At 35.9% G+C, this 72,089-nt stretch overlaps 3 protein-coding genes across 3 annotated transcripts; 1 reads left to right on the top strand and 2 right to left on the bottom strand.

The window, feature by feature from the left end:
- The first annotated feature begins 31,133 nt into the window (after nt 1-31,133).
- Nucleotides 31,134-31,908, top strand: LOC131633424 (uncharacterized). The gene is made up of 2 exons (XM_058904138.1): nt 31,134-31,704; nt 31,787-31,908. Exon 1 carries the CDS (start codon nt 31,220-31,222, stop codon nt 31,691-31,693), a length of 474 nt encoding a protein of 157 aa, XP_058760121.1. The 5' UTR covers nt 31,134-31,219; the 3' UTR covers nt 31,694-31,704; nt 31,787-31,908.
- Nucleotides 31,909-33,565: 1,657 nt separating this feature from the next.
- LOC131633427 (annexin D8-like) lies at nt 33,566-35,213 on the bottom strand. The gene is made up of 6 exons (XM_058904140.1): nt 35,141-35,213; nt 34,715-34,860; nt 34,361-34,579; nt 34,066-34,278; nt 33,866-33,955; nt 33,566-33,766 (listed from the first exon to the last, which is right to left on the bottom strand). Exons 1-6 carry the CDS (start codon nt 35,211-35,213, stop codon nt 33,566-33,568), a joined length of 942 nt encoding a protein of 313 aa, XP_058760123.1.
- Nucleotides 35,214-37,436: 2,223 nt separating this feature from the next.
- Nucleotides 37,437-39,704, bottom strand: LOC131633423 (uncharacterized). Its single transcript, XM_058904137.1, has 6 exons — nt 39,440-39,704; nt 39,184-39,336; nt 38,537-38,630; nt 38,331-38,413; nt 38,010-38,163; nt 37,437-37,900 (listed from the first exon to the last, which is right to left on the bottom strand). Exons 1-6 carry the CDS (start codon nt 39,626-39,628, stop codon nt 37,665-37,667), a joined length of 909 nt encoding a protein of 302 aa, XP_058760120.1. The 5' UTR covers nt 39,629-39,704; the 3' UTR covers nt 37,437-37,664.
- Between the last annotated feature and the right edge of the window lie 32,385 nt (nt 39,705-72,089).

Here is a 72,089-nt window from a genome sequence, read left to right as displayed (position 1 = left end):
GACGAAGGATTCATGATGAAGTTGCAGATAGTGAAAACTGCTAGGGTTTATGATATGAATGCAAAGGGAGAGAGAGCAAAAAAGAAACTGAATGCAAGAGAGAGAAATATAAGAGGGAAAAGAAACGTTTGAAGAGTATTAAAAGAAAAGGAAATAAAAGGAAATGATGGATAGCATTTAATGTTACGTGACGTGAGGAGAGATAATAATGACAAAAGAAGTGATTAGCACAGTTACCTAAGTAGGCGTCCCCTCAACTGCACGCACGCTTGTCCAGAAATAGTGAACACGTGTTTACCATCTGGATAGCCAGTTACAGCTGTTTTACTTTTAAAGAGATTCTGAGTCAACTTAGACAATGAAACGTTAGTAATAACAGAATCACTACTTCTAATTGATTACAATCAGAACTTCTTATAAAAGACTAATCCAATCTCATTTCAGAAGATACTCATACATAAGATCTTCTCATCTTCTCATTCTGGGCATAAATCCATACCGATATTCTTCAGAATGAACTTAAACCTATCTTCAGCAAGGGGTTTTGTAAAGATATCAGCCCATTGATGGTCTGTATCCACAAAGTTTAAAGATATAACACCCTTCTGAACATAGTCCCTTATGAAATGATGTTTAATCTCAATATGTTTAGCTTTTGAATGTAAAATAGGATTCTTAGATAAACATATAGCAGAAGTATTATCACAGAAAATAGGAATGTTACTCTCATATATCTGATAATCTTCTAGCTGACTTCTCATCCAGAGCATTTGTGTGCTACAACCAGCAGCAGCAACATATTCTGCTTCTGTTGTTGAGAGGGCAATTGTAGCTTGCTTCTTGCTGTACCATGAGATCAGATGACTTCCAAGAAATTGACAACTTCCAGAAGTGCTCTTTCTTTCTATTCTATCTCCAGCATAGGCAGCATCACAGAATCCTACTAATTTGTAATCTTTGGATCTTCTGTAAACTAAACCAACATTAGTAGTACCTTTCAGATATCTCAGAATTCTCTTAACCGCAGTTAAATGAGATTCTCTCGGGTCTGATTGGAATCTAGCACACAAACAAACACTGAAGAGAATGTCAGGTCTAGAAGCAGTTAGGTATAGAAGAGATCTAATCATACCTCTGTACAACTTCTGATCTACCTTCTTACTTACCTCATCCTTACCTAGGACACATGTTGGATGCATAGGAGTTTTGGCTTCTTTACTTTCAGAAAGATTAAACTTCTTCAGAAGTTCTTTCACATACTTCGTTTGATGAACATAGGTTCCATCAGAAGTTTGGTTGATTTGAATCCCAAGGAAATACTTGAGTTCTCCCATCATGCTCATTTCAAATTCAGCCTGCATAGACTCAGCAAACTCCTTTCCAAGTGTAGCATTAGATGTTCCAAAGATGATATCATCAACATATATTTGACATATTAAAATATCCTTTTTAAAGGTTTTACAAAAGAGAGTAGTGTCCACTTTTCCTCTAGTGAAACCATTTTCCAGAAGGAAAGAACTTAAACGTTCATACCAAGCTCTAGGAGCTTGCTTCAATCCGTATAATGATTTCTTTAATTTAAAAACATGATTTGGAGACTTGGAGTCTTCAAAACCAGGAGGTTGATGGACATAAACTTCTTCATCTATATAACCATTTAAGAAGGCACTCTTGACATCCATCTGATAAAGAGTGATGTTATGTTGAGTGGCAAAAGAAATTAATAGACGAATAGATTCTAACCTGGCCACTGGTGCAAAGGTTTCTGTGTAGTCAATCCCTTCTTGCTGACTATAACCTTGAGCAACCAGTCTGGCTTTATTTCTTACCACTTCTCCCTTCTCGCTTAGCTTGTTTCTGAATACTCACTTAGTGCCGATGATGTTAAATCCTTTTGGTCTAGGAACCAAGTCCCATACATCATTCCTTGTAAACTGATTTAGTTCTTCTTGCATGGAAATTATCCACTCTGGATCTTCTAGAGCTTGATCAACAGAAGTTGGCTCGATCAAAGAAACAAGACCTAATTGACATTCTGCATTGTTCTTAAGGAATGCCCTTGTTCTGATGGGATCATCTTTCTTTCCAAGGATCACATCTTCTGAATGAGCTGAAACAAGTCTAGGTGATCTTCTGACTGTTGGCTCTTCAGAAATCCTGAGATTCTCTAAAGATGCAGCAACTTGATCTTCTGATCCATTGCTTCTGAGACTGCCAGCTTCTGCAGCTTTGCTTCTTGGTTCTACTGCTTCTGATATATCAATATCAAAATCTGCAAAATTCTCAAACTGCTTTGGTTTTTCAAGACCAAGCTTATCATCAAACCTGATATTGATTGATTCTTCTACAATCAATGTTTCAGTATTGTATACTCTGTAGCCTTTAGAGCATTCAGAATATCCAAGAAGGAAACACTTTTGTGCTTTAGAATCAAACTTACCAAGATGATCTTTAGTATTCAGAATAAAACATACACATCCAAAAGGATGGAAATAAGAAATGTTGGGCTTTCTGTTCTTCCACAATTCATAAGGAGTCTTATTTAGAATAGGTCTGATAGAGATTCTATTCTGAATATAACACGCAGTGTTTATTGCTTCTGCCCAGAAGTGTTTAGCCATATTGGTTTCATTGATCATGGTTCTGGCCATTTCTTGTAGAGTCCTATTCTTTCGCTCTACAACTCCATTTTGCTGTGGAGTTCTAGGACAAGAGAAATCATGGGCAATACCATTTTCTTTGAAGAACTCCTCAAAGAATTTGTTCTCAAATTCACCACCATGATCACTTCTAACCTTTATGATTTTGCACTCTTTTCCAGATTGGATCTGAGTGCAGAATTCAAAGAACACTGAATGAGACTCATCCTTGTGTTTTAAGAACTTTACCCATGTCCAGCGGCTATAATCATCTACGATGACTAATCCATATTTCTTCCCTCTGACAGATGCTGTTTTGACTGGGCCAAACAGATCAATGTGCAAGAGTTCTAACGGCCTTGAGGTAGACACAACATTCTTAGACATGAATGCAGGTTTGGAGAACTTGCCCTTCTGACATGCTTCACAAAGAGCATCTGATTTGTATTTCAGATTTGGGAGTCCTCTGACCAGATTTAGTTTGTTAATCTGAGAAATCTTTCTCAAACTAGCATGTCCTAATCTTCTGTGCCAGACCCATTGCTCCTCAGAAACAGACATAAGACAAGTCACCTTCTGCTTCTCAAGATCAGAAAGATCAATCTTATAAATGTTGTTCTTCCTCTTGCCTGTAAATAGGATTGGGCCATCCTTCTGACTTACAGCCTTGCAAGACTTTTGATTGAAGATTATATCATAACCATTGTCACTTAATTGACTTATGGACAATAAGTTATGCGTCAATCCTTCTACAAGAAGTACATTAGTTATGGAAGGAGAGTTACCAAGACTTATGGTTCCAGAGCCAATGATTTTGCCCTTCTTATCTCCTCCAAACTTGACTTCTCCACCTGGTTTAAGCACCAGGTCTTGGAATGTAGACCTTCTTCCCGTCATGTGTCGCGAGCACCCAGAGTCCAGGTACCATGACATTTTTCTTTTTGTCCTCTTTGCCGCCAAGGATATCTGCAACAGAAATTATCTTCTCCTTAGGTACCCACAATTTCTTGGGTCCTTTCTTGTTAGTTCTCCTCAAGTTCTGATTGAACTTGGGTTTAGCAAAATATTTAACAGGAGGAACAACATGATATTCTTTAGGTTTGTCAGCATGATATTTCTTAGGATGTGTCACATGCTTCTTGGTGTGAACAGTGTTAAAACTCTGTGCATGTGAAGTGAGTCTAATATCATGTGCATGGCCATATTTGAACTGATCATACAATGGCTTGTATGTGATCTTCAGATCATCAATAGGTTCAAATTTATGTGAGGAATCACCCTCATAGCCAAAGCCAAACCTTCTGTTTCCAGAAACACCATATATCATAGAAGCAAGATGACTTCTGCCAATACTTCTAGATAAGAACTTTCTGAAGCTCGAGTCATATTCTTTCAGAATATGATTCATGCTAGGAATGGATTTTTCTGTTTCAGAAGGAGAACCACTATTTTTGGATAGATTTAAAACTTTTTCCTTCAGTTCAGAATTTTCCACTTCCAGCTTCTTAGTTTCAAATTCAAACTGCTTCTTCAGCTTTTTGTATTTGATGCTAAGATGAGCCTTGAGCTCCAGAAGTTCTGTTAACTGGAAACTAACTCTTCTCTAGATAGTTCAGAAAATACCTCTTCAGAATCTGATTCTGATGTAGATTCTGATCCATCATCTTCTGTAGCCATCAGCGCGAAGTTGGCCTGCTCTCCTTCAGAGTCTGATTTTGATTCTGATTCAGAATCATCCCATGTTGCCATAAGACCTTTCTTCTTATGAAACTTCTTCTTGGGATTCTCCTTCTGAAGTTTTGGACACTCGTTCTTGTAATGTCCAGGCTCATTGCACTCATAGCAGACAGCCTTCTTCTTGCCAGATCTTCTGTCACCAGAAGATTCTCCTCGTTCAAATCTCTTTGAACTTATGAAGCCTCTGAACTTCCTTTGCTTGCTCTTCCAGAGTTGGTTTACCCTTCTGGAGATCATGGACAGTTCATCTTCTTCTTCAGATTCTGATTCTTCAGAATCTTCTTCTCTAGCCTGAAAAGCGTTAGTACATTTTTTAACATTTGATTTTAACGCAATAGACTTACCTTTCTTCTGAGGCTCGTTTGCATCCAGCTCTATTTCATGGCTTCTCAAGGCACTGATAAGCTCTTCCAAAGAAACTTCATTCAGATTCTTTGCAATATTGAATGCTGTTACCATTGGACCCCATCTTCTGGGTAAGCTTCTAATAATCTTCTCTACATGATCAGCCTTGGTGTAGCCTTTATCCAGAACTCTTAGTCCAGCAGTTAGCGTTTGAAATCTTGAGAACATCTTCTCAATATTTTCATCATCCTCCATCTTGAAGGCTTCATATTTCTGGATTAGAGCAAGAGCTTTAGTCTCCTTGACTTGAGCATTTCCCTCATGGGTCATTTTCAATGACTCATATATATCATAGGCAGTTTCCCTGTTAGATATCTTCTCATACTCAGCATGAGAGATAGCATTCAGCAAAACAGTCCTACATTTATAATGATTCTTGAAAAGCTTCTTCTGATCATCATCCATTTCTTGCCTTGTAAGCCTTACGCCACTAGCTTTCACTGGATGTTTGTAACCATCCATCAGAAGATCCCATAGTTCACCATCTAGACCAAGAAAGTAACTTTCCAGTTTATCTTTCCAGTATTCAAAGTTTTCACCATCAAATACTGGTGGTCTAGTATAACCATTGTTTTGCTCAGCAGAGCCAGATGTAGATGCAGGTGGATTTGTTGGAATTTCACCAGCCATCTTTTACTGAAGCGTTTTTCTCTTCCTGAATCTTTTCTAAACACGGTTAAGTGCTTGCACCTTAGAAGCGGCGCTCTGATGCCAATTGAAGGATAGAAAAACACTTAGAAAGGGGGGGGGTTTGAATAAGTGTAGTTTAAAAAACTTGAATGATAAAAACAATTTGCACAGTTATTTTTATCCTGGTTCGTTGTTAACTAAACTACTCCAGTCCACCCCCACGGAGTGATTTACCTCACTTGAGGATTTAATCCACTAATCGCAACAGATTACAATGGTTTTCCACTTAGTCCGCGACTAAGTCTTCTAGAGTATCCTGATCACAGCCTGATCACTCCAGGAACAAATGCTTAGACACAAGCTAAGACTTTCTTAGAGTATCCTGACCACCACGTGATCACTCTAATTACAACTGCTTAGACACAAGCTAAGACTTCCTAGAGTATCCTGATCAACACTTGATCACTCTAGTTACTTACAAATTAATGTAATCAATTCTAAGAGTATTACAATGCTTCTGAAAAGCTATAATCACAACAGTGATATTTCTCTTAATGTTTAAGCTTAATCTCACTAATATATTACAACAGCAATGTAGTGAGTTTTGATGAAGATGAAGTTTGAGAGCTTTGATTTGAACAGCGTTTTAGCAAGTTAATATTCACAGAAATCGTCAACCTTGCTTCTCATTAGAACTTCATATTTATAGGCACTTGAGAAGATGACCGTTGGGAGCATTTAATGCTTTGTGTATTCCGTACAGCATTGCATTTAATGTTTCACGCTTTTGTCAACTACCTCGAGCCTTGTTCACGCTGTGTCTACTGACGTTGCCTTTAATAGCTTCCAACGTTCCTTTTGTCAGTCAGCATAGCCTGCCACTTGTACTTTCTTCTGATCTGATGTTTGTGTATACAACGTTTGAATATCATCAGAGTCAAACAGCTTGGTGCATAGCATCTTCTTGTCTTCTGACCTTGAAATGCTTCTGAGCGTGATACCATGAGAACTTCAGTGCTTCTGCTTCTGAACTCAAGTTCTTCTGATTCTTCCATAGACCCATGTTCTGATTCTGCCTTGACCATCTTCTGATGTCTTGCTAGACCATGTTCTGATGTTGCATGCTGAACCTTCTGAGTCAAAGCTTCTGAGCGCTGATTTGTGCATACTCTTTATATATTTCCTGAAAGGGAAATTGAAATGTATTAGAGTACCACATTATCTCACACAAAATTCATATCCTTGTTATCATCAAAACTAAGAATATTGATCAGAACAAATCTTGTTCTAACAATGTTGGCATACCATAAGGTTGCTCTCGACCATTCGTGGGCATTGTGAAACTTGACACGTAGGTCCTGAAATCACTAGCCACGGTCGGTCTAAGATTTACTGGGTGACTATGTGTTGTTGATGGGTAAAATATTGTCCCACTTTGTGCAGTCGACAGTATGGCCGTCGTGCTGGCTGTGGAGGGAATTACTTCAGTCTAAATCGCAGCGACTGTGCCTTTCCCTGTAGTATTAGAAGGTTGTTCTCCATTGTTGTTGTTTCTTGGATTCACCATTCTAGTGTATTTTATTTTGGTTCTACTAGGATAATCTTTGGAAATTCTACCACTCCTCAATCTCATGCACACTAAGATTCAGAGGTGTCATGCATGGAGAACTTATATGCAGATTTAAAAAGAAGAAAAACTAAAACTTATAGCACAAAGGGTCCCACTGGGCGTGCCAATTTTTTTACTAGGAAATTTGATAAATAAAGACAAATTTTAATTTACTTAAGGGATTAAACTCGAAAAGTTCTTGGAAATATTGTGCAAAAGTTTGTAAGTTTAAACATTTATGACATGTAAGTCGAAAACTATAAAAAGTAGTAAAAAGAGTACATTAAATGCAATAAATAAAATTGAATGTAGTAACGAATGAAAGATAAAGAAAATAATTCATAAAATGGAACGCAATCACATACATTGTAGATAGGGGTGGGAATAGGCTGGGCCGAGCTAGGCTTTGTCAAGCCTGAGTCTGACCTGCTAAAAAATTTAAAGCCTAAGCCTGACCGGTAGCCTATCGTAAGCTTATTTTTTTGGCTTGAGTCTGGCCTTTTTGAAGGCCTGATTGGCCTATTAGCCTACTTAAAAGTCCATTTCATTTGAACATTTGTAAATAAGTTATTCAACTCAACTTTATATAGACTAACAAATTAAAAGATCGATGAGATTAAATGTTTGTTTGGATTAACTTATTTGAGTTTACCTAATAGCATAAATTTTATGATACTATTTGTTTGAAAGAACTTATGGAAGTAACTTATGACATTGTTCATAACATTTTTTTCATCTTATTTTCATAATTACTTTAAGATAACTAATATTTATTTTTATAATTTAATTTAAAGTACAAAATACAATATAATAATAATAATAATAATAATAATAATAAAATTATTCATATTTATTTAAATAGGTCGGCCTCATAAGCTTAAAATGCTTTTTATATGGCCAGTGGCCTAGCCTTTTTAGCTAAATAGACTTATAAAAAAGCCTAGGCCTTTTCTATTTATATTAAAAGTCTGACCTGACCTAGGCCAATGTAGGCTGGGCCGTAGGCCCCTGTTAGTCGGTCTAGCCTATTCCCACCCCTAATTGTATATCACTCGTTTCTCTTAACACTTGATATTTTTAGTTTCTAAAGTTTGTGTAAAATAGCGCACACTAAAAACATAAACAAACATAGCTTATATACTAGTCTTAATATAAACGTCCACAACGACCGACTTACCAAACTTCACCACGTTTCCAAATCCATGCTAAGTGGTCTCTGCAAACTTTTACACGTATGTTCGAATAACTGCCTGATCTTATCCAATTCTAGCTTTGTTCAACTATACATACTTATGTGACACTTGGAAACCTCAAAATTTTGTCTAAGTCCAAACACATATATGTTTTGGTCTTTATGATACTAGGAGTTCAACCAAAATCATTTCGTCTTTCGACAGGACGAATCATGAAAAATGGTCAAGACTGACCATTTCGATTTGAAGATCGACTCACTTCTAATAATCATTTCTAATCTCCTAACCCTAAAGCTCTGTGTCGAAAATTAGAGATAACACAAGGTCTCTTAAAGATCTCGGATGCATAGTTCATTACTTCTCTCAACGCTCTCATTAGTTGACTCTTTAACCTCTCTGGGTGATTTTGAGATGTTTGTTTTATCAAAAGTAGAATTGATTCTGTTTCCAGAATTGATTCTACTTGATGTTAAAATTTGTAGCTTCTACCTCCAAAATTGATTCTGGGTGATTTTTTTACTGAAATTTTTTGTTCAACTTACTTTTACATAGATGTATTCAAACATAAATCAATTATGCTAAACTCAATTTTATTAAAATCAAGTTTACCAAACTCAATTCTACTAAAATCAATTATGTTCATCGCCAATCCAAACACATAATTAGTAGTACTATATAAGTACTAAAAAGTAATATTGAAAGAAGGCACCTACTCCTAGCTAGGGGTGGCAAAACGGGTCGGGGCCCGTCGGGCCGCCCGCGCACCCGCCAAAAAATGGCGGGTTGGGTTGGGATTTTAGACTCGCCGCTCGCCAAAGCCCGTCCCGCCAAAACCCGCCGCCCGCCATACCCGCCCCCGGCCCCGCCATAGCCCGCCCTCGCCAAAGCCCGCTCCTCCTCCAAAACTCACTCTTTTTTTAGTTAATTCTAGTAATTCCAATTCTTGATGGTTTATTTTATAAATTTATTTATAAATATATGTAATATTTTTTAAGTAAATTTGTTAAAAAATTACTTTTATAAAAAATTGTTTTAAAAAATAAGTGAAAAGTTTAATTAAAAGGTAAAAAAACCTACTAATCTATTAAAAAAATATAAATAAAAATAGGCGGGTAAGTCCGCCGCCCGCCAACCTGCCATCTTAGCGGGGCGGGCATGACTTTTATGCCCATTTTAGTTGGCGGGCATGCCCGTCCCGTTCGTTTTTTGGCAGGCATAAGGCAGAGCGGACGGTCCGTTTTGCCACCCCTACTCCTAGCACTAGTCTCATTTGTTTGGACCTATCATGTTAGCATCCGGTCTGTCCCTCGAATTGTGTTCTTTCTCTGGCACGTTATATTTGGCACTCATCATTTCCATGTCTCCACAAATTTGCTTTTTTTGAGAATCCAGCAATTACAACTTTTTGATTCATAAAAACAACAAGCATTTGAAAGCATGGTCTAGGAAAATTCCAATTTATATGTGGACAAAACAAGGTGAGTGCTAAACACTTGGTCTCAGCAACAATAGCTTATCTTATTATCAATAATAACCATAGAAATATATATCATAGATATTGTAGGTATCACTTGTGTATCTCCCAACTTGGATCCTCGATCGCACTATTGGTGCATTGATGCCCACAAGCCCACAATATTTATATCTTAAGAAGAAAAGGGTCCATGAAGAGTCACATTATATCTTATTGTGTCCCTTAAAGTTATAACAATGAAATGAGTTTACAATAGTTCAAATCCAATGCAAAATATTATTCATTGTCACGCATTTGAATGAAACTTAGAGTGACCATACACAAAAGTATGATTTAATATTGCAATTTGGCTAGTTAATCAAAGGGGAAATAGAAAGCCACTTAATAACTTTTTGTGGCTTATATTAAGTAGTCATTTCAACCCAAGTTATATGGAATATTGAATTATAGTATTGATCATTGCAATATATATGGTCCATGGTGGATCACTTTTTAGAGCGGTGCCGTCAAATAGTTTTATTTGTTTGTTAAAAAAATTAGTTAATATGATGAGTTGTTCAACAACATATATACATCCAACTATTTAAAAATTTCACTATAGGAGACTTCAATATAATTGTAATATCCATGCTCGCGCCTGATATATATCCACGATCCAATTCTCATATTATTATGTTTAACATAGTTTTGATACCATGTTCAGAATAATAATGAGAGAATTGAGTCTAGAATTATTGTTAGGCGCGAGTGTGAATATTGAAATTATAATGAAGTCTCACGTTGTTTAGATTCTAAAAGTTTAAATGTATTTACGTGATTGGAAACTCCATCTTATGAGCTATCTTTGTTTTATATTTTTGTTTACTAGATCCATTCAACATCATTTGTCATTATCTAAGATGTGTCAAAATAAATATTAATAGTTGAAATCTCGATAAAGAGAAGCATTTGGAGAATATGTGGAGGAACGTATTAAAGAGAAGCATTTGGAGAATATGTGGAGGAAAAAGTGATGGTAACTAATGTGGATGAAGGTCGTATCGGTTCAAATGGGCTAGTTTATATGAGTCGACCTGTCAGACCCGAATAATTATAGGGTTTGGATCTTAAAATTAAAGTTCATATTTTTCAAGATTTTTTTAGCCCAGCTCTAAAAAATTCACTACCCATTTAGCCCTCAAAATTATAGATTTTAATATATATATATATATATATATATATATATATATATATATATATATATATATATATATATATATATATATATATATATATATATATATATATATATATATATATATATATATATATATATATAATATTTATATTTATATATTTTACTCTAAAATAGCATAGCATCTCGTTATTCTTTGACCAAGTTCCATATTCAAGTTAAGCTTGGGTAGGGCGGATTTGATTCTCATCGAATATTAGATGCTAGGATCCAAGCAGTAAGGATGAAAATATTTAAAATTGGGCTAAAGACGCTAAGTACTTTGGGAATATATCAAAATTTTAATATAGAGACGAATTTGAAAAAATTCCTTAAGTTCCTTATCATTAAAAAATTATGTGTATTTGTGTGTTAATTGAGAAAATTATATGTTTCACATTGTTTATCTTACACGCTATAGTTACTTTCCAACATTATATAAGAAAAAGAAAGATTATAAGTCTAATATTTTTTTAGATTACATACGTTGGTTAGTTTAACTCTTTTTATTTTATAAAGGATACCCATGTTTTATTCTAAAACACAACAAAAATTTCTTGAGTTTCTCTTTTTACTCTGCATTCTCGAAATATTAAAGGGTCAACTTCTCTTTTCTTTCTACTTGTTGAATCTCCAAGTATTTCTTGAATTCTCTTTGGAGAATTATTTGAATTTCTCTTTATTTAAAAAATTATTTAGGTGGTCAAAAAAGATCATTTTTTAATTCTAATTAGAGAATTATTTGAATTTTTCATTGTCTGAGAAATTACTTAAAATTGTCAAACAACCATTATTTGAGGGTATAATTATTGACTGATTCTCTACTATATAGTGATAATTGTAACACTTTGGACTGTGTATTTTATTTTAGAGGCGTCGTGGTTGATCGTCTTTCTTATATAATTTAGATAATGCCACAAAATGTCTTGAAGAACACGGCCTAATTTACAATTTGACTCGATAATTTTTTGTGGCACAATTTTAAAATTGTAAAACAACGAGCATTTACTCGAGCTAGAGAATTTTTTTATGACAATCCACCACCTTATATTTAAATTCTATTTTTATATTAAATGTCAGTTTCAATATTGAATAATAAAAATTACAAATTTTGGCAATTTTAAGATGATATCTCAAACTTAAACATATTTAGTTGTGGACTTTAGTTAGTTTTGAATAGTTTTAAAACTCGGACCGGCCGGTCGAACCGGTCCGACCGGAAACCGGTGACATGAGCGGTTTGATCAAAGCATAAGACCGGACCTGCAAAGAAACCGGTGTAAACCGGTATAACCGGCCGGTTTTTATCAAACCAGTGAACCGGTCAGTAATCATGAATCAGACCATTAGCTTGTTACTAAGTCAATATTTAATTAAAAAATTTAAAGGTCAATCAAAGGATCGAACACACAACCTGCCTTTCATATGTAAAGGTTTTAACTGTTTGGTCAATAATATTTCTTTGTTAAGAATAAGATAATTTATATATATTTCATATCCGGAAATATATACTTTATTAAGAAATAAAATCATATATAATACTGTATAAATAAATAATAGTATACTATTTTGTTTTTCTTTTTTATATATATAGATATATAAAATAATATTTTAGTTAAATCTAATATATTAAAATATAATATTATTTTTAAATAAATTATAATATAGCATACATGTATATTTATAAATATAAGTATTAAATTTAAATATATTAAGATACTATATAGATCAATTGTATTTTGGATTAGTTATTATTAAGTTTAATATGTTTAAATTGTATATGCACATATTTTATTATTTTAATTTTTTAAAGAGACCGGTCAATAATCATGCGGGTTAATTAGTGACCCGCTGGTTCGACCACTAATCCAATAACCCAGTGCATTGACCGGGTCAATCACCGGTCCGGGTTTTAAAACACTGATAGAAAAATATTTATGCAATATTAAGAAATTCATATTTTATGTAACTAATATATAAGACTTACCCTAATCTTAATAAGGATTGATCCAACACATTCAGATTCAACACAATTTTTAATCATTCATTAACAAAAATAATAATTTAAAATTGTGTACAAAAGTAATTTAAAGATAAATAATTTAATTAAAATGGACTGACAGTGTAAACAGATTTTATATATTCAATTAATTATAGACGTTGGATGAAAGAAATAGTTTAACTTTTATTTTAATTACCTATAAAATGATACAAACGGATGATAGTGATGAATTGACAGTGTAAAATTTTTTACACTAATCTCAAAGATAAATTAGAATGAATTAAGTAAAGTTGCATTGATAAATTAAAATGATATTTGATTTAAAACAAATTTATTTTACGAAAATGGTTTTTTAGAGAGAAAATAATATTAAACAACAAATTATTACATGGGATATGAGTACGAGTAGGGATGGCAAAATAATTCCAGTCTGTTGGATATTTTGTTTTGCTGTACTTTTCTGTAGGGCAGGTCAAGATTTTAGACGCGTAACTTCTAATACGTCCGCCCACCCTGCCTCGTTTTTTTCAGGCTTTTGTAGGCACGGACATTTACATAAAATTATATATTTTTAGACCTAAAAGGTGCAAAGTCCGCGGGCATTCTCCGTCCCGCCCTCATTTTTTTTTTGCGGGGCAAGTCAAGATTTTATACCCACACCCTTAACTATGTTTGTCCCATCCACCCCACCCTATTTTTTTTACAAATTTTTGCAAAACAAAACTAAACAGAACAGATATACCCGTTTGCCACTCCTAATTACGAGCTAACAATTTTTTTTAGGATCGAGAGAGCACTCTATATGGGTTGGGCCTGATCTAAAATACTCAATTTACTCCAATTTATTACTCTCTCCGTTCCTTTTTAATTGTCTCTTTTTTACTTTTTGCGCATACCAATATAGTTAATAACTTTAATTTGTTTTTTAAGTAATGATTGTCTTTTTGCTTATAATACCCCTTAATTATTTATTAACTCGTTTAACTTTTTCTCTCTTTTTAATGAATAATTAGGGACAATTTTAACAAATAAATAATTAATGTTACCTTGAATTTTGAAAATGCCAATTAAAAATAAACATAAATTTTACTCAAAAACAACAATTAAAAAGGAACGGAGGAGTATTGAATAACTATTATATTTATTTGTTTCACAAAATTAATAAAAAATATTATTGATAATTCACTTATTATTATAACTAAAAAATATAATAACCTAAAAGTAATGCACTCTAATATTAATTAGAAAATATTATCAAAGAAACTAATAAATATTATACTAAAAAGTTAAAAAAAATTACTATTTTAGAGTAGTATTTTTTATTTTATTGCCATTCAAAACAAAAGTTATTTTGCAAAATATGACCGTTATGGTAGGATTGAGTGCATCCTTATTTTTGATTTATCTCACATTTTATTGCTTGTAGATAGTATACTTACTCTAACCCAAATTATAAGTTTTTTTTAAAAAAATAAATTATAAGTTATATTACAATATATACTCTCTACTATTTATTAGGGGTGTTCACGGTGCGGTTTGGGCGGTTTTTACGTAAAAAATCATCCGAACCGCAAGAGAAAAAAGTGTGCGGTTCGGTTTGGTTCGGTTGACTTTTAGAAATAAAATCAAACCAAACCAAACTAAACTAATGCGGTTTGGATTGGTTCGGTTGGTTCAGTTTTTTTATAAAAATTTATTGAGTCGTACAGACATATATAGATGACAACATAACTTTGTATTTAGTCATTTATGCATTATCAAATAACAACAAAATTAATCATATTTGGATAACAATTTTCCATTTAATATACAAAAATAAAATTAGATAAAAGTGGAATAAAAAACATAAAATTGTAGCATAAAACAATATAAAAAACATTATAATGAAATAGAAAAAAGAGGAAATGAAAAATTAAAGAAGATGAAAAAGAAAGAGCAGAAGAGATGAGAGATTGGATAAGAAGAGAAATATTAAAAACGTAATTCCAAGAGAGAACAAAAGAATAAAAATAATAAGATGAAAATGAGAGGACTTAAAAGATAAAAGACTAGAAAAAAAGAGGTGATATGTACTTGAAAAAGAAGATGAGAAGAAGACGCAATACCGTTAGGAGAGATTTAAGAAGACTTAAACTGAAACTTTAAGTGTGAGGAAAAGAAAATCATTTGTAATTGTAAGGCTAATGCATAATAGGTTTAAGTTTGAGTTGGATATAAGTTAATTGAAGTTTGGGAGTTGTAGCATAATGCGGTTTGGTTTGGTTTGGTTTGGTTTGTAAAATACAAACCGCAAACCGAACCGAACCATGCGGTTTGTTAAAAAATGGCCCAAACACATCCGAACCAAATGCGGTTTTTTGCGGTTTCGGTTTGGTTTAGTTCGGTTTTGCGGTTTTCTATTGGGCCGGTTTGGTTTTGAAGACCCCTACTATTTATTACTCTTTCTTCTTTCGATTCTTTTAATTTCTTTTTTCTCTATAATCATACATGATTTCTCTTTCTCATACAACATTAGTTATATTTTTTAATCTAATATCTAAAACGTTTTATAACTTAGGGTAGACGGTCACCAATGTTTAAAAAATGTGAGTCAAACTTGTTGAAATTCAATGATGTCTGATTAGTGGTGACAACTTTGTCTTATTCCAAATTCAAAATGTTAACAACGTTATCACGTATATGTTGGCTCTCTTCACAAGTATTATCAGTCACTTGTAAATTGAAATGTTTGAAAAAAAAAACAAGAAAAATTGCCAATCAAGACGGTCGTCAAAATAAATATTACTACTTCCGGTCTCATTTATAAGAAAAGATTCTCTTTTTAAATACATTGAATAAATAATGTATCTGAACAAGAGAAAATGGGTCATGCACTGACAGTGTAAAATATTTTTACACTGTCAACCAATCACCACCATGCATCCAATTAAAACATTCTTTTATTTTAAAAAAACTTTAATGACATGGCACATTCATGACTCCCTATTGGATGACAGTGTAAAACTATTTTACACTGTCAGTGCACTACCTTTTTACTCTCTGAACAATATGTTGTCCAGATACATTATTTATTCAATGTATCTAAAAAAGAATATTTTCTTATAAATGGGACCAGAGGGAGTAATTTTTTAAAAAAACATATAATTATTTATATAACAGTATTGGCTCTTAAGTTCAAACAATCAAAAGATTCGGGTCAAATTCACTTAAGAGGCACCAATCTTCTCCTAACATGTTGGAGGAGAAAGAAAGAAAAAAAAGAAAAGATTATGGAGATTCGGATGTTGAAATGTCGTGTCTATAATCGAGGAAAGTGAGTATTGGTTGACAAAATAAGATCAAGTTCAACAAAATATGCTTGGTGCTATTGAGGAGATCCGGATTTGTAGTCAAAAGCATGGCATTTGGATTGCTTATTAGATGATTGGGGCATTATAAGTAAATAGTACTAGTAATTAGTAAAGTTCAATTATAAGCAACTGAATAATTAAAATTAATTAACAACTACAAAAGGCAAAGTGAATATCATGTTAATTTTAATTTTAAGTTTTGATTGAGAGCATGGTGTTTGATTGAGCATGGTGTTAGGTGATTCAAGCATGGTTTAGATTATTGCTTATTAGATGATTCGAGCATGATGTTAATGGGCCAAAACCCACTTGAAGGAATTCAAACAATAAGTACAATAAAATATAAAAATTAAGACATCTTACTCTACCTTTTGGGGTTTTTTTAGGCACTATGTGCGCTTTCAAAAATATCCCTTTTTTTTCAGAGATGTATCTCTAGACGTTTTTTTTTTTACTTCATGTCAAAAAATTTCAGAGCTACATTAATGGAACATATGCATATGTATATTTACGGAAGCAACCCAGAAACATAATATTAGAAAATCAATATTCATAAAATAAAATCGGCATTACATTGATGATTTCAACAAAAAAATTAAATATTACATTTCAATAGTCCGATGGACGCTTGCACATCTCTAAGATTTGCTCGACCATTCTTCGTATGGTCGCTACCAACTCGAGTGAGATTTTTTCTTCGAAACCGAAATATGTTCGCCACATCGCAAAACATCCTCTCGGTTCTTGAGCTCAAAGTTGTTATAAACGATGTTTCCTTCGTTGTCAACTGAAGGTGAACGATACTCGAGCTTCACAACCTTTCGTTTGTCTCCGTAAGGTAGGCGAAAGTGGATTTCGTCAATGATATCGTCAATCGAGGTGTAATCATTGAGTTTGAACGTCTGCGCTGCTGTTTTATCCGCGGAGTAGGAGACACTTACGACATACCAACGGATGTTGATATCATATTGCGACATTTTTTTGTTTGTGTGAAAGACAACATAAGAAACCCTGAATTTATAGAAAACCTAGGTGAATATGGATCAACCATTCTCTGTCACACTTCTTTATGTATCCATATCCACGGAAATACCCCATATTTATTGGTTCTGGAACTGCAACTTAAGAACCTTTAGATACATATATGGAACTTTCGCTGTTACAATTTTAAACCAAAACAGAATAATAAAGAAAGTGAGTATATTGCAATGTTAAAAAGTAAGTATATTACAAGGTTTAAAAGTGAGTATATTACACTTCAAAAATTCAAAACGAATCAAAACAAGTGTCGCTGGCTAAACCTATTGGTGGTTCCCTCTTTGGACTTTTCAGAATTTGAATCCTTTTCCATGTTGTTCAATGTTTCGAATTTGTGCATCCTTTCAACAAAACGATCCGACCACGTCTCGCCATTTGCGGTTGAATGAGTCGTCCATTCCGGTGATGTAGGTAGTATGAGGCATCCCGATTTTAAGTAAACTTGTACAAAATGACTTGATTTTGCAAGCCATCCAATACACATAATGCGACCATTTGGAATTCTAGGTGGTGCGGTCCAAAGTGGAAAAAAGGTTCCCAAAAACCCGTATCACGTCAAGTTAATGTACACCCTATAATATGCACATGCAATAAGATGCCCCATTTCCGGGAACCTCATCCATTTTGACACAGGTGTCTGACCGCTCATGTAAGGAACAAGAGATTCATAAACCGCTTCAAATTTTTCTTTCTCCCCGTACAACCACGTGTACGATTCTTTACGCGTCTTCAACTATTGGATAAGCTAATGACGGACAAGCGCATGACTATCCTCTCCCTAATCAAGCAAAGCCGAAACGGAACGATAACCACAGTTACCGTCTCCCTCAACATTGATGATCTTCTCGATGTATTTGTGCATAAAACCGACATCTCGTCGATGAGTCCATGTGAGCATGCTATCACGATCAGTAAACTCTTGCTTGTTATTAAAGTCACCGCCGACATCTACCGACTTTATGACAACCCTTTGAACATTCGCAGAAACATCGTTTGTAGAAACTAATTCTTTTGAGATATTATCGGGGTGCACCATATCTATTTGTCAACGATGAGAAATTAAAAAAAAACAAAAACAAAATTGCTGAATAAAAACAGCACATACATGTTTCGGAGATGTATACTCGGAAGTGTTCATCTTCAACACGTTCTGGAGCTGTACCTACGGAAGCAACGTTACTTTTTTTTAAACAAAAGTTTAAGGATTAATGTGAGCAATGTAATGGACAAAGTTGGATCTTTACCTAAAATTCAATCTTCTCTTGCTCCCTTTGATTTGTTGCACCAAAAAGTTGGAGTTTTGGAGTGAAAAATGATATTGATGATGTAGGATTTTTTAGGTTGGTGAAGGTGAGTATGGAAGAAGAAAAACAACAATGGGGGAGTGATCGTGCTGGTTTAAAATATAGCAGAAACTTCTAGAGCTATGTCTACGGAAAATTCTGGCGCTAAGACGTTCTGTATATGTAGCTCCAGAAATTTCTGTGAACTGAATTATTTTGACGTTTTTCCCAGTTTAAAATACTTTCGTATATGTAGCTCCGGAAAAAACTAAATTTTGGCCAAAAAAATATACTTCTTGATATGTATCTCCGAAAGCAGAGGCAAAAATGGAATTATGCTAAATGCCTAAGAGTATTAAATTGCTAAAATTAAAATTATTTTGTAAAGATTAAATGTACTTCACATGATCTTTAAATTTACATCCGTTTTTAGCTCAAAATTGGTAAACTGGATCTTCTCTTAAAGTTGCTCAAATTAAGAATAGTTTTTACAAATATTAAAGTTCAAAGAACTTCTAGATGGCCTTTCGGTCACTATTTTAATTGATATTGGAAGTACCCATTAGTAATCTCCAACCCATAACTACAAATCACCTTCACATACCCACTAAACCAATCTCAAACTTTTATGTTATGTTGGAAAATGTGTCTCATTTACAATGTAATAGACTCTTTCCTAAAGTTCTCATCACACTGAAAAAATAACTTCGTTTAGAAAACTTTTGTGTTTATTAACAGTTTAATTAAATTTAACTAAATTACAGATCAACCATATGTCCAACCATATTTTTATATTTGCATATTCGAAACATCTTTAAGTGTTTTCAGAGATACATATTCGAACCACTTTTTTAAAATTCATTATAATACGTTCGGAAATGCATCTTTGAAAGACAATTTAGAATTTTCAAAGGTGTGGTTCACCCCTAAAAATATAATAAGAGATTCTCTTGTGAAAAAGATAATATAAGAAAGAGGCACCCTAAGTCCAAAACAACTTTCTCTTTTTCAAGAAGAACCTCTTTTCTTAAACAACTTTCTCTTTCAAGAAGAACCTCTTTTCCTATTCATTGATAATAGTTACCCACCTTAATAGAAGGAATTTTCTTTGTCTACTCTATTATTATTTTTCTAAGAAACTGTCTTAAGAGATTAAAGGGAGTACCGTAAAAATGGAGGTTCCTTTTTTAAGTCTAGCCTAATGGAGGATAGTGAAAATATGTCATTAGCTGGAGAGGAAAGTGAATTGAATAGTAAAGAAGAAGAACAAATGGAGGGACATAACCTTTAACTAGATTTTGGTAAGTGACAATGCTCAAAATGAATAAGAAAAAATTATTTATCACAAACCACACAATAAGAATGTTATCAAAAATATCAGTCCAAACATAAAAATCCTCGATGATAATTATATATCTTGAAGATTCTCGTGTTAGGTTTTTCTTTTTCCCAAAAGATGAGGCATGCTATATTTCTTTCAGAAAAAGAAATCTATCAAAAGAGTAATTGTTTCATAATGTTCTTCTTATCATTAATTAATTAATTAATTTAAAAATTGAACTTTAAAGAAGAGTTTATCATCCCTTTTAAAGTAATTGTCTTTTTAACATATAAATTTTAAAAGAATATCTTTTTTTATAATATTATATTAATTATTATTTTCAATTCTATCCATAAATTGATAATATTTGCACTATAAAATATTTAAATGCACCTTTATGACTATGACTATGACAAAATTAAAAAAAAAAAATCTTTATAACAATTTTTAATCTCCCTAAAAAATCTAGAATCACAGTAATTTTAGAAAAGAATCTTAAAATTATTTAAGGAATTTGCAAATCTTTAGATGCTGATGACTAAATAAACCAAATGGTTTCGCCATTCATAAATAAATGAAGTGGTGGGTGGGGGTTAGAGAGCAAATTAAAAAAGAGTTTATCGGTGTTTTCGAAGAGGTGGCAATAACATTTTCCTTAGAACACACTTTAAACACAGCCCATGAAGTGTTGTTAGTCCATATAGTCATCAAAGGTGAAATTATCCTGCCACCTTCTAACCACTTATACCTGACATTTCATATATTTTTATAATGATAAAATATTTATTTTATAATTTAATAAAAAAAACGAACGAAAAATTTGATAGAATAATTGAAAAAATTTAATATATTAAATTTTTTGATAAATTCGGTATTTTTGATAATTTTTCAAACTTTTTAAAAAATCGATATTTAATATTCAATAAGAAAGAAAATTAATACTTCTAAACTTTTTGAATATATTGTAGTATATTGGATTTTTTTTAAAGTATTGTAGATTAGCAAAAATTTCAAAAAATCTAGTAATGTCCAATTTTTTTCCTGCGAATATGATCTATCAATAGTTTTCAAAAATAAAAAAAAATTATCGGATTTTTCAAAAAATTTAATTTTTTTTTGAAATACTTATCAAAAATCAATGTCTTCTTATCAGAAATTTTCAATATTTCTTCAAAAATATCCAATAAAAACAAAACAAAAATTAAAAAAATATTTAATAAAGACATAAAGGTAAGGTAATAATAGCAAGTCTTATGTGAGGGTGTTAGATATAAATAAAGAATAACAGGATAATTTCTCATATCAGACAGTGATTTTCATATTTTAAATATTAACTAGCGTGATACCCGTGCGTCCGCACGGGTACCCTTGTGGTCGTGTTATTTTGTTATATATATATATATATATATATATATATATATATATATATATATATATATTATTCTAGAGGTAAATGTCATAAAACTAGATGTGTAAAATATAGAAATTTCTTTTTAATAGGTTGGGGCAAAGTTTGAGATATTTTCATCAATAAATTTTTTTTCCGCTAATATTAAATATTTCGATCAGTAACTTCATGATCCCGTAAATATTTAATATGTTTATCAGTAATTCATGTTCTCGTTAATATTGAATATTTTATTCGGTAACTTCATGTTGCCGTTAATATTCAATATTTTGATTAGTATCTTCATGCTGCCACTAATGTTCAGTAACTTTGTATTCCCGTTAATATTTCAAACTTGTTCCCGTTAATATTCATTATTTTGATCAATAACTTTGTGTTTCCGTTAATATTCAAAATTTGGATCAGTAACTTAATGTTTCCGATTATATTAAAAAATTTGATAAGTAACTTTGTCTTCCGTTAATATTCAATATTTCAATCAATAACTCAATGCTTCTGTTAATATTCAATATTTTAAATATTAACGGGATATCCATGCATTCGCACGGGGACCAGTGTGGTACGCTCATTTGTTTTAATATTCAATATTTCGATCAGTAAGTTCATGTTCCCATTAATGTTCAATATTTCAATCAGTAGCTTCATGTTCCCGTTAATATTCAATATTTTGATCAGTAATTCATGTTCTCGTTAATATTCAATATTTTATTCAGTAATTTCATGTTCCCGTTAATATTCAATATTTGGATTAGTAACTTCATGTTCTTGCTTATTTTGTTCAATATTATATTTTTTTATAAAAAAAAGAAATTGATGTAATTATTATTATGATACATTTCGTTCAACAAAGATACATAATAAAATTAAAAATGAAATTGATAAAGAATAGAATAATGAAGTGTTATTTTATTAATATGCAATAAAAATTGGGAAGATCAATAAAGAATACAAAATGTCGATTGTCCAATGCAATAAACTTAGTTACATTTACTTTCAATGTATTCCAAATTTGTTCCCGTTAATATTCAATATTTTTATCAGTAACGTCATGTTCCCGTTAATATTCATTATTTTGATCAGTAAACTAGTTCTACCAAGTTGTTTATTCCTTATGATGTTATTGCTAAGGATTTGAAGAAGGATGCTAGTGTGATACCCGTGCGATCGCACGGGTACCCGTTGTGGCCGTGTTATTTTGTTCAATATAGATATTATTGCAGAGGTAAATGTCCTAAAAACAGAATGTAAAATATGGAAATTTGTTTTCAATAGGTTGGGTCAAAGTTTGGGATATTACGATCAATAAACATCATTTTCCGTTAATATTCAATATTTTGATCAGTAACTTCATGTTTCCGTTAATATTCAACATGTTGAACAGTAATTCATGTTGTTGTTAATATTTGAGTATTGTATTCAGTAACTTCATGTTCCCATAAATATTTAATATTTTGAGCAGTAATTTTATGTTACCGCTAATATTAATTTATTTTGATCAATAATTTTATGTTAATGCTAATATTCATTATTTTGATCAGTAACTTTGTATTCCCGTTAATATTCCAAAGTTGTTCCCGTTAATATAATGAAAATTGGTGTGTGAAAAACAGAAATTAAATGTGATACTAGTGCGTTCGCATGGGTACCAGTATGGTACGCGCATTTGTTCTTAAAGTATAATAAAATAATTTTTTATAAAAGAGATAATAAGTCGGTGCCTAAAATTCTTTCAATATATAAAAGTATTTGAATAAATAATATATATTTTGATCAGTAACTTCATCTTTTTGTTAATATTGAATATTTTGATCAATAAGTTCATATTTCCGTTAATATTCAATATTTTGACACTATTTAATTCATACATTATTTATGTATTTATTCTAAATCACAATACTATACTTTATAATCTTACCAATTTTTATAATATAATACATTATCTTTCGTAATCTTAAATTTTTAATGCATTTCACCCATCTTATTTTATGCCTCATTCTATTAGTATTTACATAGAAATAAAAACAAAATTGCATAAACAAAAGAGTTTATTATTTTTTAAAGAAATATATAATTTATCTGTTAATATAGGTTAAACATTTATGTGTCAATGTCAAAATGTTATTCAGTATTTTTATAAGTAACTTTATGTTGTCCTTAATATTCAATGATTAATGATAATAAAATAATTAAAAATATTTCATATTATCATATAATTTTGATATTATTTAATTCATACATTATTTATGTATTTATTATAGATCACAATACTATACTTTATAATCATATCAAAAACTAAACAAAACAAAACAATACTATACTTTATACACGTCACTAAACAACACTAATAAAAAACATAAGATAAGTTCTACCAATCGTTAGTTGGTCCAGTGGTGATTGGCGCTAGACTTGGTAGGTCGAACCACGGTTCGATTGAATAGTATGGTAGAGAAATAACTATTTACTATAATTGTTTAAAATTAATTGAGTAATTTATTATTTTTGAAAATTGAAGATAATATTAATTCAATGGGGACAACTTCTCTACCCATCACAAAAAGATGGGTAATGTACATTCAACCAATCACGTAACACCATTTAACTTTTATATATTTAATTATTTATTAAATAGTAAATTTGTTTGTTATTTTCAAGACACTTTACACTAAAGGTAATCTTACCCAACTTTTTGAGTTGGGTAAATAAGAATTCACCTAATTCAATTTGTATATTTAGAAGATTAAAAATATATTTAATTCTATAATTTAATGTTATTAATTGATAAATGTTTCCTTAAAAAATTATTTAATATGATTGATTAGAATTAATTATGTAAAACAACAATTGATTAAAATTAATATGATTGACTTTTCATTTCCTCAAAATGAAATATTTATTAAAAAATATGAGGTATAACTTGATGACTTTTAAACTTGATTTTTATTGCCAAAAAATTAAGTGGGAGTAAAAAGTCGGTGTTATGTCTAAAAAAGGGTGGGGAGAATTAAATAAATAAGTATTTATGACTCTTAATATATCATATTTATATAGTTTAAATAATATAATATAAATACATATTAAGAAATATAAAATAAAAATTAGAGTAATATTTATGATAATTAATTTAAATAATTGTAACTAATTTTTTTATAACTAATATAGTAATTTTTTATTTTATAACTAATATGGTTATTCTAAAAAAAATTAGAGTATATATAAATAAGCATTATATAGAAGTTGAAATGTTAGCTGAACAACAAAACACGTGCCTATACGTTTTTTTTTGTATATAAATAATATCTGGATCACTATTTTTATAAAAACATTTGTTCCCCGTTTATAAAAATAACATTGTCTATATTTAGTTTTTTCTATAAAATCATCTTTTATATAATGTTTTATAATTTATTTTTAATTGAATGTAACATTTTTTTTTTGAATCAAGGGATATATTATTAATTCAAAAAACAGTATAATTACAAGGTGATCCAAGATCCAACCATCCAAAATAACCACCAATACAAGTTAACACATTAAGGTAGCTATTTGCTTTCTTAATTTGGGTGAATACCACCCTCTATATATCACTTTCTCTATGATTCTATTAGCAATATCTATACTATTGCTTCTATGTGTATTTCCTCTAAAAACTATATCATTCCTATAGTGCCAAACTTCATAAACTGTCTCGGCTAGAGCAATCTTTAGGACTCTAAACCGCCATCCTTTCTTACCAATCATACGAATGAGCCAGTCAATCTCCATGGACCAAGGTTGAGGATCGTGTTTAATGCCCAGCCAGTGGAGTACATGATTCCAGATCCCCTTCGCAACACTGCAGCCAAACATAAGGTGATCATGAGTCTCATCATCAGCATTACACAAACTGCACACACGATCAGTGATGAAGCCCAGTTTTCTCAGTCTATCCTTCGTGCTTAATCTTCCATGGCATGCCATCCAAGTGAGGGTGATAGCTCTAGGTCTCGCACAGTTATCCTGAATTAAGTAACGCCAAGGCACCCTGTCAGCCTCCATCATCTTGACATACACACTATGCATACAAAATTTCCTCTTTTGAATCATGAGATCCCATGTAGGCTACAAAATTGAATGTAACATTTAATATTTTTAAAATAGAAAAATGAAATATATCGTAGATATTAGAAAATATTAAAAAATAAAAAATTTATTATCATTTAAAAATAAAAAGAATAAAAAAGCAAACGAATCAAATGCATAGTATATTATTGTTTCGTCGATTTTGTTGTCTAATAACACTATTACATTAACAAAATGCTAAATATAGACAAATTAATAGACCAATATGGATAATTATATTAAAAATAAATTATTTTTTAGTATAAAAATAAATCTTATAACTATTAAATAATACACATAAAAATTAAAATTTTATAATTAGTTGTTCATCAAAATATAACACATCATAGCAAGTTATTTCCAATCTTATCTCCATCCACTCATAAAAATATGTTGTGTCTCCCCTTCATTGGTCCGTCCAAGATTTCATTGTATCTTTGCTCTATCGGATATCTTCACCATGACAATTTTAATATTTTTCTCGTATTTAGATAAGTAGTACATATTTATTAAATCATTATTTCAACGACATAAATTTCAATAGTAACATTTTTTTCTTCATATTTAGATCAATAATAAACATTACATTCTATTTTTCTCTTATTTTAATCATTATTATATTTTTTTATTATATTTTTCCTTAAGTTATTGTAATATATATTTACTTAATTTATTTTAAATATTATTGATAAATAAAATTTATAAATATTTATCCATTTTAGACTTTAATGTAGCAATAATAATTATTTTATAAATAGAATTCTCAACCCAACAATTGAAACAAAAAATTATATTTTATGTCTATCTTCTTTATAATTTAAATTACTTGAATAATAACATAAAAGCAATACCTCTTTCTCCGTTTATTTTTCTTATTTTCACTTTTCTTATTTTTGATTTGGATTTTTGTAGAGAATATTTTTTATTTTATTTATTTAAAGTCTAATATAATTTATTTAGGTTAAAATTTTTATAAGTAAATATTTTGAAATTAATTAAATATATAGTTTATTAATGATCAAATCGTGATTATGCTCTCTTTTTTATATGTAACATATATAGAAATAATAAAACAAATCAAAAAACAAATCAAAATTCATTAGATATAATGAATTAAATTTTATTTATTCTTTTACTCTTTTTTTTTCTTCTTTAAATTCTATTAAAAAAATATATCAACAAAAACTATGACCCAAAATCACCGCAATTGGAGAAGAACGGGACTACCGTTCAACAGTAAAGTTGAAAAGACGGATTTATAATTCCAGAAGAATCGTTCAACAGTAAAGTTGGAAAGATGAGACTTATAATTCGAGAATAACCGGAAGAACTGTTCAAAAGTAAAGTTGGAAAGACCAGATTTATAAAAGTGGATCATTTCTAAGGTAGAAAACCAACGGAACCGTTCAACAATAAGATCAAAACAACATAAAAAAAATGAAAATGAAAACTCATTAAAACCAAAACAGTAACAAACAAACCACGTCAATGAAACACATACAATCATCACATTTATCACTGTATAATTTATCTATTCTCTTTTCAAGCTATTACAAAAATTAATTGCACTCTGATTACAAAATTGTACTTACATTTGTATTAACTTCTACTTCTTATGTACTCGTACTCTACAATTGTACTTACAAAAATGGCAGAAATCAAATAAAACTAATGATTTGAAAACACTGATGACAGTTTTTCCCTTGCTCAGATGAGTTTTGATGAAAACCCTAGCAAAGTACATAAATGTAGAAAATCAAACCAATATGTCAGTTGGTTTGTTCGGATGTTGTTTGATCTCATTCAACCATCGTATCTAAACAACATAAGACCAAAATAATAGAATATAAGAAAAAAAACTCATCAAATCATCTCAAAATGCTCCCTCTCGTTCGAAACAACCTTCCATTTGTGGTGCACTCGAACAGAAACTTTCCAAAGTTCTTTGCTATCGTTGATGTCACAGATTTTTGCCAATGGTCTCGCCATATCGTACAGCCAGTTAGCACAAGCAGCAAAGTAAAAATGGTCTGATACTACGGAAAAGTGGAAGCCACAAATGCTATAAATAACACAATCATTATGTATAATGTAGCAGTTACAAACTCTTCATTACATAACTGATGCAGAAGGTGAATGGACAGAAGAACATAAAGTGCTCATTATATAACTGATGCAGAATAGAAGATGCATGGACAGAACCACACAAATGTTAATTACGTAACATCTCCATAGTGGAAGATGGATGAATAGAACTTCATATATGAACAGTCCACGTGGCGCATCAATAAGCAACATTGAAAAACAGAATCCTACTCTCAGAATAAGCCACTTGGCAGCATGACAGGAACTCTTCAAAAAGATAGAGTTTTCTTATATTATAGATTCTTCAAATGTCGTATTTGGTTTTAGTAGGACACAATGGCATGGTGATGAATAACTCGGTTTTTTATTCTAGTAAAGATTTAAAATTTTAAATAAAAAACAAATTAAAAAATACAAAAAAAATATTAATTAAGATGTCCTCAAACATGGCAAACTTCTATAGTTAATGATTTGATTTTATATACCCATAGATCAATGGCAAACAGGTATGCTCGTTCCGTTCAGACTCGCCTCGTAAAAGTCTGCAAAAAATAAAACGGAGCATGGCAGTTATATTTAAGGGTGTGGATCTAAAACTTTGTCTCGTCTTCCAAAAAAGTGAAGGTGGGACAGAACGGAGCCGCGGACATTGAATCTTTTAGATCTAAACATCATAAAAACAATTTTTCATCCCAATCTTGCTATATGGGGCGCACCTCTGAAAATTCAAAAAAAAAACTGGATGAATTTGAAGATACATCTTCGAATGCACCAAATACTAATTTTTGAAAAACATTTAGTTCGGAGATGCATCTTCGAATACACCCCTAAGGTAAATTTGCAGATGCACCTCCGAAGTCACCTTTTGTCCATACTAAATCAAACTGCCGCCCAATTTCTTAAGATATAAGTTCAGAGATGTATATTCGAACTATTGTTTAGTAAATTCGGATATGCATCTCCGAATTATTGCCTTTGTCTTTTTCGAGAACCAGTTTAATAATATTGTGGTGTTTTCAATCCAAACTAATTTTAATTTGAGTAGAATTATCGTCATTTGTTTCAACAATTAATTAAAATGAAAATTTTAGAACTAGGTAATGCATTAATAAAACCGAATATTATAAAAACGTATACCAAAAAGATTATAATAGTACAATAATTGTTATAAAAATCGAGTAAAAATAAACAAAATATAATCAAAAGTATACTCTACTGAGTATGCCTAATCCTAACACCACGACTCCTTCTCTGCTTACAGTAATCCAAGGCATTTTGCGCCTTGACAAGAATGGAACGTACTAGCTCAACTGCTTCATCTCCAACTCTCTCAAACAACCCAAAATCGATGCCCTCTCTTGTCATCCACATAATGTTCTGACAAATCAGCAAGACATCAATGACATGATCATCCCTGGTCTACTAATTCTCTATAATTTCCTTATGAGCAGGCCGAGGTAGACGTCTAGTATCATGTATGGGTGTGACACCGAATATAACCATGTCATGTAACCCTCAGCATAATGCCACTCAGATGTGGTATCTTGACTACGGTACTCCTCCGGTACCAGACGACTCTCAAAACCCGCCAGAATTTCATCCAGCTCTCTGCGGACAATAGTGATAGGAGCAACTTGGAGGGGGGCTCAAAATGATTTGGACATACTCAAACTTCCACATGCACTGCTCGGGAAAGTACTTGTACATGATATTAGTCTCACATGCCAGCAATGCGGAATATAAGGAAATATGGTCGAATGGAATTCTATCTCGGTGACTACTGTATGGCATCCAGACGATGTCAGCATGCTGACTCCGGTAAATGTACACACAAAACGGCAGGATAACATTATTCCCTCTGATAGGGAGAAACCGATAAGAAACTAGATAATCCTCGGTATACTCAAGGTCAACCCCAAATTCGTGCATGTGGTGATAGTGGGCAAGAATCCACCCCTGAGAATAAAAAAGAAAAAATATTAGTAACAAGTGTGAAAATAAAGTTGTTTATAACTTAATAGTGGGATTAGGAAATTAGCGTAAGCGGGTAAATGAGCCTGTCATTTGCTTTGTCGTCCATTTAGAACCTTTGATCAGGTTGGAGTATAGTAACCTAAGCATTTGCATCCCAATTCCACTCTTGAATGGACTCAAAGTCGATGAAGTATTTGAGGTAAGCCATATCCACGTAGGTTGCACTTTTGTCCACAAACATGCCAGAAACATGAAGTAGTACCTCAGGGCACACTCCCTGTGGTAGGTAACCCACATATCATCAGTGTCCAGGTTTTTAGCTAACTCCAAGTTATTGCGATACAACTCAGCCAATCAAGAGAACTTGGCATGTATAGCCCTGATGTTACTACAATGCCTCATGGCTGCCTCAGGGTCAGTTCCGAAATAAATCACCATCATCTCCACTGCCTCAGCCTTAGAGATCTTACCATGATCCAACAACCTTTCTCTGATGGGAAGGTGTAAGAGGAAAGTTATATCATCCAATGTAATAGTCATCTCACGAATGGGCAGGTGGAAATATGATGTTTCATTATGCTATTTATCAGCAAATGCAGCTTGTATGCTATGCTTGATGGTGGTGTACCCGAAAGCACAAATACTTGCAAGCCTGGAGTTATGGAGTGCATTTTTGAACCACTCATCCTTTGGCTAATAAAGATGGTGAATTTTTCTTACATGGTTCACCGACTTTAGACATTCATGTTCCTATTGCTAATAAAATAAAACAATATTAGACGAGTTGAATTTGATTACAAAATAAAAAAATATATCACCATTCAAAAATATACCTCTCCGTCCCATACATGCGGAGCCACATGCTCTCTAAAGTATATCAGTAAAGAAATGTCAATGGACCCTCATAGGAAAGGGTCGGCAAGTGGGGCATGCTCAACAACTGGGACCTGAGGTACAACTGAGACATCCTCAGCATCGTGTGCACGACTCTAGGATCCCGATCCCTGTGATAGTCGACACCTAGAGGTCGATGCCTTTGTATCGTGGGGATGAGGAGGGACGACTCTAGCCTGTTTATACTGACTTACTATCTCGCAACGAGCAGCTGCGATAAGGGTGGGTCACCCGAGTCTCAACCTTTCGTTGTTGTTAGCCATAGACCTGAAAAAATTAACAAATGAGATTAGTATGAGAAAAGAAATAGTTCAGAGATGTATCTTCGAAAACCTAAAGCAAAATACTTTGGAATTGCATATCCGAAAGAAAACTTCGTCCAACTTCAATAACGTAAGTGTTTCTGCAATTGTCCTAGCCATCCAAAATCATCTAAATCATATAAAGACAGTCTATACATAAATCATATAAAACTAACCTATTTGTAACCTATTTGAATGTCTAAACATAAACTATTCAGACCGTATATGTAACAAACTGGATATTTTCTCAATCTATTACATATTCAATCCAATCAATTAGTTAATGTAGAAGTTTCATATTTGAAGCTGAGTATTTAATCATTTTGATTTTGGTACCAAAATTAGATAGTGAATTTTGTTCGTAAACTAATTCTTTTATGATATCACATTTATTACAGTAGTATTTTTTATTCCACAAGAGTGTAAGAATAAAATAGCGGTGTGAGTAGTAATTGCAGTTTTATTCCATCTCAAAATCAAGCTCCAGCCCAAAACCACTTTTCCATTTCTTCTCCTTCTCCACTCTCAACCTAGACCCCTCTGCACAACTCAAACTCAACAACAATGTCACGAAACTCCCTACGATTCGTCAAACTGATTCGCTCTCTCTCCACCGAATCCTCTCGCCCCCAAAAAATCAACCGCATAGCCGACGAGCTTTTCAGCCTCAACAGATTCGAACGGCACGACTTCACCGTCCTATGGAGACTCAAAATGGGCCTAGACCGTTACGGTAGTGCTCCAATTGCCGGCGGCCTTAGTCCATTAGGTCCTGCCGCGCCCGGGTCTGCTGCTGCAGATGCAACCGCCGCTCCTGCGGAGAAGACGGCTTTTGATATTAAGCTTGAGAAGTATGACGCTGCGGCGAAGATTAAGATAATTAAGGAGGTTAGGTCTTTTACTGATTTGGGGTTGAAGGAAGCTAAGGAGTTGGTTGAGAAGTTTCCGTGTGTTTTGAAGAAGGGGGTTACTAAGGAAGAGGGGAATCCTATTATTGAGAAGCTTAAGGAATTGGGTGCCACTGTTGTACTTGAGTGATTCTGTTTTTGGTTAGTTGTAGAATCAATTGTTTTTTTGGGTTGTTTTATGAGAAAATGGCTGATTTTTGTTTTATGGAATTGTGTCTGCTAGGTGTTTGATGAAATGTGCAATAGTTGTTTCGAGTTATTTTTAATCATATATTCTTATGGAAGATGCTTTTGGATTGGAGAATAGCAATTGATGTTAATAATAATTGATGGTGATAACTGATATGTAAGAGTGTTATTTTTTTTTTTTTTTTTTAAGTTATTGGTTACTCTTGGGTTGTCGAGATTGTTATAAGTGTGTGTTTGGGTGAGTGTTTACGAATGTGATTTTAAGTTATGTTGATTTTTGTAAAACTGATGTTGTGTTATGTTGCAAAGTGATTTTGAAGTGAAATGGTTTATGTTTGGAATTTAACCCCACTTGAATGCAAGCACTAGGTAGAGTTGCTTTTGCCACAGTCATGATCAAACACATAAATGCGAAAGCTAGGTAGAGTTCTACACAAATTTTAAAATGACAGAGTTCCGGTTGATTGTTGGAAATATGGGGTTGTGGTACCGAATGCACTAAAGTTGAGTTGGAATAGCTTGGAAGCGTTTTTTTTTTTTTTGGTTGTTAGACGAAGTAGTAATAACCACTAGAAACTCACATACACAACCGTGAGTATCAGGGTTCGAACCCTGATGCCGTTCAACTTAACAATATCGGCTTTTGCCAGTTGAGCTAGGATTTACTAACAGTTTGGAAGCATTTTGATGAACTTGAAATTTGAAAAGATGATTGGATCATAGAAAATGAAAATCTTCTGTACCGATTGATCTTATTGTTGCTTTCACTTAGAACTGATTACAACTTTAGATACTAATAAAGAACACTTAGCTTCCTGGCAAGTCATCTAGGAGGAAAAGATGGAGGTGATTTGTTTTCCTTCACTTCCCTGAGATTGTCTCTGGTTTAAAATTTATTTTGGACCAGTGATTTGATAGGTATAAATATTAGTCCTAATTTTAGAACAATTACTTCATGTATTTGGGATATCATAAATTCATAATAGCCTTTTTTGTCCGATCCTTCCCCAGCCTCTATTTACTATAATTCTGGTAGAATTAAGACAGGTTTCATTTTAAGGGATTGCTTCAATTTTGCTCAGTCTATGGCTTCTAAGCATATACATCTCTTTAACTCATATCTCCCTCCATCCAAGTTTAGGAAGCTATATTTGCAGGTAAGTTCTCTACTTTCTTCTTTTTCTTGTTTTGTTTTCACCTAACAGTCTTGACTAGTTTAGTTCTTCTGTGAGTTCTGTCATTTTTTTTTTTCATAAAGCTATATTTGCAGGTAATCTTTATATATTCTAGAATTTGTGAGTGGACTAATTCCATATTATAATGTTGTATTTCAATACAAGCCGTTTTATCATTCTGTTAAATTACTGAATGTGAAAAGTACTTTGATATCTTCATCTAGGGGTAAGTAGCTTTGAAAATTATAACAACACTGCATGCTGCAATAGTAATATAACTAGTAATCAATTAAAATGTAGAAATTATAGATATAAAGAGGCTTTATATGACAAAAGCTTCAAAAACTCAGTAGAGGGCCTTTGATCGAGAGAGAAAAGAAAACTAGTGAGCCGAAAACATAGATGGGGAGAGGAAGATATGTTAACACTTCTCACATGTATAGGAATTTATTTTATCATAACATACTTTGAGAAAGACATTCATATGCTAAAGCAATTTTAATGAAATGCTGAGTACAAGAATTAACTGTGTGCTATATGTAGATAAACTACATTATTGTGGTTGCAAAAGTAAGCAAGTGTATTGTTATTGAAATACTAAACTTATTCTAGTGAAATTCTGCTAAGCTCAGTTGAACTTATTCCTTTCCCAACAATTGAAGGAGAAAAGTCTTGTAATTTCCCCATGTCTTCCTATCCACAGAATCTTGAATGCTGACATTGTTTCTCTTTAAAAAGTGGTCTTTGATTTCCTTTAAATCCTTCTCTGCACGAGTGACGATAACACGATTCAAAGCATCATCTTCATTCACCAAATCATTCAAGGCTTTACATAGCACCTAAATCAATTCAACATATGCACGATTGATCAAAACTATAGAACAGAGAAATTATAAAGTAGAGAAGGGTTACTACATTATTTTCTTGACTTTTGTTACCTTGGCCAAATATCTTTGGGGGTCATTGATGCAACGAACAGTAGTACGCAGTACTCCAACATATTCATCAACTGTAGTAGCTAATAAACCCTACATTTGTAATATAGTTTATTTGATACATCTTTACAGAAAATACTGATAGTTATGTGTGTTTCTCCTTGTATTATGTTTGGAGAAAATAGAATAAAAACTCATCTTACCTTGTTAATTGTTGTGCCAAATAAGTCCTTGAAAATATTGAAAGTCACACTTAGCTGTTTCTTACTTCTTGTACTTAAAATTCTAATCATTTCGTCGTCGTTGAAAGCTCTCCTTTCAATCAATTGATGAAGTATATTTGCTTCAGATTGGGCCACATTCTCATCAAACTCTTCTCCGTCAAATTTGTAAGTGCTTATAACTGCAATCAACAACTGCATGAAAGTTCGAAAGTTAAGTACAACTTAGAATATTAAGTACAACTTAGTCTTTATTCAGCGCTTAAGAATAACATACTTTGCGAATATCGCCAATAGTTTGTGAAGCAACATCTTCTTCCAGTGAATGCTTGTAAAGAGATTGATATGAACGCTTTACAGCCAAAAGCTCTTCAGGATTTTTAGTGCAAGCAATCTCAATAATTACTTTGTAATCTGGTGTTGGCTTCTTTAATGCCTCATTAATCAATGTGGCTTCTCTTTCAGCTGGATCCATTATCCAAAGGATAATGGCTCTCTGATTTCAATGGTATACATATTTTGCAATTAGAATGTTTATTCAAAACATATAGCTACAATATTGTATTGTTAGAGTTTGAAACCTATTTCAATCAATATAAAATATTAGTGTTATGACTTGTAATATCTTTACCTCAAAGTTTCCTGAAAGTTCAGATTTGAGCAGTTCAATAAGATCTTGATGATAGACTTCTTGATATGCTAGTCTCACAAGTTTCCTTTGAGCTGCATCCCGGTTTGCTAGTATGGATATAAGCGCTGTCTCGTTTGTCCCGAATCCTGCAAGCAATACAAACCATGAATGTATTGTAACTGTATCTCAGATGGTAAAATGCTGCAGATGTTATTGATGTGCTTAAGCATGAGTTCGAACCCGTAATACCGTCATTTCTACATTAGTATGAGTTTTGTCACTTAAAATTAGTGTAATTGAAAAATTATATTCATATAGTAAGTGATTAAAATGAAAATTTATATTCATATAGTAAGTGAAGAAACATGAATATGTAAAATTTCATTAGAAACATGAAATCTTTGTCAAAACAAAATTGAAGACAACCTTTGCATGCATTCATTATAGTTTCAGCGTCTTCGATGGGAGAAAAATCTTTTGCATCAATTAGAGAAGCCATTTTGTATTGTTTCTTAGCTTTAGTTCAAAGATTTGGATTTTTTTTGTTTGGGATAAAAAGATGTTTTTCATTTTCAATTTATAGAAGAGAAAACTTAAAATAACTGTTTTTGTAATTAACATTCCTAGTAACTGAACATGTTATTTAAGAAACTTCCCTTTTCAATAAATAAAAATAACTGAAGTATGTTATTGTAAAAGTGGGTTTTTAACCTATAAAAAGAATCAATAACGAACTTATGTTATGTATGCTTGGTTTACCGTCTAACAACTCTTTCTCACGTTCTAAAACACTTCCAAAAAACAGAAGCTAGAAATAGGGATTTTAAATTTTGTTGCAATTTAACTGCACAAATAAATATATGCTCGATATTTAACATATTCCGGAAATAATATATGAAAAGTATCATAAATAAAAATAATTTTTACCACAATAACCATCATATTTTCAAACAAAAAGAAAACGCTAGGCACATTGGCACAACCTTCCGCATTTGAATAAGACATGGCAATATAGAGCGTCAGGTGGTCTTAAGTGGTCTATATTTTATAGTATTTTTTTAATTGTTAATATTTTATAGTTTTTTATTTTATTTTCCTTATTATTTAATTATTAATATATTTAATAAATTATTAATTACTAGAAATAAAAAAATACTAATATTATATATGGTTAAAGTTGGATTACACATGCAAAAATACTTTTTTGCATTATTGCTTAGGATGCGATTGATTAAAGTGGTCATCGGTTCTACAGAGACAAGGTTCTATCTGTCACATAAGTCTCGTTTGATTCTTTTGTGTTTGATACAAAGTTCTCGGGTTTAGATAATCCAAAAACAAATCTTCTAATACTTGAAAGTTTAATATCTGCATGTTGGCGCCACCGTAACTGAGTTCATTGTCCATGTTTTTGTAGTGCGGTTGTGTTGTTTGGGATGATGTGGTCACATTTGGACGGTAACCAAGTCAGTTGAATGGTGATATTGGTGTGAATGTTTTGTTGGGGAAATAAGGAAATTGTTATTTTGGTGTTTGGTAGTCTATGTTTGTTTTAGTTGTTTGTTGGGTGTTTTGGTATGTGTAAGATGGGTTGGGGAATGGTGTTTGTTAGTGATGATATTGATAAAAAAATCCCGTGGTTGTTGTTGGTAGTACGGTATACTCTTGGTTTTGTGATTGTGTGTGTGGCATGTATTGGTTATGGGTTTCAGTGTTTGTGAGTTGGCAATTTTGTTGGGTTGCGAGTTGAGTGTAAGTATGTTGTTGGTTTGTTAGGCGTTTGATGATGAAGTTTGTTGGCGTGAGTCGACTAATTATCCAAGAGACAATAGACCACAATGAGGAGCGGGTAAATGGACATTACCTAGTCGAACTACATAAAGATTGGTGCGACTGTAGAAAGTTTCAAGCCTTTTTTCTTCCTTGTTCATAATTGGCGCATCTATATAAAGAAAGAGTAGGTGCAAATTCAAACATACATGTGTTTTAGTTTTCAAATGCATGCGCAAATTGGATTGACTATTAGACTACGAAGTTGAATTATTATATTTTTTTAAAACATGAGTAATTTGGTATATATGTGAGTATAACAATGATAATTTTACATTGTCACATAATAAAAATTATATCTGTTTATTTAAAAGTAACTATAATATGCGTGTCCTTTTACTTTTTCAATCTATAGATACAAAAGTTAAATTATTGTTACTAGTTCCTAGTAGTGAAATTTGGATTGTATGGCAGAGGTCGAAGTCAAGTGATTCATATTTGGGTGTTGAACTTGATTCACTCACCTCTAAACTTGATGAAGTGGTCTATTCTCACAACAATCAATCTGAATATGATGGGGAAGTTTATTGGAGGCTATGATTATTTCAGAAGAAATTTAGGTGTGGTAGTTTAGTATGGGAGAAAGTGATAAGTGATCAATGGAATCGAAAATGATAAGATTCTATGTGATGTGACTCGAGTGCAAACTTTTGCACTTAACATACCAACTTGTGTATCAATCAAAATGGCCACATGAATAGAGTTAGTGTACTATTCAACAATAATTTACATACCTATACAACTGGATGCAATGTATCCTGCAAAAGTACATAAGATAATAATAAAATCTAAAGATTAGCCATGTGTAATATCCTATTGCGAAGCACAAACACGATACTGGTATGTTTACATCGATACACGTGTGTCGTCTGTCATTGACACATGTCAGACATCAAACACGTCTTTTATTATTAAAATGAACCAATGACCGAGCTACGAAACTTTCAAATTATAATTCAATCATGTATTTTGTTCGAATACAAGTTTTAACAAATATGAATGAATCAATGAATTTTATTCTGATATACAAATCTATAGTAATTTTTTACTGAGTGCAGGTTTGACATTTATTATCAGTATTATTGTTACATGCTATGTTATTCGACATAAATATGACAGGTTACCAAGGAATTTCTTGACCATCCCATGCAAAGAACTTGCCATTGTCTTGGCTCTTCACATTGTTAATAATGTGCAACAGCTTTTGGACTGAGAACTCTTTGCTGAAGAGCTTTTCTTTAGGAACATTTTTCTGAAATGGCCTAGAAAGATCTGTGTCAACTGTGCCAGGATGCAATAGAATACATATGATTGGATCCTTCTTCCTTGCAAATTCCAATGCCACATTCTTCGACACTGTGAGAACATATGCGGAAAAAAAACCACTTGTGTCAGTATATAAGTTCAAATAAGTCAATTCAAACATATCTAACAGGATGGTGATCATGAAAAAAGAGAGACATACATTGATTAAGAGCAGTCTTTGAAGATCGATACGAATGCCAACCCCCGATACGATTGTCACCAATAGATGCAACCCTTGCACTCAAACTAGCCACAACTGCACCACTTCTTTCTGTCCCAATGGCAGCTCCAGCTTTTAGAAGAGGCCACATGTGCTGGTTTAGAAATTCACAGAATTAAAATGCTGGCTCAAATTATTGAGAACACATTCATTCATAACATTGAAGGAAAAGAAACACATACAAAGAGCGCAAATTCACTTCTAAAACATGGTAAAGAGATAAACAAGGAAAATTTTGTAACGAAATTCAGATTGATGTACCTTGATAACCAAGATAGGACCGACGGCATTAACCTCATACGCAAGCATTAAAGATGACTTCTCCAATTTGCTCAATGTGGTTTCTGTATTGTATTGAAAACAAATATAATCATCTACCACATATTTGTCAGATACATAAAACATGGTGATAGACTTTACTTTGACATTCTATTATATCGACTACCGAGTAACAAAAAAATATTTACCTGGTTGCAATACTTTAGGTATTGAAAGAATTCCAGATGCATTAATGAGAAGGTTTAGATGGCCATATGTTTCTTTTATCGACAATGCAGATGCCTGAAATATTACGAAATACACAAAGCTTAACGAACGAATAGGTTTTTTTGATTTTTTCAAATCTAACAGTGAATATCTTAATACTTAAACAAGAATATATCATCCTATAGATAGCTAACCATGTTGTCTATAAATCGTAAAAGGAGCCACATTGCCATAACCTATCACAGTCTTGATAGAAAAGGCCACTAAGTTCCCATTTTGGAACGAACAAGCGGGTTAACTTTTTATTTTTTGATCACAACAAGCGGGTTAACTTAAACACGGTCGGTGTTGTCAAATAGCAGCTAGAGCCCTGTAGCATGGTGAAGTTGAACAAACATATGTTGTTTTGCGATATGCTATTTAGTACAATGTGTTGTCAAATAGTGATTATAGCAATGCTATAGCACGTAGCAAAGTAGAATTTGAACAAATTGCTATGTAATCGCAAGTGTTAGTATCGTGTAAGTAGGGTTTTGTAACTAAAAGGGTCACCATTCACTAAATTCCCGTTTACTGTATGTAAAAATGAGAAAGAGAGAAAGAAAAAACAATTGATGGAAAAAAAAACCTCAATAGAACTTTCAACAGTCAAATCCAGAGGCAAAATTTGAAGACGATCATCAAATTTATCCTTCAATTGAAGAAGCCCAGTTGATGAATCAGGATTACGGCAAGTAGCAACAACATGCCCTTTATCATTGTTCTCTAACAGTTGTTTCACCTATACAATGCCCATGAAGAAAAGTAAACATTTTTGACATTGTGAGAATTGCCCAGAATGAAAGAAAAAAAACATGGATTTTGAGGGAGAAAAAAGATCTTACGAATTCAAGGCCGATTCCTCTGGAAGCTCCTTGAACTAAGGAAACCCCATTAGCTTGAGAAGATGATGATGATGAAGAAAAGGCTCTTCTGGCGAGTGATAGAAGCCGAGGGGAGCGTGAAGCCATGAAAGTGTTGTGGGTTGGACGTGGCAATTGCAATAGAGAATCATATGAAAGAGAAAAGAACATGAAGCGTGGCAAGATAGTGACCAAGTAAGGAATTTAGTTAACAAACATAGAAATATGTTGGCTGTTGTTATTAGCAATTGTAACATGTTGTTGTACGTGGAAGTGACAAACATATAACACATATTTCACTATTAAATTTTGGTAGTTGCAACCGTTTAGGTAGGTACATTATATTGTTAAACCATCGTATGGTGTAAATATACCTTGGTTTTTCAAAGATTGGGAGGTCATTGGTTGAAAGAATATGATGTTAATTCAAAGTTCATTAACGCTAGTATTAAGAGAGGTAAGTGTAATCACATTATTGCCTTGAAGGTTGGTGATGGTTGGGTTGAAGTTTTGAAAATTTGTTCGAAAACCACTGGGTTTTTTTTCCAACTTATTAAGAATATGTTAGGATCAATTAGTATTGATTAAGATCAATTAGCAGAAATTAACTTTAATCTCCTATAAATTGTAATCAATACATTGTATATTGTAATCAGCCCATATGCATATAAATATATATCAGGTTTGATTTCATTTGATAGACAACATTATACACAAATACCTTTTCAATATGGTATTATAAGTTGTAGGTTTCCCAATTCTTTCCTATTTGTTCTAGTAACCTTGTTGTTCAAAATACACACGTCCACTGCGGCTTTGGCTAATATGCATAAGGATTTTCCTTATGCACCATGCATAAGCCTACATAAGCCATTGGATCATGTCTTTAATCCAGTATTGAGTATTGAGTATTGAGTGGTGAGTATTGAGTATTGAGTAATAACAAGTTTCAATTTCGAGTCTTCTGCACACTACTATAAAGAAGTGATTTTACCCCAATTGGAAAAAAAGGATTTTACCTCGGTTTCAAGGGCGAGGTAAATAAATCTGTCATGAAAAGTGAGCTACTTTTTCTCTCGAGTTAACTTTCAGCCAGAGAGAAAAATATAATTGGTCATGGGTTCAATCCCCAACAACAATATTTTTTTTGTATTTTTAAAACTGGAAAGTGCGTTCCAATTTTTCTCTCGGTTGGATTTCGGAACCGAGAAAATAGATGTAGTATTTGTTTACCTCGGTTTGAGGAAACATACGAGGGTGAAAGCTTTGTTGTTTAATTTATTTTATTTATAATATTAACAAAATTTTCATTTGAACCTGTTCATTTTAAATGGGACCTAAATTAGAACAAATATATTTTGAAACATATCCTAAACATAACAAATGGCCCTTATGTACCAAAATTATAAACTGTTTATACCAAATCTAAAATGGCACGCACATTCTCTTCTTACAACATAACTAAAACATATATAAATGATTAGCGAACAAAAGCCAAAAATCAAAGTGCAAATTCTTGAATGGACGTATTAAAGTCTTCATAAGTTAAACATTAAACCTTCAATAAAAAAAAACATCTTTAATCATTCAATCTTAATAAATGAATGTCACAGATAAATCTTTTTACAACTTACTTTAAAGGTAATAAATCAAATCATTTTACTTCTAAAACCATGTAAGATATTGTATCCATCCAAATCTCGACATGTTATATATATATATATATATATATATATATATATATATATATATATATATATATATATATATATATATATATATATATATATATATATATATATATATATATATATATATATATATAAATAAAATCAAAATTAAAATTATAAAAATATATTACTAAGTCATATAAAGTATTTACTTGTTAGTTTTCTCATATCCCTTCTTGATAATTATAACAAATAGAATACACATCATTTGAATCATTTTATTCATATGAGGTACGCACGTGTGTTGCAAAAGAAGGGGTCTTAGAAATATTAAGACTTAAATCTTGATATTTTCATCACTATTATGAATATGTTTTCCTTATAGAATAATTGATCATCTATTGTTAGAAGGATTAGTGACATAAAAGTTTGTCTTGCTTTAGATGCCATAAAGAACGGTTCATTCATATAAGATGTCTTACAACGCCCAACTTATGTGAATCCTAATTCATCAATGTGTACACCAATGTTATTGTCAATCCACTTGCACTTAAGTAAAGACACTTTAAATATAACATAATCAATCTCCCAAATCTTCTCAATGACCCCAAGGTACAATCTAGATGCCATTCCATGATTCTAATCTTTGAAACTAGAGAAGTACATGTATCTAGGCTTAACCATGATCCTACTATTTTACATGGTACTACGATCATCCTTAGATTTTGTATAGAATGAAAATTTACTAATGTCGTATGTACTCCGAGGTTTTACATTAAACTTGGGCATATATGACATCCATTTAATTGTCTCAGATGCACTCCTATCTTTAGAAACTCTTTCATCAAACCAATTTATGAAACATTTTTTATACTCTGTCAACACTCATTTTTTCACTCCATCCGAGGGAAGTTTTCTTTGATACGTATTTTGTAAGCAGATAAATAAAATTGAACTTCATCAAGATTATTCAACATATACAAATGTGCTTGAAGAACTACATCTTGGGCTATTTTCTTGACATTTAAATATTGAGTATTTTTGCCTTCATATCTTCCACCATGATGATACTTGGGAATTCCTATAGAGTTCGATTCTAACAAATAGTTTGAACAAAACTCAATAGTTTCTTGTGTGATGTACCTTTTGACAATCGAAGCTTTTGAATGATGATGATTCTTCATATACCCTTTAAAGATCTTCATATATCACTCTACCATATACATCCACCTTAAGTAAACAGGGCCAAAAAAATCTAATCTCACCGACTAGATAAACAATTAAGTGAACCATAGTGACAAAATATAATGGAGAGAAATACATCTCCAATTGACACAAGATAATTGCAGCCTCATGTTATAACTCATATAAATTTCCTTGAACAACGATTTTATTACAAATAGCATTGAAAAATAAGTAAAGTCTAGTTATATTTCCCCTTTTTTTTTTTTTGGAAATGCCACTAGTACTTTCTTCCTGTTGCATATAAAATAAAGAGTAAATTGACTGCATGAAAGGCTTGTCTCTTATCTACAGTTGGTAGAGTCCAATTAGTTAAATATATGGTTTAGAACATGTTGATGTATTCTATGAGAGTCTACTCTTGGCCGGTTGGTCTTATTCAAACTGTGGAAAAGTGGTGCAGAGATTTCATTTGGAGTGCTGATATTCTAAAGAGAAAATTGGTGATAGTGGCCTGGAAGAATTGTTGTCAATACTATAACAATGGAGGCTTGGGTTTAAGGTCCTTAAGGCTCATTAATGATGCCACTAGCCTGGAGCAATGTTGGTATACTGCTAATGGGATAGAGAGTTAGGCAACTATTTTGCGTGAAAGAGTTTTCAAGAATGGTCGGCATGTGAAGTATCATGTTTTCTCCTCAATTTGGACATGTAGTAAATAATTCGTGAGTGACTTGATGGAAAATACAATTTGGAACAACGACTAAAGTAATATTTGGAACGATAATTGGTGTGGTCGAACCCTTGCTTCAATTTTGCAAATTCTCGCGAAAAGACAACAAAACCTGAAGGAAAAATTTAGGAAGATTATGTAAGGCAACTCCATTGTGCTTCCTGCAAGTTTGGTTCAATTTTGTCTTAGATTGCCTCTCCTAGTTTCAAATGTGATCACTAATAGTTTAAAGGATGATTCAAGAATTTGGAAGCAGTCTGACACTGGACATCTCATAACCAAGGATGCTTACAACTACCTAAATGGTAATGTTCAGGATAGTGATTATGGAAAGATGATTTATCACTCATACATTCCGCTCTTGAAATCCCTCTTATTCTGGAGATTGGCCCTTGAAAAACTGCCCATTGATGACAAATTTTCCAATAAGGGTTTTGATCGTACCTGATCAGAAGAATCGTCGCTGGCTGCTCGGAACTGGATCTTCGAGGAATGAGGAGGGGGTGTACCTGCAAGGTACTCCGATGCCAAAGTGAGAAGACGAGCAAAGGAGCGCAAGTACAAGCTAAAGTGAGTAAGAAGTGAATACCTGACCCTCTAGTAAAAGAGGGTATTTATAGCCTTGTTGAATGCAGTATAGGGAAAGCAAAAAAAAAGATTTAGAAATATTGATCCGGGAATTATCGTCCTCAGAGATGGAGAGATGCCATTCAACAGTTTCTACGGTTTCGAACTTTGGATTGAATGAGCAAAAAGTAAACAAAGATATAGACAGGAAAAGAATAAACATATTCTTAGAAGAAAAATAACTTATCAGGAATGTAAATATATTCACTCTTCACAAACATACACTTACCAACCCGTTATACTCAACCTACGATACTCATCTATGTCATCACGTATCTCTCACATAAGCGTCCATCTCTGGAGCACAAACGAGATCATCTCACAACTAAGGTTATCTCTAACGCGAAGTCGCGAGAACATCCGTATTCTCGCGTCGGCGATCTCTCGCGTGCCGCTCAAACACGAAAGCATTAAGAACAGATACAAACAGTGAATGCTAGCTCTAAATCTATGTCTAGAGTTCAGAACCAACAGATTATCATCCTATATAAGGATTCAAGAAGTTTATCTCTAAAGCACCCCAAATCCCCAGCATAGAGCAAAAATCTAGGATAACATCAACACAGATTTGTAAAGCAAGTTAAACATAACATTATAATCGGTAAATATACATAAGATTCAAGTAAATATACAAACAAAACCCAACCAAAGAGAAATACACAAAGAAGAAGAGAAATGAACCGAAAATCTCCCGGTTTATCAGCTCCGTTCGACGCTCAATCCACCCCCGATCATCCTTATGCAACCTCCGAAGTTGTTTTCTAAGCTAATTTTGATCTAAGAATGAAATTGATGGTGTTGGGACTCAAAAATACCCAACCCATAACCTAAAAATGTGATTTTTGCCCCTTTTAACGAGCTGCTATCTTAGCAGGTCCGCTTAGCGGACCCCCTCCGCTCAGCGGACTCAAAATTGTATCCAGACTCTGATTTGCTCCGCTGGAGCTCCGCTCGGCGGACCCCCTCCGCTCAGCGGACTGACAGCAAAAGTGAAATCTTGTTTTCGCCATAAGTTGAGAACTGTAACTCCGAATTGCGCCCGGTTCGAAGCGTTGGAAAACTTATTCAATGCTCTATCCAATAATGAATGAATGGAAACCAAAATGATGATTTTGGTCATCCTTATTTTGAGCCTTATTCTTTGATGAATTGGTAGAATTTGTATTCTTGAAGCTTAGCCTTTGGTCTTTATTACTCAATGCTCCAAAGATGCATGAATACCAATAAAATGAATGGAAAACTATTAATTGGTATAAAAATGAATCAAAAACACAAGTATGCACATATTTACACAAAAGTTAGGATTTTATTACAAAAATCATAAGAATAGAATCGATAAGTGCCATAAATATATACTCAAAATATCAACATTTTGGCACTTATCAAACTCTCCCCAACTTGAAACTTTGTTTGTCCTCAAACAATGTCAAATAAATCAAAGAATCAAAAGTAATAAACCAAAGAATTGTGAATCAACAAGTTTTGAAAACCAAAAACAAATGTATGGCTTAATACAAAAACGTATAAACAAAGTAAATACTTACCACTATCCTACAACGACAACATGTAAACGAAACGCATCTTAAGTACAAAAAGCATACAAAACATTCTAACACAATACATGCTCACATCATGAATCACACCTAGCAAAAATTCATCAATGGATGAAGAACACACAAAGGTGAAGGACTTTTAACACTCATCCAACAATCTTGCAAACAAAAGATTAAATTAAGCATTCATCTAAAAATCACATTGAAGATACAAAAGCAAGAATCACAAGGACTTTTCAAGGTTGTAATGTGGCTTGGTTAACAAACAAGGGATAAGTCCTAAGGCTAATCGAAACAAAAACTTACCTAAACCTAAGGGAGTGATCAATCCACCAAAGTCCTAAGCAACAAAATCTCGATTAAACTTCTTCCTTAACCACAAGTTTCTCAAACCAATCACAATACTTATTAGCACAATTATTCACTTCTCTTTTCTTTTTCTTTTTCTTTCTTTTCAACCTCATAGCAACAACCACATAAGTAGCAATCATTTCTCCCCAACTTGAATTCAACCACACCATCATATGAATACTCCCTACTTTCTAAGGCAAGGTAAAAATTCATACCAAAAAACATGGTTGAGGGTTCAAGAAAACAAAGAATCAATCATCCATGCAAAAATGAGAACTAAACACTCAAAGATAAGCATTTAGCAAAAACAACATGGACATTGACAAAAAGGCTCAAAAGGGTTAACAAATGATCACACACTCACAAGGTGAATTGACTATTTGGTTTTGGTAGTTGTGCTCAAAATGAAACAAAATGCCTTGATCCTTTTTATGCTTTCATAAAATCAACATAAACAAAAGATTCAGCATAATAAAATCCAGTTAAAACAAAGATTGTGGCCTCCAGCATATATGAACAATGAAAAGCTTCCTCACATTTATGGTTTGGGAACTAAAGTGATTCAATCAACAAGCAAGTAATGCAAAAGAATGAATTGTATGGTAATTGTACAAATGAAAAGTTTCCTAAACATGCTATGATATAGAAAGAGATAAACGAGTACCTTGAATTATACACTTCAAAAACAATATCCAACCATACATCCGCAAGTTGAAACACTCAAGCTTTGGAAAATCACCTAAAAAATCTTCGAATTACCGGACAAAATTTGAATCCAAACGACCAACAAAAGAATTAGAAAAACAAAACTATTATATACTACTAATTAGCTTTGGTGAAAGTGGGAAAAATGAGTGAACCAAGTGGAATGGAAGCCCCACTGGTACAGAGCAGAAAAACAAAATTCTGGTATGCTCGCTTAGCGGAGCTGAGCTCGCTTAGCGGGCACATCAGAACTCAGAAAAATCAGAATTGCACCAGCTGTTCCAATCACACACCACTTCACCTAAATTCCTCTTAAACATAAAAATAAACAAAACTTTACAACTGTTGGGGTGCCTCCCAACAAGCGCTTGTTTTACGTTGTTAGCTCGACGCCTTTAGTTTTGGTGTTTGGAAAGTAGCTTTTTCTCGTCATGCCATGGTGACGTCTCACCGCACAAACCTAAAGAAATTGTCTTAACCAACCACTCAATAAATGTTACGGGTACAAATATATACAACGATTATACGAACATAAAGGAAAACACAAGTATACAAATATGTACATGAACAAACACATATATACAAACATGAAACAAATACAATTATTATCATACAAAAATAGAAAATTGGTGAATGTTGGATTCACAAGTTGAAAAGTGAAGATTTTGAATAACGAATTGGTCCGATCTCAACGTGTTTCACCAACATTCACCAACAAAGTATAATTGTATGCAAACATATACAAGTAACTATATGGTGAACATAAATAAGTAAACATGTACAAGTAAATATATACACGTGAAACTATACAATATATACGTTATATACAAAGCTCAAAACCACGGAAACTATTGCGATGCAATCAAACCATCCCCGGCAACGGCGCCATTTTTGTTGAATGCAATATAGGGCAAGCAACAAAAAAGATTTGGAAATATTGATCCGGGAATTATCGTCCTCAGAGATGGAGAGATGCCATTCAACAGTTTCTACGGTTTCGAACTTTGGATTGAATGAGCAAAAAGTAAACAAAGATATAGACAGGAAAAGAATAAACATATTCTTAGAAGAAAAATAACTTATCAGGAATGTAAATATATTCACTCTTCACAAACATACACTTACCAACCCGTTATACTCAACCTACGATACTCATCTATGTCATCACGTATCTCTCACATAAGCGTCCATCTCTGAAGCACAAACGAGATCATCTCACAACTAAGGTTATCTCTAACGCGAAGTCACGAGAACATCCGTGTTCTCGCGTCGGCGATCTCTCGCGCGCCGCTCAAACACGAAAGCATTATGTACAGATACCCACAGTGAATGCTAGCTCTAAATCTATCTCTAGAGTTCAGAACCAACAGATTATCATCCTAGATAAGGATTCAAGAAGTTTATCTCTAAAGCACCCCAAATCCCCAGCATAGAGCAAAAATCTAGGATAACATCAACACAGATTTGTAAAGCAAGTTAAACATAACATTATAATCGGTAAATATACATAAGATTCAAGTAAATATACAAACAAAACCCAACCAAAGAGAAATACACAAAGAAGAAGAGAAATGAACCGAAAATCTCCCGGTTTGTCAGCTCTGTTCGATGCTCAATCCACCCCCGATCATCCTTATGCAACCTCCGAAGTTGTTTTCTAAGCTAATTTTGATCTAAGAATGAAATTGATGGTGTTGGGACTCAAAAATACCCAACCCATAACCTAAAAATGTGATTTTTGCCCCTTTTAACGAGCTGCTGTCTTAGCAGGTCCGCTCAGCGGACTCAAAATTGCATCCAGACTCTGATTTGCTCCGCTGGAGCTCCGCTCAGCGGACCCCCTCCGCTCAGCGGACTGATAGCAAAAGTGAAATCTTGTTTTCGCCATAAGTTGAGAACCGTAACTCCGAATTGCGCCCGGTTCGAAGCGTTGGAAAACTTATTCAATGCTCTATCCAATAATGAATGAATGGAAATCAAAATTATGATTTTGGTCATCCTTATTTTGAGCCTTATTCTTTGATGAATTGGTAGAATTTGCATTCTTGAAGCTTAGCCTTTGGTCTTTATTACTCAATGCTCCAAAGATGCATGAATACCTATAAAATGAATGGAAAACTATTAATTGGTATAGAAATGAATCAAAAACACAAGTATGCACATATTTACACAAAAGTTAGGATTTTATTATAAAAATCATAAGAATAGAATTGATATGTGCCACAAATATATACTCAAAATATTGACATTTTGGCACTTATCAAGCCCCCAGCGCTGGGCCATGATCTCGCTATTGGGTTGGACTTCCAAGCCCAACTAGGAGACTGCCAGGTTTCCTGAGCAGAAATATCGGAGGTGCGTGAGTGTCCTCTGTCCTGGTTAACCGCTCCGAAGTTTAAGGGAGATGCGGTCTTTTAGGGACCACGTGGACTACGCATTATTCGGCGGGTTGGATGTGAAAGGACCCTCACGAGGAGCAGGGTCCTCGGCGGAGAAGGTGCTCGCGGAGAGCAGGGTCCTCGGTAGAGAGGATGCACGCGGGGAGCATCTCTGCCGAGCGTCAGACGGCTCACGAGGAGGGTCATGCCGAGCATTATAGAGACGGGCATTCTAGACCCAGATGTGGGTCACAGAGGGATCTGGGCCTCTAAGGTTCAGTGGGCCGAAACCATGTTGGGCCTAGTCTTGGCCTAGTCCAGAACAGGAGCCCCCCAAGTCGGAGTTTTCTGGTCAAGGAGCTGCGACTTTGGTGATGCCCGACCCTGGTAGGATGGGTCCTCGTCAAGTGGATGTGCTCGGACGGACTGGTCTGTGGGTTGAAACGAAAGGTCGCGCGTGTGTAACACACGCTGACGTGGCACAGGCAATGATTGCCTAGGGTCTAAATGGCGGCGCTTGTCAGGGGGTGCGTCGTTTCTCCTTCCGAGCTTTTTCCCTATAAAAAGGGGGTGAGTCCTCACATTTAGGCGTTCTTTCTCTCTGTTCGCGTGCTCGGCTTCAGGTAGACGATCCCTAGAATCAGCTGTTCGTCCCATCGTTCGTAGTAGTAGCCGTCGTTCGCCGAGGAGTTCATTCTAGCAATCATTACCATGTCTTCAGGTATGCTTACGAATCTCTTCGACGTTTTTATGCCTTTTTCGTAGGGTTTCGGGAGCTTGCGATTGCTTACTTTCGCTGTTCTCGCCATCTACGTCGGCTGAGTCCTATGCACAGTCGTTATTTTCTCCTCGGGTTATCCAAGCGATGCCCGGGGGTTAGTTTGTGAATTAGATGACGTTCATGGTTAGGTCCTCGTGGTTTTTTAGATCCGATTGTCGCAATCACGTTCCTTTTCGCTAAGTTTTGGCGTGAGTCCTCGGCTGACGGACGTTTTTCCTCGATGGGGGTTTAGCCGGGGGCTTTCCTGGTCCTGCTCTACCCTTTCGCTTGCGTTGCGGTGGAAGGGTGGATTTGATGAACTGTCGAATTCATTTTTTTCCTTCTGCATGCAGGTGAATCTGATTCGAGTGCCAGTTTGGGGTCCAGTTTAGAATCTGGCTCGTGGGCTAGCGGGTCGGAGGACACGACAGCGAGCAGCTCTGATGTTGAAATTGTCGAAGTTCAAAACACGCCCGCTGCAGCCGAGGAGGACCATGAGGATTCACCTGGCTCGGGTGCCGAGGGGGGAGTTTCTCCAATGCCGCTGTTCAGTTATGAATGTACGGTCGACCTGGATTGGGTAGCCGACGAGCCTATGTCGGTCGTCTCCGGTTATGCTGAATCTTTGAGCGGAGCCTGTACGGATGTCGAGGTTCGGGGGGACGACGACGAGTTGAACTATCAAGTAGGGTGCCCGTCTCGAGACGAGCGCATATGCTCCCGGTTTGATGGAGATAGCTTTGCTATGTATGAATACGTGTTCAAGGAGCTTGGTTTCCGCCTGCCCTTCACCGGCTTCCAAACTTCTTTGTTGGCGTTTCTTGCTCTGGAGCCATCCCAATTGCATCCGAACGCCTTCGCCTTTATGCGGGCATTCGAGATTGTGTGCGACTACCTGGGTATCGGTGCTACGACTGCATTGTTCGGCCGTTGCTTCCGCGTCCAAAGACAGACAGCGGACGGGCGTTATAGCTGGGTCTCTTTTAGAAACATCGACCGAAAGCTTTTTGGGATGTATACTGACTCAGTGAAGGGTTTTAAGGATCGGTATTTCCTCGTCCGTCCGCATAGCCCGACAGCTTATTCCGCTGTGTCTAATATAGTGGAGGTGCGGGATGAGGCCGACAACTTGGAGAGGGGTGAAGACGGGCAGGCAGTGAAGGAGTTCTGCACAGCGTTCCCGTTCTTTTGGTGGAGAGGTCATTTCTCGTCTCCCCCTAGAAACTATGCTTGGGAAGACGGAGAGCTGGACGAGCAGGATACGGCGTAGTACTCGGTTCTCTGCAAGTATGTAGATGGTTTCACCATGTCTCAGTGGGTGACGAAGAAAGGGGATCCCGTCTTAGACGAGAATGGTGTGCCGAAGGTAGAACCGCGGGCCATCAATACTAAGGCCCTGTTATCTTGCCAGACTCTCGAGGGACCCGTGCACTGTTAGGTCGTATTTGGGCTATTTATCTTGTTGTCTTTATTGTTTGGTGTCTTTTCTAACCCGTTTGCTTTTCTTTTCAGATGCTATGCCGGAGAAGGAGGACAAGCTCTTAAAGATGGTAACTCAAGATGCGAGAAAGCTTCGGGAGAAGAAGGCCCTGGTGGCGGGTGCCGGAGACAATGCGGGTTCGGCTGGTTCGCCCCGGGTACTCTTGGAGGGAGAGAAGACCCTAAAAAGGGCTCGTCCTGCCGAGGGGGTTCGTGAAGAGACGTCGAGCCTTGGACCTGACCGTGCCTTTGTGCTGCCTCCTTGCTTCAAAGATGGGGGTTATTTTGAGAAGTTTCCTCTAGCAACCTCCCTGGATGAAGCCCGTCGGGTGGAAAAGATGGGGTCCCCCGCCCTCCTCAAGCAACTAGCGAGTGACGGTGCTGCTGTGATGAGGGTTTTAGGAATGGCCCAAGTGTTGGCTAAGGGTGGTTCGGGTTCTGCCGAGGCATTGAAGAAGGCGGAGTCGGCCAGGAAGCAGGCTGAGAATAAGGTGAAAACCATGGAGGCCGACCGTGAGAAATTGAAGAAGAAAATTGATGGGGTTCTGAAGCAGAAGGACGGGGAGATCGCGGCGGAGAAGAAGAAGCTTGTCGATCTTTAATTGGAATGGGCACCCTCGGCTGACGAGTTCCCGGATGTGGCTGCTCTGAAGTCCAGGGCCGAGCTCGTCGAGAAGATAGACGGGCTGAAGATGAGCCTTGCCGAGATGGCTGAAGCTGGGTTCAACTGTGCAGTTCGTCAGCTGAAGCTTCTGAACCCGGACCTGAAGGCGGACAACATTGGGCTTTCCTCAAAAATTGTGGATGGGGTGCTGGTGCCTGAATCTCTCAACGGTGAAGAATAGTCAGTTTTACTTAGGGCCTGCGTGCCTGCCTTTATCGGCTTGCGCGCCATTTTTTGTATGTTGGGCTATGCTCGGATAATTTTTAGGGCCGCGTGCCCGTCAATTTGTTGTAATATTCGGATATCGCCGGCCAGTTTGGTCGGCAGTTAATGCTTTACTATTTCGCGTTTATGCTTTGATCATCCCAGTATCTGTTTCAGAATTTTTATTGTTGCATGTTTCGGGCCCGGGTTATATTTGTTCCGGGGAGGTATTCCAACACTTAAAAATATTTTGCTTTTGGATTGTGCTCGGCCGAGGTTGATTGCCCGGACGTGTGGTGTACGATCCGGGTGCGCAGAGCAGGTGTGCGCAATTAGCGGGCACGAGACCGCGGTCAGGGCCAAGTGCTCGCGGCGTGAACGGTCCCATCGCGAGCTGGGGTTCTGCCGTGCAGGTACTGCCATGGAGGGTCTGGGTGTAGAATCCGCCGTGTAGTCGGTCCTGCCCTTTGATAGGGAATTCTGACCGTTGCTTTCGTGGAGCACTCGCGTTCGTACCATGACGCGGGTCTATGCCCGGCCTCCGTTTGTGTTCGGTATGAGTAGCCGGGGAGTGTTAGGTTGTGTCTAACTGTAATAGCGTCTGAGTTTTTCAGCGTTCCAAGGTCGAGCAAGTTTTTCGCCGAGAAGGTTCTCGAGGTAATAGGCGCCATTCTCGGTTTTATCGTAAACTCGGTATGGGCCTTCCCAGTTCGGGGCTAGTTTTCCCTCGCGCGAGTCTTTCATGTTTCTGCGGAGCACTAGGGCGCCGACTTCGAATTCTCGTTTGATAACTTTGGCGTTATGGCGTAGAGCTATCTGTTGTTTCAATTTAGCTTCTCGGAGGGAAGACCCTGCTCGGATCTCCTCAACCATATCAAGCTCTTCCCTCATAGCCTCGTCATTGAGTTCTTCCTCGAGAGGTGACTCGGTTTGCCGAGAAGGTTCTCGGATTTCCACGAGGATCACGGCTTCGGTGCCGTTGGTTAGCCTAAATGGGGTTTCACCCGTGCTAGAATGGGGCGTTGTCCTATATGCCCAAAGCACACTGTGTAGTTCTTCGACCCAAGCTTTCTTAGCTTCGCCGAGTCTCCTTTTCAATCCTCGGAGGATGACTCAGTTGGCTGCTTCGGCTTGCCCGTTCGTCTGGGGGTGCTTGACCGAAGTGAAATGCTGTTTCATGCCGAGCTTGGCCACGAACTCTTGGAATTTCCTATCAGTGAATTGGGTGCCATTGTCGGTTATAATCGCTTGTGGTACCCTGAACCGAGCGAGTATGTTTCATTTGTAAAAACGGAGCACGTTTTGGGAGGTGATCTTGGCGAGCGCTTCGACTTCTATCCATTTAGTGAAGTAGTCCACGGCGACCACCAGATACTTGTTTTGGTATGACCCGACTGGGAATGGTCCGAGGAGGTCCATTCCCCAGGTCGAGAAGGGCCAGGGTGATGACAGAGACTTAAGTTCGTTTGGGGGAGCTAAGTGCATGTCGGCATGACGCTGACACATATCGCATTTCTGGACGTGCTCCTTGGTGTCTTGCTGCATGGTCGGCCAGTAGTACCCGGCCCTAAGGGCCTTTCTCGCCAGTGATCGGTCGCCCGAGGTGTTGGCCGCTGATTCCCTCTTGAAGCTCTTGAAGTATCTCGAGGGCTTGCGAGGCGTCGACGCACTTGAGGAGGGGAATGGAGAAACCTCGTCGGTATAGTTTGTTCTCGACGATAGTGTACGAGCAGGCTCGTCTTTTGATTGCGGAAGCTTCTTTCGCGTCGGTCGGAAGTTTGTCCTTCGTGAGGAAGTTTATACCGGGGTCATCCAGCAGTGGTCGTCGCCTATGGCGAAAACTGGTAAGGGTTGTGCGCTCTTGTCTATGCTCGGCCTGGATAGGATTTCCTGGATCACCGACTTGTTTCCGCCCTTTTTTCTCGTGCTCGTGAGTTTGGATAGGGTTCTCGGGGAATATGCTCGACTTCTGCCTTTGCGAATCTTTTCATCTTATCCTTGACGAGCGTGAGGTACTCGGCGAGCACGTCGTTTTTGGCTTGGTAATCGCCACTGATTTGGGATGCGATGAGCTGGGAGTCGGTGTAGATCTTAATTTCCTAGGCGCCCACATCTTCGGCGAGTCGCAGACCTGCTAGGAAGGCTTCGTATTCAGCCTGGTTGTTTGATGTGGTGAAGGACAAAACCAAGGATACTTCGATGATAAGCCCTTCGTCGTTTTCTAGGATAATGCCGGCCCCGCTCCCCGAGCTGCTTGAGGCGCCATCTACGTAGATGGTCCACTTTAGTGATTGAAGTCATCTCGTCTATGAAATCGGCCAGTGCCCGAGCTTTCAGCGCCTTCCTGCTTTCGTATTGTATGTCGAATTTGGATAGCTCGAGGGACCACTTTAACATTCTCCCGGCCATGTCTGGTCGGGTGAGAAGTTGCTTAATGGGCTGATCTGTTCGGACGACGATGGTATGGGCGAGGAAGTAGTACCTCAGCCTCCTGGCTGCCGTTATTAGGGCCAGCGCGACTTTCTCGATTTGTTGGGATCGCACCTCGGGCCCTTGTAGGGCCTTGCTAGTGAAGTATACGGGCTTCTGCCCGTCTTCAGTCTCTCGGATCAAGGCTGCGCTGACCGCCTCGTTTGAAACGGCCAGGTGATCGGTAAAATAGCAAGTGTACTATTTTGCCTCTGTAGTAATAAAGGGAAAATTCCCCGAATATCGATCTCAAGGACTGCGTGATATTATAGAGTTAGTAGGAATTCAATTAAACAAAAAGCCTTGGGGGTTTTGGTTTTTATGATTACGAATTAAATTGCAAATAAACTTAAAAAGGTTGATTTAGCCAAATATGAGTAACATGCCAGGGTAGGTGTGTGCATTAACATGTAACAATTTTGAACCCTTATTTCATTAACAAAATTCAACTTATCAATTACCGGTTCTTAAGGGTATTTGCTCCTAAGTCCTTAGTGGGCAAACCTTTGAACATTGAAATCCTAATCCCAAAGTCCTTCGAAATTAGTGATCAAATCAAGTATTATTATAATCAAGAACAATCCGGTTACTATAGGGTATCCCTAGTCCTAGGTGATATCTACTATAGTATAATGGTATAAAAACCCTAACAATGGAGGTCAATCCTAATTGTCAGTCATAAATCAATCCAGTTGGTCCGACGAGGAAAGCATTAAAAACCTTATACCATTAAATTGAACATGAAAGAGAAATATGTTATTGAAATTCGGAATTCAAAATCATCACAAATGTTAATCAGGGACACCCCCTAGCATTGGGGGGTTTAGCTACTCATATCATCCAAAGAAATTACAAATATATCAAATAAAGACATTACAGTAGAGATGATGAACTTTGATCTTCAATGGCTTCCGCTCATGAGAGTTCTCTGTTCTTCTCCAATTGCATAGGCTTCCTTTCTCTATCCTCCAATTCTTCGTGTGGCAAAAAGATCCCTAATTCATCTTGAAAACCCTCCTAAATAGTGCAGACTCACTTAAGTTGGTTGGAAATCCCAAAAACACCCTTTCAGCCCAACCACTGCACAAAATAATAAAAATCACTGAAAACAGCGTCATCACCCAACACGGGCCGTGTTGAGCAACACGGGCACCCGTGTTGGTCCTCTGTTATTTTATTTTTCACCATTCAGTCCCAGGCTTAGCAACACGGGCCGTGTTGAGCAACACGGGCACCCGTGTTGCACCACTGTTTTTCCAACTTCTTGCGCCCTCTTCCTGACACGGCCCGTGTTGGGCAACACGGCCACCCGTGTCGGGCCTCCTGTATCATGTTTTTGAAATTCCTTCGAAACTCCGAGTTTTGCACTGATTTACTCCGATTTCTCCATATGAACCTGAAAACATTAAAACATACAACCAAAGCATAAAATGACGAATAAAGAAATAAAACACTCAATAACATAACTTAAACATACTTAAAAACAACGATAAATATATGTGTGAAAACCACTGATCACCAGGTAGAGATATAAGATCTCGTTGTCGCAGGGTCGGGAGAGGACGGGTGGTTTTGAGAGCACTTGCTTAAGGTGGGATAGCGCTTGCTCGCATTCCTCGGACCATTCGAAGGTCGCTTCCTTTCGCAGTAACTTAAAGAATGGAAGGGCGTGCTGGGCGGATTTTGCGACGAAACGGGATAGTGCCGTGAGCATCCCGTTTAAGACTTGGATGGATTTTTTATTGTTGGGAGTGGGGAGTTCCGAGAATACTCGGAATTTATCCGGGTTGGCCTCTATTCCTCGTTCAGTTAAGTAGAAACCGAGGAATTTGCCTTCCCGGACCCCGAAGGTGCATTTCTTCGGGTTGAAGCACATCTTGCAGGATCTGGCCTGCTCGAATACCCGCTCGAGATGCGTGGTGTGATCGGAGTCTTCTCGAGACTTGACGATCATGTCGTCCATGTATACCTCGAGGGTGTCGCTGATTTCTCCTCGGAACACCTTGTTCATCATCTGTTGGTACGTGGCTCCGGCGTTTTTGAGTCCGAAGGGCATTACGTTGTAGTAATAGTTGCCCGACTCGGTCATGAACACCGTGCACTGCTTGTCGCACCTCACCATGGGGATTTGGTTGTAACCTGAATAAGCATCCATAAAAGATAATAATTTGTAGCCGGTCGAGTTGTCGACCAGCCTATCAATGTTAGGTAACGGATAAGCATCTTTGGGACATGCCCGGTTAACATCAGTATAATCAACACACATTCTCCATTTTCCATTAGTTTTTTTGACTAGTACAACGTTTGAGAGCCAAGTTGAATACTTGGCCTCAGAAATAAAATTTGCCTCTAAGAGGTCTTTTACAGCTTTGTCGGCAGCCTCCGCTTTCTCGGGAGACTGCCGACGCCTACGTTGAACTACTGCCTTCGCGGATGGATCAATGGAGAGATGGTGGCAGGCGACCTCAGGGTCGAGTCCGGGCATTTTCGCTGCGCTCCAAGCAAACAGGTCGGCGTTGGCTCGAAGGCAGGCCACGAGCTACTTCCTCGGTAGGTCTGGGATGCCCTTACCGATCTTCACCGCTTTGTCGGGGTTGTCGCCCAGCGGGACGAGCTCGAAGTCCCCGTCAGGGACAGGTCGGACGGGGTGAGCTGTCTTTGGTCGCGTGTCTTCACCATTCTTCAGCTCTTCTTCCGTGAAACGAGCGTCGAGGTCGACTGAACTGACGTTGGTCGGCTGATGCTGATCTTCCCGAGGATGCTTGTCTTCGGCCCTTGGCTTCTTGTTGGAGCTGGATGGAGGGGCGATTAATTGCAACCCTTTTACAGAGGCGTCGAAGATCCTTCTGGCGGCTTCGATGTCGGCGTTGACGGTGGCTACTCGTCCCCTTTTTGTGTAGAATTTCATCTTCAAATGCACGGTTGAGGGAACGACAGTGAGTTCAACCAGAGTAGGGCGCCCGATGATGCAGTTACAAAGGGTCTTGCAGTCGATCACCAAGAATCTCGTCTTAACCTGTCTGGAAGCTTCCCCTTCCCTGAAGGTGACGATCAGCTCGACGTAACCCCAAGGTTTGGTGGTGGCCCCGTTGAAACCCTGGAGGTCGGATCCCACATAAGGAGTGAGGTGCGAGTTGTCTAGCTGGAGGGTCTGGAAAAGGTGGGAGTACATGATATCGACTGAGCTCCCCTCGTCAACTAGAACTCGTCGAACGTCAAAGTTCGCCATCCTTGCTCGGACGAGCAGGGGGGTCGTGGCGTTCAGAGCTCCGCCGGGCAGTTCTTCCAAATATAAAGTGATCGGGTCTGATTTCCCTTTGAATTTTTGTATGGTAGGGCCGAGATCCGAGTTGGCGCTGATCAACTCATCGAACTTTCTCTTCACCGAGCTGATGGTGAGGGAGTCGGGGTCCCCGCCGTTGGATATGACCATCGTAGTCGGGAACTCTTCCCACGTGCTGAAGGCGGTTGTCACTCCGACTGAAGGAATGAAGTCTTCTGGTCGGGTGACAAACAGCGCTACTTGTAGTGGTCTACTATCTGGCGAGTTGCCCTCGTCAGAGTTTCGAGGGGCTTCTCTTCGGGGAGGTTCTCCCTTCTTCGTGTATTTCGACAGGCGACCCTCTTTAATCAGGGTCTCGATGGCGTCTTTGAGATGTATGCATTCGTCAGTCAGATGCCCATGACTCTTGTGATATTTGCAGTGTTTAGACTTGTCGGTCCCCGGTCTGGTGGGGTTCGATTTCGGGAGCCTGATGCTGGAATTCTTGAACTCGGTGTTTTGGCAGTCGGCCAGGATTTTTTCGCGCGAGGCGTTCAGGGGAGTACAGTCGTTGAATCGACCGGCTGGTCCTCGGCGTTCTTTGGAATCGCAGGATCTATCATCTTTCCTCTTTTCATGTCCTCGACGCAAACCCGAGTTATCGAGGTTCGAGCTGCGGGCAACATCATTGCCCCTCGAAGCTTTGATCGCAGCTGCTTCGCCTTCCTCAAAAGCGATGAAGGCTTGGGCCTTGCGGAGGAGGGCGTTCATAGTGTGCACCTTCTCGACTTTTATAGCCTTCTTGAAGTCGCTTCCGGGGAGAAGTCCTCGTTCTAGGAGGTATCTTTTCATGTAATCGGTCGTCTGCACTTGGACGGCCTCTTTGTTGAACCTATCGAGGTAATCTCGGAGGGGCTCGTCGGTTCCTTGGATCACACCCTCAAGGTTCGCTTCCGACTTTGGTTGCCGACGGGAGGCTGTGAAATGGCTCAAAAAGAGTTCCTTGAGCTCGGTCCAGGAGTGGAAGGAGTTGGGGCGAAGGTTCTTGTACCAAGTCATTGCTCCTTTCCTGAGTGTGGTCGGAAAGATGCGGCATTTAATGGAACCTTCGACGACGTGGTAATCCATAACGGCTTCGATGCTCCGGATATGATCGTCAGGATCGGTGGTTCCGTCGTACAGATCTATGGTCGGCGGTTTTTCCATCCCCCGTGGGAGACGAGCTCTTCGGATGCTTTCGGACAAAGGGCAGCGGAAGTCTTCTTCGTCACTTGGTCCCGGGGAGGTCGAGTGTCTGCCTCGCTGGGGCTTCCCTTGGGCTCTGCCTGGACTTGTGCGGTTGTCCCGGGGAGGAGAACGCTCGCGGGGTTTCAGCACAGCTTTGGAAGGTCCTCGGTGATCCCGTTCAGGGGAGAGGCTTCCAGCTTCAGTGGTCTCAGGTCTCTGGTTCTTCTTGCTCTTTCGTGGTGGAGAGCGGGAATATGATCTCTGGCGATGATGGTACCTTCTAGGCGGGGAGCCTGAAGAGGATGGGGAGCGCCGCCGATGCCTCCTCGGTGGTGAGCGTGAGGAGGAATAGGAACGTGATCAATAGCGTCTCCGCGAGGGGGAACGATATCGTCTCTTCCTTTCTAGCTCGTGGATGCGGTCACCTTGAAGCCGGATGAGACGATTTGTCTTCTGCAGTTCTTTCAGCAAGAGGACGGTCGTGGAGTCGGCATCCTCGGGGATATTGACCTGCTCTTGGTCGTCTTCGTGGTGAACCCTCCGCCTTTCAGAGGTATGGGTGAATGAAGAGGCAACGTGCCCGTCTCTGGCATCAGTTTCGTTCAGGTTTTGAGGCTGCTCTGGTCCATTCTGGGGTTGAAGCTGCTCAGTCCCTCCGTTTTGAACTTGCTCGACGGTCTGAATTTGCTGTCTTCTGCTGGGTTGCGAGGTCTCATGCCTTTGTCCCCTCTGCCCGTCAGCGGTGTGTTGCTGCTGTCCCTCCCGCCGAGATCGATTGGTCCCCTCGGGGGTGGAGCTCTCGATGAGTTGTTGCAGGTGGAAGGGATCAGGGTTTGCGACATTGACGTTGTTGTTGTTGTTGTTGTTATTGCCAGCCATGACGATCAGGAATGGATTAGCTTTGATCTTTGTTTTTTCAAAGAAGGGGGAGCAAGTTTCCCATAGACGGCGCCACTAATCGTACCTGATCAGAAGAATCGTCGCTGGCTGCTCGGAATTGGATCTTCGAGGAACGAGGAGGGGGGTGTACCTGCAAGGTACTCCGATGCCAAAGTGAGAAGACGAGCAAAGGAGCGCAAGTACAAGCTAAAGTGAGTAAGAAGTGAATACCTGGCCCTCTAGTAAAAGAGGGTATTTATAGCCCCCAGCGCTGGGCCATGATCTCGCTATTGGGTTGGACTTCCAAGCCCAACTAGGAGACTGCCAGGTTTCCTGAGCGGAAATATCGGAGGTGCGTGAGTGCCCTCTGTCCTGGTTAACCGCTCCAAAGTTTAAGGGAGATGCGGTCTTTTAGGGACCACGTGGACTCCGCATTATTCGGGGGGTTGGATGTGAAAGGACCCTCACGAGGAGCAGGGTCCTCGGCGGAGAAGGTGCTCGCGGAGAGCAGGGTCCTCGGCAGAGAGGATGCTCGCGGGGAGCATCTCTGCCGGGCATCAGACGGCTCACGAGGAGGGTCATGCCGAGCATAATAGAGACGGGCATTCTAGACCCAAATGTGGGTCACAGAGGGATCTGGGCCTTGAGGTTCAGTGGGCCGAAACCATGTTGGGCCTAGTCTTGGCCCAGTCCAGAACAGGTTTCCTCTTACCTTCAGTATGCTAAGTCAGTTTGACAGTGGTTGGAAAACACGATAAATTTCCATGTCTCTTACTTGGCGAACAACTGGATTTTTTTGGATAGGGCTGCTTAAGCTCAATGCAAAATAACTATTTTTTCTACGATCACTAATTTTGTTTACTGCATTTGGGAGTCTCATAACATGGCTAGGTTCCAAGATAAGCTCATTCCATGGAAATCCGCTTGCAATACCATTGAATCTTGGACAAAGTTGGCTGGAGATACAACATCTGGATGTGCAAACTCTTCCCTTCAGGATTTTGTGGTGTTAAAAATTTTCTTCGTACTATTCTTCCCCCTAAGCCTCAAATTATAAAGGAGGTTTTGTGGCGTTCGCCTCAACATTTTTGGATAAAGGTCAACAATGATGGCGCCTCAGGTGGCACCTCTCCGCATGCAGTTTTCGGTGGTATTTTCAGGAATGATAACAATGATCATTTGGGAGTTTTTGCTTGTAATTTCGATCCGATTAATGCTTTCTCTGCGGAGCTCATGGGAACTATTTTGACAATGGAGTATGCAACTATTCAAAATTGGACAAATTTATGATTTAGAAATCGGTTCTATGTTAGTTGTAAAAGCACTCAATAAACCTTATGTTGTACCTTGGTAATTTAAATTTTCTGACTGTATGCTTAGAATGAGTAATTTAAATTTTCTGACAACTCATATTTTCATGGAAGATAATCATTGTGCAGATAAACTAGCTAATTTAGACTTTAAATGATGGTCGGATATACATACAGATCTAGCTTTGGATTTCAATAGGAACGAGTTAGAGTTACCTAGCTAGTTTTAGAATCAGATAAATTTGTGGTTTTGATTCAGTATCCCCTATTTTTTTTACCTATTTTTTCATATATTTCATGATCTTTTGATTAAAAAAATGTTGTTGACTTCACCAATGAGATTCATTACCATATTATTTTAAAGAAGACTTTTCTAAAAATAGAGTAATTTTAATGATGCCAAATCGCTTTGTTTTGAGTTTGGTCTTATTGTAAGCTGTGTTATTGAGCTGTATTATTTTTTTCACCAAATTTTATTCCTCAAAATTTTTAGTAGGTTTTTAAGTCAGATAGTTGCCCGAAATTTTTGTGTCCTCTTAGATTTTCATCTAGTCTCCTCATCTTGTTGTTTGTATTTTGTATTTTATTTATCAACAAATTTGTTAAGATATTACAATGAGACAAATGTATTAAGATGATGCTGGTGTCAAGTTTTTCTTGTAATAAACCCTTACACTTTAATTTTTGCTTAAGAAAAACTTTTATAAAAATAAAAAATAATTAACAAGATTTTAAAATATTACATGTGCTATTTGTGATATCTCTATATGAAATAAAAATATCAATTAATTCATATCATTCTTTTAGAGTTATTTATATTTGAAAAACTAAATGGTAGATGTCACTCTCAACTTATAATTATATTATTGTCTCAAATACAATTTACAATAAATTATTGTAAAATAAATTTACTAGTCATATTTATTAAATAATTAATAAACTTAATTAAAAATTATTATAAAATAAATAAAAACTAATTTACAACTTAGTTAAAAAGATTTTTTTGGAAGCAAACCAATATATTTTTGAAAAATTCTTAAGGAATATTTCAGTTTGAAAAAGATTTAACCAAAGCCATTAAACATTCTCCAAAATGATGCAAACAAGGATTCTAAATTCGACAAAAACTATATCTTCCTTTTCTTAATTATAAAATTTTGACCAAATTATAATTGAAAAGATGTTTGATATGTAAATCATACTAAGATTGACAGAGAAAAGCAAACTAACCAGCCCATCAAAAGAGTAAAAGCAATTATACTTAAATGATCAAACATTTGAAAAAGAAAAGAGACTATAAATAAAATGATGAAGCTTTTTATGTGTCATCACTTCAAAATCATGAACAACAGTAACTCCCACAAGAACATCAAGTTGCATTGATTAATATTATATTCCTATGGGCGAAACCATTATTAATACTATCAAACTGTTGTTTTCTCTCTGTCCATTGAAATGACTACTTGATTTGTTGGGGAGGTGAGAACCAATTTCACTAAAGTTTATGGATTTGACAAGACCATATCCAATAACTTGGCTTCATATGGATTAAAGTTGTTTCCATTAAGAATTTGAGATATGTGGCTTGAAGGTGCTTAAGCCAAATTGTCACATTTTGGATTGAAAAGAGAAGCATCCACTAATACTAGGTATGGACATGTATCTTATGATAGCTAATTGTAACATGAATTTGACATTAACATGCATACGCACATGGTTATTCAAGTATAATATTTATACTCCTCTATAGTACAATTTTGCTTGAATAGATCGTTTTAATAAAGTTTATTATTTATGTTTTATTAATAAAAAGTTTACGTTTTAATAAAGTTTATTATTTATGTTTTATTAATAAAAAGTTTAACACTGTCAAGACATCAAAATAGTGCATCTATGTGATTTTATGAGTTAAATATTATTAATGGCATAACAATTAAGATTGATTGACAAGGTAAAAGTTTATTTTTATACTACTAATGTATAATTTAAATATTTGTTTATATTACTTTTGCTATGCATTATTGGATTCAAATTCGAATCAAAAGAAAGAGTTGTGTTGGACAATTGAAACATAATGTAAAATTTTGTTGAATCGCTATGACATGGATAAATTATAAAATAATGTCAATGTTAGGTCGTTGCTTGTATGGCCCGAGTATATTGTCAAAAGAACAATGGCCACATCATCTCCTTTATGCAATAAAAAATAAATAAGGATTCTCACATTTTCGTGAACGGGTGTAGGTAAATAAATTAGTTCATAAGAGTATGATTCGTTTATGATCATAAAATATAGGCCCAGTTACTGAAAAATCCATGGAAATAGTGAACATTATGGTTATGAAGAACATAAATTTTATGCTCCCACAAGAAACTAAGTGGAGAGGTGAAAAAAGTGAAAGAATTAGGTGATTCGGGATTTAAGTTTTGGTACATCAGAAAAGTTAGATCGAAAAATGGGGTAGTGATTATTGTGAACAAGGAGTGAGAGAATGATATTATGGATGTGAAAAGAGTAGGAGATCGGATCATAGCCTTGAAATTTGCAGTGTAACAAGACATCTTTAATGTTGTTAGTGCTCACGCACCTCAGGTTAGGTTATTATAACACCTTAAGGTAAAGTTTTGGGAGAATTTAGAACGCTTACTTCAGGATATACTCCAAGGAGATAAGCCTTTTCTAAGAAGGAATCTAAATGGATATGTAGAGAGCATATCAAAAGATTTTGAGACAGTGCATGAAGGGTATGGTCTAAGGGAGATGAATGCAAAAGGTGAATACATCTTTGAGTTTTCGTGTGCTTTGGATCTTACTATAGAAAATACTTGTTTTAGGAAAAGAGATGAGCATCTTATCACATATAAAAATGGAGTGACATGTTCTTAGATAGATTTTTTTCTTACTAGGAAATCATATAGGAAGATTTCTTAGACTATAAAGTTATTCTGAGAGAGAGATTGACTATTCAAAATAAAGTGTTTAGTTATGAATGTAAGAATCAAGGAGAGCTCAAAGATAAAAAGTCACATGGGAGTGCCACATATCAAGTAGTGGAATTTGAATGATGAAAAAAAAGGAAGTTTCCAACACAAGAAATTGGAGGGAGGGTTTGGACAATCACAAGAAAGTGCAAATGATATGTGGAATAGGGTGGCTCAAGAGATTAGAAAAGTGGCTAAAGAGACGTTGAGAGAATCAAGGGGTTTTGCACATAGGAGTAAAAATTCGTGATGGTGGAATGAAAGTGTTCAAAGTAAAGTTTGAGTAAAAAAGGATTGGTTTAAAGAATGGTTTAAGTGTAAAAATGTCAAAACTTAAAAAAAGTATAACAAAGCTAAGAATGAAACAAAGAAGGCGATGATTGAAGCAAGAACTCAAACTTTTGACAGATTATATCAATATTTAGAAATCATGGATGGAGAAAAATCTATATATAGGTTTTCTAAAGGAATAGAAAGATAGACAAGAGATTTGGATCAAGTGAAGTGCGTTAAAAATGAAGAAGGGAAAATTTTGGTTCAGAAAAAAGATATAAATGATAGGTAGAAGAAGTATTTTTACAATTTATTGAATGAAGGAGATGATATCTCACTAGACTTTAGCAAGCTTGACATTAGAGAAGAAGATCAAAACTATAATTACTACTGTCGGATCTAGAAACAAGAGGTTAAGGAAGCATTGAATAGGATGAGTAACAATTAGGCGGTTTAGCCAGACAACATACATATTAAAGTATGAAAAATTATTGGAGATAGAGGTATTGAATGTCTCACCAAACTCTGTAATGAAATTATGAGGTTAAAGAAAATTCCAGATGAATGGAGAAGAAACACTTTAGTTCCAATATATAACAATAATGGGGATATATAAAATTGTGAAAATTATAGGGAGATTAAACTTATGATTCATACCATGAAGTTATGGAAAAAAGTGATTGATCGGAGACTAAGAAAAGAGAATAAAGTCACTACGAATAAATTTAACTTTTTTGCTTGGAAGGTCGACCATGGAAGCGATCTATCTATTAAGACTTGTGATGGAGAAGTATGAGATGAACCAATAAAACTTGCACCCATTTTTTGGACTTGGAGAAGGCGTATGATAGAGAGAGATTTTGTATAAATTCCTAGAGAAGAAAATGGTTAGTATTGCATATATTCGATTTATCCAAGATATGTATGAAGGAGTATCGAATAGTGTAAAAACATAGGTTGGAAAGACAGACGATTTCTCCATTACAATAAGTTTACATCGAGGTTGAACCCTAAGCCCCTACCTTTTTACCTTAACTCTAGATGTATACACGGAACAAACTCAAGAGCTAGAACCAAGATGCATGCTTTTTTTGCAAGTGATTTAGTCCTACTTTGATAATCAAAGGAGGATTTAAATGAGAGATTGGAGACATATATTTGAAACACATGGTTTTTGCCTAAGGTGAAGTAAGATGGAGTAAAGTTGAAGGCCATATCATCCCTCCAATATCATGGATCCGTAATACAAAATGTTGAAGAAATAGAAGGGAATGTACACCATTAAATTCATGTTAGGTGGCAGAAATATAGGAAAGCTTAAGGAGTTTTATCTGACGTAAATGTACCATTTAACCTGAAGGGAAAAATTTATTGAAATGCAGTAAGACCTATAATGTTGTACGAGACTAAATGTTGGGTTGTTGAGAATCAACAAAAGAATAAATTTAGTGTAGCAGAGATGAGGATGTTGCGTTGAAAGTGTGGTAAAACTAGACAAGATAGGATTAGAAATACAAATATTATAGAAAATGTTGGGGTAGTACCTATAGTCGAGAAAATGGTGAAAAATAGACTTAGGTGGTTTGGATATGTAGAGAGAAACATGTAGATTTTGTGATAAGGAGAGTAGATCAGATGGAGAAAAGTTAAACAATAAGAGGAAGAGGAAGGGGTACAAAAATAATAGTATATGAAAATTGTTACAACACGTAATTTATCATCAACCATCCTAAGGCCCCCAATATACATACACCCCTTAAAACAAATATTTAACTATATTTCACGACACTCTAACACATTTGTATAATAGAACAAAAAAAATCAAATGCAAATTTAAAGTACTTTTGACAAATGTACTTTGTAATTAAGAACTTGAATTCTTTATATAGCCTTATACTTTCTATTTTACAAAATTAAACGATATATGACTTAATCAACATGTAAATTTTAACCAATACCAACATGATTAACACGTTATTTATTCTCAATCACCTATTCTCTCTTCATCTTACTCTTAATGTGGGTGAATTATTAGTAAGGATGATGAGTGGTGTAGTGATTCTCCTAATTTATGAGTGGTGTAACGATTCTCCTATTTTATGGTTTTTTTTAACATTCTAGTTGGTTGTAGTTTTTTATTTTATTTTAGTTTTTGAATATGAGTACTTTATATTTTTTAGTTTGCATTTATATGGCTGATTTTATAGTTGCCTTTCAAAAACATAATGTTAAATATTAACATTAAATTATTTAAAAATAATCTGAATCCATAGAGAAAAGGAAGAAAACATTGAGAAATGGAAAGCATATCCATACGACATATTTATATTAGGTTTTTTCTTTACCATCTCCCTATGGGGTTACCCCCAGTGAAATTTTTCAATTGCCCCTGAAAACACCATTTTTTTGGTGTTTTCGGAGATGCATTTCCGAAATGCATGGAAATTCAAAACCGTGAATATTTTCGGAAGTTCATTTCCGAAAACATATCTGCATATACAATTTTCCCTCCTTCACTATTTCATCATTTTTCCTCAAAAACTTCTCCAAACCCTCTCCAAAACTCAATCAATCTCCATCCATTTTTCGTCCTGAAATCAAGTTTCAAACCGTTGATCACGTTAAAGGGAGCATAGAAAACTACAATTTGAGGTAAACATCTCTCATTTCATCCCCTATTTCACTACATTGATTCAACAAATTTATGCTGAAACCTGCAATGGTTCGGAAGTTCATTTCCGAAATATGTTACCTAACAAATTTCGGAAATGCACTTCTGAAATAAGCCCTAGCAGTTTAAAAAAAAAAACAGTTTTGGCCAATTTTGCTAATTTTTGCATATGTTAGGTATGGTTCATCTGGACAACATTGTGCACGACGACGTAGTGGCTAAAGCGGAAGTTATGTCGGTGATCGATGCGGTTGATGTACGACAACAATTTACAAATGATCGGAGCTTCGCTAGTCGCGAACAATTGATTGATTGGGTTCCTATCGAAGCAAGTAAACTTGGATTTGGAATTGTTATTTTAAGGTCCGACAATGGAAATAGTAGGCGGAAAGCTTTTGTTGTTTTGAATTGCAAACGGGGTGTGAGTTATGTACAATCAAATCGGGTGTTAAAACACGAAGACATGGGATCGAGAAATTGCGGGTGTGCGTTTAAGTTGCGCGCGACTCGGAGGGTTGATGATTTGTGGCGTTTAAGCGTCATTTGTGGAATTCATAATCATGCCTTGGATGCCAAGTTACACGGGCATCCAGTGGCGTGTCGTTTGTCCCGTGAAGAGAAGATTGTGATTTCGGATTTATCGATAGTTAAAGTGGCGCCTCGCAACATACATGCCAATTTGAAACGGAAAAAACCGGATAACGTTTCAAATATCAAGCAAGTTTACAATGAACGACACAATCTCAAAGTTTTGAAAATGAGCCCTCGGACGGAAATGCAACAACTTTTGAAACTATTAGGCGATAACAAATATGTGTCAAGCTTCCGAACGTCCGAGGACAAAGTTACGGTGCGTGATATTTTTTGGACTCATCCCGAAAGTATCAAATTATTCAACACATTTCCAACCGTTCTTGTCATGGATTTGACGTACAAGACAAACAAATATAGGCTTCCTCTTCTAGAGATAGTCGGTGTGACCTCGACGGACAAGACTTATTCGGTCGGGTTTGCTTTTTTGGAGTGTGAAAAAGAAGAAAACTTTACATGGGCTTTGGGAATATGCAAGTCTTTGTTAGTTGATCAAAAGGTTATGCCAAACGTCATTGTCACTGACCGGGACAATGCTTTGATGAATGCGGTCGATACCGTCTTCCCGACATCTACCGCGTTACTTTGTCGGTATCACATAACTTGCAACGTGAAAAGTAAGTTGAAACCCGCGAGCGTGAGCAAAATAGAGAGCGGTCGAAAAACATACCTATTTTGGATTTAGGATCCACCGATTGGTTCGGTGAATTTTAGTTTGTTCCGAACCATTTTTTGTTTATAATGACCATTTTTGTATGTATTGTTGTTTATCATGTAAAATCGGGCCGATTCAATACATATATAATATAAGTATGTTTTATGTCATCATTGTCTAATTTATGTCTATTTTGAATTCCTTTTGTATTTTTTACACAAAACACGAAGCAATCAACAAAATGCAAAATTTACCTCTATTTCTGCATAATTCGGAAATGAACTTCCGAAATATACTTGTTTTCAGCCAATTTTCGGAAGTTCATTTTCGAAAAGACCACTGAGCAGGATAAGGTTTGTTGGTCCATCATTGCTCCAATAAGTCTATAAATACAACACACTCTACTTCATCCTCTTCACACCAAAAAACACAAATGACACAAACCTACCCCCACCTAGCATTCGTCTACTTCACCACCGGCTACCCGATGCCGTTCCAATTCCTCTTCTCACGCGACACGCCGTTTGCGGAGTTGATAACGTCGCTCAACACACTATTGCAATATCCAGAAAATCGAAAGGTTGTCAAGCTCGAGTACCGCTCGCCATCGCTTAACGACGACGGAGACATTGAGTTCACACCTTTTGAGATCAAGAACGACGAAGACTTAGCGGTTTTGTGGACAACTTTCGACCGATTTTCTTTGAAGGGCCCGATCGAGTTGGACGCGAAACTTCAAAGATCGGGGGACGACGTTATCAAAATGTTGACTTATCCTCACCTACCCGTGTTCAACAATATGTAACTTTAATTTTATGTAATGTGATCGATATAATCTTCATCCGATTAAATAAAGCGAATCGTTGTTGTTTGTTATTTTTCTTCTATCCAGACCTTATTTCGGAAGTACATTTCCGAATTCCTCCAAGGGGGGTGAATTCGGAGATGAACTTCCGAATACACCAATTTTTTGAAAAACAACTTTATTTCGGAGATGCATTTCCGAAATCAATGTTTTTCATAAAAAAAACACTTTTTCGGAGATACATTTCCGAAAACACCTTTTTTTTCCAATAAAAGTACGTCTTCGAAAATGTATTTCCGAAACAAGGGGTATTTTGATAAATTCACCAGAAGTGACTAAGAAGGTTAGGAGGTGGGTAAAGAAATTCTCTTATATTATTAAAGTTAAAATATCTATTTCGTTTTTCATTTTGAGTTTGAAATTTATATTGGTCTCACATAATAAAATATTTATATTGATCATTCATTAAGTTGTCTCAGGTTACTACTTTTCATCTATTATGTTATATTTATATTGACCATTAACTTAAGTACATTTTGCAATGACTTGCATGAGAAATACAAAAGTGCAAACCATCTAAAGACATAACACAAGTAAAATGAAGCCTAATCACTCAAGGAAGATGAAGCATACCACTATTTTTTCTAAAAATTGTATTGTATATGTTATTATCATAATTTCATCGTTTAAATTAATAATTATTTTTCAATCAAGGTAAATATCTTTTTCTTTCGATTTTTAGGGTTTTTAAATGAGGATTATGAATTTGTTTATGATTGAAATGTTGCTTTTTATTGTTGTTTTAGGGTTTAGTGTTTACAATTGATGAATTCATTCATTCATATTGTGATTCATCAAGGAAGGAAGATTATAACTAAAAAATGGTCTAATTCAATCTTGTTAAATGGAGTTATTTTGAGATGTTAGGCATTTTGGAAAATCTTAAATATAAAGAAGTGGATATTATATGATATAAGGATCTTACATTTTTGTAATGTTAAAATAATATATTAATAAGGCTAAGCCAACAGAAAAATACAAGGAAAATATATGTATAACAAGTATCAAGTCAGAAGACTACAGACAAACAAAAACAACAAACATTGAAGAAAAAAAAAACACTAGAAGAAATGACAACCAAAATAGTATATAGAAAAAAACAACTAAGAGAACTCCGCTCCAACTCCACACTAAAACACCACCCAAATAGAACCAAGCTAAATCTCAGACCACAAAATCGCCGAAAGCAAAACCAGATTCACAAGAAGCAATAATAACCACATAAAACCGGTGAGCCAAGACAAGAATCTTGATCTACCATTGGATCAAACACATGATAAGATTTTGAAGCCAATCGTTGAAAGATAATGAGTTCAATTGGGATTTATGATGAAGCCAACTCAAAGCCAAAAAAAACATTAATCCTCTAACTCTTTCGTATTAGATGATACATCAATGAAAAACTTATTATTACGAGCCAACCAAATAGTCCACGCCATAATATGCTGAATCAGAATAAACCTACCCCTCATCTTATCCCTAGAATCCCATATTTTATTTGAATATATTGAGAAATGATAAAGGTGCGGAAGCAATTTCTCATTTATCAAATGTTCATTTGAGTGTGGAAGTCTCTATACAACATCCATTATGACATTCTATATTTTTTTTAAAGAAAATATAATGGAAGAACTTCTGGATGTTGTTAATTGATGAATATAATCTTATTTTAAAATTATATCAAGAAGTTGTCATAAATGATCAAGTGAAATAAAATAAGAGAGTAGATAATGTTGTGGAAGAGGCAATTGTTGTGAATGATGAAGAGGATAAAAAAAATAAGAAAGTAGAAGTTCTCATGATTAATGATGGTGAACAAAATAAGGAAGGAAATAATATAGTGAAAGAAGCTCCCATGAATGATGGATCTTTGGCTATGCTCACGGTAGGTTTTACGAATGCTTTTAACCTGGTAGATTGATCGTTCATTCTGCAAGAGATGAGGGTGACATGCCCATCTATTTATTTGTGGGTTGAGTTTCTCTATGGTCAGAAAGCAAGGTTATACCTCAGGATGGGCATATCATGTCAACCACTAGAGTACAACAAGGTGACCCGTTAAGGCCACTCCTTTTTGCCTTTGTGTTACGCCTACTTATTCATTATACCAGTGACAATTGTAAGCTTCTTCTTTATACCAGGTACCTCGATAATGGGTCCATCATAGGGGATTCATAGGAGGTGGCTAAAGCCTTTAACATCATTCGGAAGACCAGTCGGGGATTAGGCATCGTACTGAATATTTATAAAACTGAGATCTTTTGGCCTTCATGTGATGATAGTAAACTTCGTGTGGATTTGTTTCCTTCATACATTGGGAGGCCGATGTTAAGGCCGAAGTTGCTTGGAGGGAGTGTTTGTCAAGGTGAAGGCTTTATTAATGGGTTATCCATGAAGAGAGTGGCCAAGAATGTTGAGCTCAAGGATCTTTTGCCACAACTAAAGGATCAAAGGAGTCAGCTTCTTCTGCTTCATTCTTGCATGGATATTGCTAAAATATTTTTTGGTCTTAGAACGTGTCAACCTAATCATATATAGAAAATACCTATTTAGTTTGATAAAGAGTTGTGAAGCGCAGTTGAAGACGTCGTGGTTGGTGGAGGCCTTTTTTTTTGGGACCTTCAATGGAGGGGTGACTTCTTTACCTATTAGAGTTTGAGGATTGGGTGTGTACTCAGAAGTAGAGGGGCTTCATAAGCTTTTATGACTTCTATGGCCCAGTTTTGGGTGTTACATGATCATATATTAATAGACGGTAGGGTATAAGGTATGGACATTGATTTTGACAAAGCTTTTGATGGTCCTAGTGACGTGATTCCAGATTTTAACCTTAGAGGTTTTACTAGAAAGGACACCGTCCCTCTTAAAGCGCAACATATTTTGGTGAGTTCCCTTTTTAGTAAAAGTGTTCATGACATGGAAGTAAATTTTGAAATGGCCAGATGACAAAAAGTAGTTTTTCGTTGTTTGCAAGCAACACATGCTCAAGATTTTTTCCTTGCTATCGCTATTGACGGTCTAGGCCAATATATGTCTCTAATAGAGTACTGTATCATCCTTAAATATTGACTTATGATTCTCTTATTTATTGGTGATGAGGTTTGTCGTGTTTGTCCCAAGGCGTGCTTGGATTCATTTGGGG

This window comes from Vicia villosa, unplaced genomic scaffold, assembly GCF_029867415.1.
Source record: "Vicia villosa cultivar HV-30 ecotype Madison, WI unplaced genomic scaffold, Vvil1.0 ctg.001123F_1_1_3, whole genome shotgun sequence".
Taxonomy (NCBI): domain Eukaryota; kingdom Viridiplantae; phylum Streptophyta; class Magnoliopsida; order Fabales; family Fabaceae; genus Vicia; species Vicia villosa.
This window is presented reverse-complemented; position numbering and strand designations above follow the sequence as displayed.

What these genes read in the sequence shown, in the direction of transcription:
- LOC131633424 (XM_058904138.1), top strand. Translation starts at nt 31,220, where the DNA reads ATGTCACGAAACTCCCTACGATTCGTCAAACTGATTCGCTCTCTCTCC.
- LOC131633427 (XM_058904140.1), bottom strand. Translation starts at nt 35,213, where the DNA reads ATGGCTTCTCTAATTGATGCAAAAGATTTTTCTCCCATCGAAGACGCT. An exon ending in CTATTGGCGATATTCGCAAA is followed by an intron (nt 34,279 to 34,360) that starts GTATGTTATTCT and finishes ACTTTCATGCAG; the next exon opens with TTGTTGATTGCAGTTATAAG. An exon ending in TTGGCACAACAATTAACAAG is followed by an intron (nt 33,956 to 34,065) that starts GTAAGATGAGTT and finishes TTACAAATGTAG; the next exon opens with GGTTTATTAGCTACTACAGT.
- LOC131633423 (XM_058904137.1), bottom strand. Translation starts at nt 39,628, where the DNA reads ATGTTCTTTTCTCTTTCATATGATTCTCTATTGCAATTGCCACGTCCA. An exon ending in ACCTAAAGTATTGCAACCAG is followed by an intron (nt 38,414 to 38,536) that starts GTAAATATTTTT and finishes AATACAATACAG; the next exon opens with AAACCACATTGAGCAAATTG. An exon ending in GTCCTATCTTGGTTATCAAG is followed by an intron (nt 38,164 to 38,330) that starts GTACATCAATCT and finishes TTTCTAAACCAG; the next exon opens with CACATGTGGCCTCTTCTAAA.